This window comes from Diadema antillarum, unplaced genomic scaffold (assembly GCF_040938485.1).
Source record: "Diadema antillarum isolate AM-2024a unplaced genomic scaffold, OU_Dant_1.0 seq00000823_RagTag, whole genome shotgun sequence".
Taxonomy (NCBI): domain Eukaryota; kingdom Metazoa; phylum Echinodermata; class Echinoidea; order Diadematoida; family Diadematidae; genus Diadema; species Diadema antillarum.
Window position 1 is genome coordinate 112,204 of NW_027271700.1, and position 54,819 is coordinate 167,022.

Genomic DNA, 54,819 nt, shown 5'->3' on the forward strand with positions numbered 1-54,819 from the left:
TAGACAATATCTCGAGAAACATTTCATACTGCCATAATTGCTGTTGTCAGTTCGTCATTATGGAGGTTTAGATTTGCGACGTGGACGTTTAAAGGCATAATTTACCATTTGCAGATGAAACAAAAACACAGCATTAGTGCTTGAAATAGTTCTAAAATGTGAGTTAGGGATAGAAACAACCACTGTAAAAATTTGAATCCGTATTATCGATGATAAATATTGTTAGATACACAAAATGTGAACAATAGTTATAATAAAAACGTTTCAGACTAAATCGTCTACAGTTACGGTTTATTGACAAAAATACTGATATCTCCTTATATTTTAGGCTTTATTACGAAAATTTTATATGGTAGGGTGTTTTGTGACACAACAGACCCACACATATGCATCAAATGTGATATCTTGAAAACTTTTTAAATCACTGCTCCAAAAGGTTAATATTGCAGGACCTTCAAGACGACGATTGCACTGGCTCTTCTCCTCTCTCCTTGCGTCTTGTTGCAAAGTAGCTTTAGATTACGCAGGACGCAACCTTGAAGTAAAATGGTGGCCCCAACCAGGGAGGTGATCCTCTCACCTAAGTCCCTGCCCCAACACTGCCACATAAAACCAGTGCATCAAGTACTAGTACCTGAGTTTCTGCGTCGTGAATAGAGCGGACGCAAAAGTAGCCCAGAACGCGTACCTAGTGAAAACTCAGACGACAGGCGACACGAGTTATAAATAGATCGATTTTGATAAGCGGTTTTGCGCATGCGCGGAACAGTTTTTTCCTCTGAACGTCCGCGTAGCGAAAATCTAAAGCTCGCTATCTTCATCTTTATCACAAGTCATTGACTCAATGGGCTCCGAACATATCAACTTTGATCTAATTTAGTTTCCAAATAAATGAGTCTATATACAATTTTCCGAAAGAATCGTTATTACTCATAATTACATGTTTATCACCCCTGAGGATACATAGTTATTCGTACTGCAGAAAAGACAGTACACATAACAAGTCATGTTAACCTATTATAAAGTAGAACGGCACGGTATGAATAAACCCTGCGGAATTACCATAACTATGAGATGACAAGTTCATTTCAGTTGCTACTCTAGTTTGGAAACACTTAAAAGCAAGTTGGTGACTAATCTCAACGATATTTGTATCTATTTTCATGTGAAATATTTCCTGCTTTGGGGTTCAATAGCCGAAGTAAATCATATTACTGCTGGGCAGCAAATTCTTTCTCATGCGACAAATTGTAAAATACTGTAGGCACAAAGCATAATCTCCCTCCTTTTTAATGCTTTTATTCACAGCTTATCTAATGCTTCTGATCTAATAATAATATAATAATACTTGATATTTCTAAATTCCGGTGGATACAAAGCGCTACCTAAGAGATAAAAGAGACCAATTCTCTCTCCTTCTTTGTATTCTATTGCTGATTTGTTTTGTTTTGTGTGCTTTTGGCAACGCAGATGGTGCATGTAGAATTTGCATGTTATATCACATCACGCTTGCTTGTGCAACAGTCAAATAATGTGAAAGGTGCCACTGAAAAGCCAGTGCGCCACTCAGTTATCCCAGGCACCACTCCCCTTCATGGTGCTATACTTCCCTTCATCTTCATGGCGCCACTTTTCTTCTGGAGTTTCTTTCCCTACTAATGGCATCCCCTGATGACGCCACTTTTTTACGGGACGACACGCCCTTATACACTACCTTTTCCATTAAACGACACCACTCCCATAACATTTATTGTCTCACTACCTCCAATGACCCCACTCTCGACATGACTCAACCCTTTTCACGGCTCTTCTTCACTGAATGGTACCACTTCTATGTGCTCCCCTGCTCCGGGTACCCTTGACGGCGCCACTTTATAAGGGGTGATACCCTTTCGCGGCACCTCTTCCATTATGACACCACTCCCGTTTACTGTCACTCTATATATACCCCATATACAGTATAATAGCGCCACTCTCTACAATGGCGCCAACCATTTTTCCGACCCCTCTTACCTTAATGGCACCACTTCTATGTGCTCTCCCGCTCCTCCTAATGGCGCCACTTCCAGACTTCTCTACAGGGCGGCACATCTATTAAACGACACCTCTCCCATTTACCGTCATGCTACCCCTTTCTACTGGTGCCACTCTCTAACCATTTTCACGACGCCTCTTCCCTATAATGGCACCACTCCTATGTGCTCCCCCGCTCCACTGATGGCGCCACTTTTTACTTTTTACGGGGTGACACACCCTTTCATGATAACTCTTCCATTAAACGACACCACTATCATTTACTCTCTTACTACACTGGAGCTCCTCTTTACATGGCGCCATCCCCTTTTTACGACGGCTCTTCACTTTCGGCATCACTCTTATTTATGCCCCACTTTCCCGAATTGCACCACTATCTACTCGGCCTGAGATTCCTCTTGCACAGAGCTCTCCCCTCCCTCTGCACCTCTCTTTCCTTCATTTTCATCGTCCTCCGTTCGCCATGCCGATTTCGAAAGCAGACAACGTGATGAGAAAATTGCTGAAGTCGAAGTTCAGCTAGTGCTTAGGTCGTGCGCATCATTACAATGGGATGCCTGTGGTAATAGATTAGGGACCACTCTATCTCTGATGCCAACTGGAGGCAGGCACCGATAATGTCAATACAAAAAAGCATTATGTAAATATAGCGGCCGTCATCTGTCTTGTGTGAATTCTGTAGGACGCTGCATCACAACCTATTTGTAAAGACTGTTTTTTGGTTAATATTCCACACCAAGACTAAGAGCGATTGAAGGAAAGAAAGCACTTGTGTAATCGATGAGACGTTTTCGCATTGGGTGCACGTCACAACGACACCCACGAATCATACAGCCTACGAGTCATACAGCCCACGAGTCGAAGATTGTAGCTCCTGAGTGATATATACAGCCCACGTGCCATACCGCCAATGAGTCACACAGCCCATGAGTCATAATACAGCCCATTGGCCATACTGTCCATGAGTCATATACAGCCTACTGGCCATACAGCCCAAGAGTCATACAGCCCAAGAGTCATACAGCCCATGAGTCATACAGCCCATGAGTCATACAGTCCATGAGTCATACAGTCCATGAGTCATACAGCCCATGAGTCAGACACTGAGCAAACAAGACCCATGAGACGGACGCATTAAGACCCCTCTTGTATCTCTCAAACTCGTGGGCTTTTTTATACAAGCGTCGAACTCATGGGCTTTTTGTCTATAGTGTCAAACTCATGGGTTGTATGACTTGTGGGCTGCATGAGACACGGACCTTGTTTTAGTATCGAACTCGTGGGCTGCATGACTCGTGGGTGTCGGTCTCGCGGGATGACCCCTTCACATGATAACATGGAGCCATTACTGCATCCGATGATATTACCAGTCACGATTATCTAAGTTCATAGTTATTGTAAATCCAAAACTTCCTGTTAAATGTATTATGAAAGTTGAAAATAGGTAGGTCCTACCAGCGTGCCGTAAGTACCTCGTAATATAGCTAAATGTATTTACAATTTTGAAACAACACGCTAATCTGGATCGGTCAATCGACTCACTGCTGCTAGATTAGGTATACCATACCATCTGCATACTGAACTGCAAACATGAACAGTGCATGCACTGTAATCTATTTATCACTTCATGGTTTAGTGAGGTGAGACAGATCCCAGACCGGAAGGCCAAATGGCCGAGACCACTCCTTTGCGCGTTCATCCCCTTTCTATGTTTGTTCTCCAACCTCGAATGATAACGACCTAATCTTGATTAAGCCATGAGCCAGACAAAACGCTCTGTCCGCCGTATGGCAGCTAAATCATGATATTATGTTTTCCGATGTGCTACGATCTGAAGAAAGAAGGAACATTCTACAAGGTGCAATGTCGAAACCCTGCACCTGCCCTGGTAATGCGTGTCTACAATAATCAAATAAACAGTTCGACCGAAGCTCCAAGACATCTGCAAGTAATTGTCTTTACTTAGGCAATCTTTGCAGGCTAGAAGCGATGGTCAGTGTCGAGTAGGAACGTTTTTCATTAATTGACTTGTACCGCGTTCCAAAGAAGAAAAGGAATCGCAAAGTAGCAATCTATTTTCTAGCCATTCTCTTTTACCAACTCCGAAAAATTGCTTGTTGCGTTTTTCTGATATGTCCGGTGTAACATCCCAGTACTTTCTCCCTTGTCATTAGTGTGTGCGAAAATCGGAGGTTAAAGCCAAGTGTCCTAGATTGCTGTCAATCAGATCCCTCATCCCTCCCCACTTTAGTTATGTTTGCCTTATGATATGAATGACAGATTACTGATAGTTGAAGGATTATATCACTTCACCAAATAAGAACAGGTGGTGAGATCTCCGGCATGCATGTCCCATGCCTCTTCCACGAGCTCAACCAACCCGAGATGGTTGGTCGGATATTAAAGATAAGCTCGACTTGGCATCATTATTATACCATAATCCTAAACACCAGAGACAGAGACTGTGCATGCTGTTGAGGAGCACAATTCGACGAATTTTGTTCCAGACATATTCCCTAAGTGTTCAAGTTCTGTTCCGTCGTACCCACGAGACAGCAAGATGGACAGGAAAATTGCCCTTCTTCTGGTGCTATGCGCAATAGCAATGCAGTCATACTTCACTAGTAAGTTTTATTGTGAAGATGTTTCTAGATTTATTATCGTTACATTCCTCATCTTCATCTCTTTTAAGGTCATTGGCATTTAAACAAACTAATACTACAATCATCACAATTGTTGGGTTAGAGAGTGCATCATTATATATATATATATATACATATATATATATATATACATATATATATACATACACACTGTGTATATATATATATATATATATATATGATTTATTTCTCGAAATCTCCTCTCTCCCTCTCTCTCTCTCTCTCTCTCTCTCTCTCTCTCTGTGTATCGCATATTTTACACTCCTATTCGTTTTAGATGTAAGTTTTGGTTCCGTCGTTTATTCTAAAATATAACCTTGTGCTATCTATTTCCCCATCCTTGTATTTACTCTTGATATTATTTTATCTATTGATATTTACTGGCTTTCATTGTTGTATAAGCGTGAGAAATAATATGTTGATTTCAATTCAATTGATTCTAATTCAACAATCGTTGCATTTAAACCTGCCAGCTTATTGCTCAAAGCACTTAAACCTATAACGTGGTGCACTTCGTTTCACAGTACCAATGCGTAATTCCATACCTGTGTAATTCTATACTTTGCTGAAATTGAATACAATATAAGATTAAACTCAAACAAACAGATATGTGTGTGTGAGTGTGCGCATGTGTGTGAGTGCAGAATAAAAAGTGATAATGGTCGGAAGAATTATTCAAATTAGATGAGGCGATGAGGCTAACTACTTGGCAGAAAAATATTTTTAACTTTGGATTTATTTTATTTTAGTAAGCAATCGAAAATGCTCTGTAAGGAAAATGTGCTTCATTTCCTGTTGTGAAGTTTTTTGTCCGATTTTGTATTTTGTTTTTGTCGCTCTGGATGGGCAAATCACTTAATGTTTAATCTTTACGTGTGAATAATAGTATCCAACACTACACTAAGAAGAGGTAAAACTTATTAAAGAGGAAATCCAGCCAAAATTAAATAAACTCTAAAAGAAAGGCAAGAAAATTCCCGACATAACGTTTCAAAAATGAAAACAAAAAAAAAATCGGAAAAGAAATTGGGAAGATATGACATTTTGAAATTCAACATTGTTTCAGAAAGCATTTCTTGACCAGTCCCTATTTATGAATATTCAAATAAGTGAGTTGATTATGTCATGCCCTAACAATGTTTCATGTATCTTGCATTATATTAGCTTGTACAGCTAAAAGCACATTCCCATATCAAAATATATCGGAAACATTTTGTTCCTTTTTAGTTTAGGTGCTTTTAAGGCAGGTTTGATATTCATACAGCTGATACCTGAGATTTTTTCCCCATTTCTGTATATAAAATGTACAAGAAATAGAGTATGACATCCTCAAGCTGCTGACTCGAATATTCATAACGACTGATCAAGTTAGTTAAAGTGTCCCCCCCCCCAAAAAAAAAAAGAAATTTCATAATGTCATAACTTCCTTAATTCTAATCAGAGTTTGATCATTTCTGCACTGCTCTGCAGGGACTTTCTTTTTCTTTCTCTTTATTTTGAATTGATAAAATTCTGGAGTGGATTCCTTCTTTAATGGTTCATGCCACACCAATTATTCCCATCTGAGGTTACAATCCTATTTAGATATGGATTAATAAAGAGCTGCTGCAGTTGATCTCTTGTTGTAATTTCTATATCAACTGTTTAGCGCCATCAAGATATTGAATAAATCAGAAGTTGTATTTTTTGACATATCTAAACTTCAATTTTAGACGCATCGGGATCGTGTTCCGGTCGATGCTTTGCTAGCCATGACTCCTCAAAGGATTGCCAGTGCAACACAGCCTGTGAGAACTACGGAGACTGTTGTAGCGACTACTACTCACTTTGTCTCGGTGAGTATAATGCTATTTTCCGGGCAACTTTACACAATCATCTTTTTTTTCCCCGCAATTCAGGTATAGTGATTTTGATTTATTCTTATAATCGTCAAATTGTCATTTTCATTTTTTTTTCATTTTCATAGTTACATTATTATCATTGTCATGATACCTATTGACAGTTTGATAGTGTTATTTTCATTTATTGCAATTTTGCTTAAATTTGTATTGTCATGTGATGTAGGCCCTACATTTTGCTGGTATCACTTTTCTTCAGTGTATACAGTGCAGTGCTTTCGCTCTTTCAGTGTCGTTGTCATTAAAAAATAATAATTCTTATCAAATTATCGTTTCTTCCTCTTTGTCATGAACCCGTCCAAATGTAAGAAAACTCCGCTAGAATGACAAGTGAATGTCACGTTACTGCTGGTCTTACCTTCTCCTGCTCAAAAGTCGTACTTCAAACAAGTCTTTCTAAGAATATACATGTAGCATAGTTCTGTACCATACCGCCATAATGCTGTCATGATGTCAGATGATAAAATCAGCCAGTTCGGGGTTCTAAATTGTCTCCTGACTCGAAATGTTCTCGGCATTCAGAGAATGCAGTACAGCGAGACGGCAGCCATACTCGACAGAACCTGATGCATCTCGTTTCGATGATTTAAAATGAAAATATAGTTCTGGTAAGGGTTTGAGAATCCGTCTTACACCATTTCATATTTGCTTGCAGTATATCTAAAGAAACTTACCTGTCTGACGCGATTTGCCGGGATGACGAGTTGTTTCGAAGTTTTTTAAGATACAAAATAACAGTCGGTATACCAAGTTTTATTCCAGAAGGATCATGCTAACTCGGCCTCAGAGACAACTCGACCATATTTCAGACAATACATTACACGCAGTTTGTGATTTCCATATTTAGGCGCACGTTCATTTTGTATGCGCGTTGTATCAACTCGGCCCATAACTGCGACCAGCCAGAACGCGAAGCGGTCCCATAGTACAATACTGTGCAATCCTGAGGGACAACTCGGCCCCGCCGTCAAAGCGAGGCCGAGTTGTCCCAGAGTCCGAGTCAGCCTGACCCCGATTTGGTTAATACACTGTATTTCGCATTTTCGTCGTTACCCAGGGAATATCTTGTTATTACAGCGTTATTCCACACATTTCTTAGGTATACGTGTACATTTTGCAGCGAAATTTGATACTTGTACAGGCGTACCAGAACTATGTTTTACCTTTATCTTGCGCACTCTACAAAATTCAGCCCCTATAATTCGTTTTACGGTGAGCTTATACTGGACCCTCCTATCCCTATGCGACAACTGCCGATATTGCGAGAACTATATGGGACAGCAGTCATACGTCCTTTTGCAACGACTTACAGACTTGTACAATTAGAATTATACAATTATACGGCAATTTTCCTCGCAGTAGATGGAGCATTCGCAAAAACCGATAAGTCCATTTTTTAAGATTTTGAAGTACGGCCTCTATCATAAAGTACAAAATAATAACTTTTAAATGCATGGTCATTACATATAAAGGTAGATTTTCTGAAGTTATGGTCAATAGAAGCAAATGTTTTCTTTTTATTCTCTTTATTTTTCTTGACCTTTAATCGCAAATACATGTATCTCCATTTGTCAAATATGGACTTACTGGTTTTTGCGAACAAACTCTTCATTAATATTGTATGGTATTCATACGTGTTTTACGTATACATACAGTTATACATATCTAAATACTATTCGATTTCACTTTGACAGGATCCTCCTATTCCTGTGCCAATGGCCGATGTGGTGAGAACTACGACAGCAGCAACCCGTGCCACTGCAACGACTTGTGCACGAATTACGGCAACTGTTGCGGAGATTATGATGATTACTGCTCAGGTAACGTTCCCTGAGAATAATGAAACTTACCGGCAGATGAAAAATAATTCTATTGTGCAGGGGCGGATCCAGGAATTCCGTAAAGGGGGGGGGGGGCAAACAATATTTCTGGTGCTACTTCCGGGTTTCATCTTTTTTTTTTTTTTTTTTAACAACAAAATAAAGAGGGGGCGCGCGCCCGGTGCGCCCCCCCCCCCCCCCCCCCCCCCTCTGGATCCTCCACTGTTGTATGATGCGTATAAATGTATTGGCAATGCAATTCCAATTTCGTCAGGTTCCTCCAACTCCTGCAACGGCCGTTGTGGTGAGGGTTACGACAGATTGAACCCAGTCGTGCCACTGCGATGACTTGTGCAAGGACTACGACGACTGTTGCTCGGACTATAATGATCACTGCTCAGGTAACGTTTCCTGAGACTGACTGGCGATAGATGAAAAAATCTGTCTGTTGCATGATATATAATTTCATAAATTGCATGTGCGATTACAATTTTCTTCTTCAGGTTCCCCTGACTCCTGCAGCGGCCGATGTGGCGAGGATTACGACAGCACCAACCAGTGTCACTGCAACGACCAGTGCAAGAACTACGGCAACTGTTGCACGGACTACGATGATCATTGTTCAGGTAAAGTTCCTGAAACTCAGCAGTTACTGGCTGTAGATGTAAGATATGTCTGCTACGTGATATATAGGCTTACTGTTTTTATATTATACAAATAATTAGTGTTTATGAGTGCTATGGTTCTGAATATTACAAGAGCATGCAAGTTTAACCGTTCTATTCAGCTACGCGAAGCGGAGTTGAATAGAACGGTTATGAATTATATAAGCAAAATATGCCTATGGCATGGAATGTTGAAAAAAAGTGTACGTAGCTAGGTATTTGACACATGACAAGTGTCTAATACGATTTGATTTTTCTTCTTCAGGGTTTTTCGATTCCTACTCAAACGGTCGATGCAGAACAAAATACCGTAGAAGGAATTTTACCAATCCTGCAAAGATTGTATCATGACGTTGATAGAACACTGTTCATGTAGAGGACCCATTTGTGGCCTTTCGTAGTAAATAAGGGAAAGGGTTTGGTCAGTCTTTTATCATTTTCTTCTTAGTGATTATTCGTTGTTATCGTTGTTGTTGTTTTTAGACATAATGCAAATGTAGTGTGTCACAAAGCCAAGATACAAGAACTCTATAGGAAAATAAAATGAAAATATAGGGTATATACATTGTACAGTTATAAATTAGAAAGATAGAGCGATATGGTACGTATGTCACTGTGCACATGTGTGTGTGTGGTTTGGTGACTCAAATATCTTTTCTTAGTCAGCCGAACTTCATGCGTCTCTCACAATTATCTTCCTCCAATTTTGGCAACCGCATAATTATAATCAAATATAAAAGAGACAGCATGCGCATGCTCTCTGCCCCTTGTTTGTGTGTTTTATTTCCGTATTATAGAAACCAACATATTCCATAGAGTAAGAAAAATGTTTTACATAAAGGTCAAGGAAAAAAAACATACGGAGAGTAGCCCATTTTCACTAGTGACTATGATTGTCACTTCCGGTCTTCCATGGGCCCCTCTTGTAGTATACGGCTTTCTTTTGTCCCCAGCCCCTGGAGGGGGTGACCTGAATACGCTGTTCCAGGCCCTGTGGGACGCTGACGTGAATCGACTCGAAGACCCAGACCTGATCGTCAGCAGGCAGGAAAAGCTTACCGACTACTCAGACCGAATTGATCATTCTCCGGCAAAGTAATTTCAAGGACAGTTAGAAATACCCTACTGGAAAAAAAAAAAAAAAGTGTCCCACAGTGTGTTCACAGTGTGTTCACAGTGTGTTCATATAGTCAACTATGTGAAAACGCTCGAATTTAACAGTGTGAAGATGATTTCACACTCTGGTGTGGTTTTCACAGTGTGTTCACATAGTAATGCTTTGTTTCACACTGTGAATTGATGACTCACACTGTGTTCACGCTGTTAAAACGCACGAACTTAACAGTGTGATTAACAGTGTGAAGAGATTTCACACTGTGTTCACAATGTCTTCAAACTGTGTTTCTCACACTGTGGGACACTGTGTTCTTTCCAGCAGGGTTATGTGCTGATTTCTGAGGTTGGAATATCTATGATGACTTTCGAAGAAATAAACGTTGTGATTACTGATTTCCATTAATTTAGTTTTCTGGTGTTTAACTATTTATCTATCTCTCTTTTATCTATTTGTTTACTTACTTACTTACTTACTTACTTACTTTAACACTTACTTACTTACAAGGCTTGTACGGTCACAACCTCCCAAATCAGTCTATCGGCGACCGGGCAGCGAGTTATTAGCCATTTTCGGCCGGGCACCGACGGGGCACCAATGATTTTTCAGGACATCGCTCGGTCGCTGCTGAAGATTTACCGCGGAGTTGAAATTTCGGCGGCGACGCCCATGCAGTTTTCACTCGCCCCCGGAAATACGCTCCATGTCTGAGGAGCAACTGCCCAGGCACCGGCCTAATCAAGTGGATGCTGTCGAGTGATTTAGGGAACAACCAGCTAGGGCTATCTGATAGAGGCAGGGGAGAGATAGATGCAAGGAAACCCTACCACCTTGTCCCCCTGAAAGAAGAAACAAGCATCTGCAGCTTCCACCTGGTCATCTCAGAGGTAGCCCGTGCAGAAAACGACACTGCTAGCAACATCGCGGAAAGGAACGACAGGAACAGCAACTTTCGTGCGGATAGAGATGAAAACTTTTACGATGAACACTTTTTTAATGAAAAAGGGTTGTTATGTTGATACAGTCTCTTGAATGAAGACGTGATGAATGACAGATATGTGGATAATAAAAATAGGGAATTAAATAGGAAATACAAAGCATGGTAAATGTAGGGTAGAAAGGAAAGATATTTTGGAACATTCTAATCTAGGAGTGATTACAATTTTTTTTTTCATATTGGTTTCTCCTTCCTATCTATTTGACTTCCTATTTTCTATCTGTTACTAATCTTCGGTTCCACAAACTGTGGTTGAAAGTTCGTAATTTAATGCTTAAATCTTTAACTTCAGTTTTATCCCTTTTTTACGAATCAAACTCTGTTCTGAGGAGAATAAGGTAGAAGGAAAGTTATCTATTCGTATACAGCCTTTCACGTACTCATGTGTTCACAAAAGTGTTGGCATGTGACCCTCGCTTTCGTAGTCGTTGAAGTAGAATCAGTGGCATTGTCGACCTCGTTGCCATCTCAGATGCAGAGCAAAGGCGTTGTTGTTGATGGCCAAGGGGCTGCAGTCACATACATACCCAGGTAGCTAGTGAGAAATTTTCCACTGTCCAGTTGCCGGACCGGTGGGTCATCACTCGGTGACCGGTCGGACTCTGCGCGGAGGGAGAACCCCCTATTTTCGGCAAGTTTTGACGTAAAATCGACCGGTGATCGACGGGAAATCGAAAGGGCATCGCTCGGGCATTCGCTAGGGTTTTACAGCCCTCAGGACTTCTCCAAAAATCGTTGGGCAATGCCTTCATTCCAGCGCTGACCGAGCAGGCTATAAATCGGCCGGATCCCGCCCCAAGTTGCGACCGTAGCCTCACTGGAACTAAGGTCACAACCATAAGAGCGGCAACCAACGGATTTGCAAACCTGCACGGTCGCCGCTGAAATTTTGGCCCCGCCAAGCAATTTTGGGAGATGTCGAGCAAGCTGCAATACGCCAACGATGCCCGAGCGATGTCCTGTTGATCTCCCATCGGTCACCGGTCAATTTTAGGTAAAGACTTTGGAAAAATATGTGGATTTTCTCCGCGCAGAGTCCTAGCAGTCACCGAGTGATACCCGACCGGCAACTGGACGATGTCCCACCGGCCACCGGCCAATTTTTACGAAATCGCTGTTGGGGTTTCCTTGCCTCTATCCCTCCCCCTGCCTCTTCCAGATTGCCCTGGCTCCTCCTCCCATCTGGTCCTTTGTTTTTCTTTTGTGCTCTTGTCATTTTTTGTTTTACTATTCTTGTTCGGTTGTTCGGCGGTTATTGCTTGGACATCGCATAATTTCTGCAGCGAGTTATAACTTCAGCGTCCACCGACCGATGCACTAAAAATCAGTGGCGACCGGTTGGCCACTGGTTGGTCACCGGTAGGTGCCCGACCTAAAGTGGCTAAAAACTCGCCGACCGGTCGCCGAGCAAGCTGATTTTGGAGGTTGTGACCATACAAAGCCTTGAACTTACCTAGTTATCTATTTATTAAACTCGTCCAAAGTCATATATCACTACCTTGTAAAAAACAAACAAACAAACAAACAAACAAAAATGGTTCAATCTCTCCCATTCAGTCTTTTCACTTACGTGAACGAGGCAAAGCTGACTGGCACATGGCCTTCATTCATGGCACTCTTGGACAACTACAACCGGTTCACCGGCACCCAAGACACCACCACATCCAACGAAAACCAAGAAATTGAAAACTTCCTGGACGATATCTACAGCACCGAAGTTATGAGCTTGACAACCCAGTATATGATCGACAACGGTAATGAGGGTTTTCGTAACTTATTTATTCTCCCCGAACATCATCTTTGATACCCCATCATTGCCCATATCATTAAAGGGATCGTATAGTTTTGGCTGAGACCTAATTTCAGGTTTCTAACATTTTTTTGGTGAGGTAATGAGAAACCTCTTATGAAATATGAAAGAGAATGTAATTCTATGAGGAATTCAACGTTTATTTGATGAAAATTGGTTTTGAAATGGCTGAGATATCCAAAATAGAGTAATTCTAATAAAGTGTGGGACCCACACTTTATTACGATCGCTTTGTTTTACTTTATTTTAGGATGTTTCAGTTATTCCAAACCCGATTTTCATCAAATAAACTTTGAATTCCTCTTAAGATGGTATGCTCTGTACTATATCGTAAGTGTTTTCTTGGTATCTCGCAAAAATTTCAAAGCCAAATTTTCATCTCCACCAAAACTGTACTATCCCTTTAAGATACTAGGAACCTCTTTCAGAGACCAAGGATCTCAGGTTTTTTTTACCGTTACTATCATCTAATGTTACAATGTCCGACGTGAAGACGATGATCTTGCTAATTTGATAGGCGCAACTCCGCCATATGGGCAGATGCAGAGCGCTTTGAGGTCAATGTTCTCACAGCAGTCAGAAATCCGAAGAAATACAAGATCTTCAAATCCGTCTCAAGTCAAATCAAATCGAATCAAAACAAACTTCATTATGAACAAAATGACTCGATTGGTCTGGCAGAGTAAAGTAAGGCCTTCTAACTGTGCTAGACTTCTTGCATGCATTCCATAAAGGGGTAGTTATTCAGTAATTGTCATAAGTGCATTACTAAATTTACTCGGCATGGCAACAAGCGAACCGCATCCGATCAGTGAGGACGCGGATTGTTGCTATTGTAACTACCAACAACGGGTGGTAAAAGATGCAGAGCGCTTTGATCAGTGTACTTTCTTTATCCTTAATACTAGTGTGAGAAGTGAGAACAGTGTATAAAGCTAATCTTCAACGCATGTGAAGGGTATCGAAAGTTTAGCTTCATGTTTTGGCCTTTTTAGGATATTTTGCATCGTCGTCGGAGTTCCGGGACTATGTGAAGAGTATCTGGTTTGACCTCTACACAAGGTCTGGTGGAACCATCGACTCGTCTGGCTTCGAGCACACTTTCGTCGGAGAGGTCAAGAACGGAAAGGTCAGCGGCTACCACAACTGGCTGGCCTTCTACTTGGACGAGCTGGAGTCAACGGTCAACTACTATGGCTACACCAGTGACAACGAGGTGAGAGGATGAGGGATTATATGCAGCTCTATAGGCTGTCGTCCTGTCGGCATTGTGGGAGCAATGGGGCATAGTGGATGGGGCTCTGGGACTACCAAACACAAGGTCCTGGATTCGACTCCAACCTAATGGGTTCATCCGTATTCGTTGGACAAGATGTTTTACCAACAATGTTCAATCGCCATGACATATTTAGATTTGGTCTTTGTGGCTATTCATCGTTGCTGTTATTGTTCTTGTGGTATTTATGGTTTCTGTTTTATGAAAACAAAGTATGTAGGCTACATTATGTATTAATTGCGCTGTCTAACTTTCTCTGATGGGCACAACACCGGTTCATTTGAAGTAGGCGTTATAGGCCTACGGTAGAAAATAAATAGAAGTAGGTTTACTAGCTTAATGGTAACATTAAGTGTGAATATATAAGGATCGTCAGAGTTTGGTAACCTGGATGCCTATACATCATATATCATTTCTCTCTATATCTGTTTGTTTGTTTGTTTGTTTGTGTGTCTGTTTGTTTATGTACGTGTGTATGTGTGTGTGCGTCTTATAGCCGAATCAAATACTGATGCAGTTCCGACTGGATGAGGGCAATGCGTCGTACTACAAGGAGCTTGCTTCCATCATCTACGGCGCCAGTCCCGAGTTCGAGCTGGCTGTCTTCACTGCCTGCTTCGTGGAAAACCCAAACACCATCAGCACTTTCACCCTCAATGGCCACACCCAGCGGGTGCAGACTTGGGACTACGAAAGCTTTTACATTGGCTCCGCCTACTTCTCCGTGTAACGGAGGAGCAGCTGCTGCCGGGGCAGAGCTGCCGGCCCAGATAAATACTAGGCGAAACGATCTCGATGACTTAATCTTGGCTTTCTCCTCGTTATGACTCGAGTGGGCTTTTAAATTAATGTCAACAATATGAAAGGAAGCGATGGTTGCCAATGATAGGAACTCTATATACTCATTCTCGTTTCACGAAGACGGTCCTAGCTGTGTCGTCAACAGTGTGATCTCGATCAAACATGGGGCATACAGAGATTACAATAGCAATGATTGAATAATAGTGGTATCGACAATGATCAGAATCGTTTACCTTACCTTATTTACCTAAAATGGGCCGTAAAAGGTTTTATGAATTTGTGATTTAAAAAAAAAAAATCTGTGTTCATCATTTTTGTTAGTTGATTGTTTTCCTTCCAGCAGCTATTAAGATAAGTAAATTATGGTGTTCACAACATGTAAGAAAATTATTCTAGTGATACCTATCCACAAACAGATCTTTGAAAAGTTTCCACCCGAAAACGGCGCAGTATGCCCCCTTACATCACTACTTGATTTAAATCATTATTCATAAGGAAGACGGTAATTATAATATTTCGCACTCTTCATGGGCAAGTTGCAATAAACGTTAACCGCTTGAAAAATACCGGGTTCATTCATACAGACTACCATTTTGTTCATACAACGACCATTTTGTTTAGTCGGTAGAATAAATTCTCGTGTCATCTTGCCTCTTGTTGTTTATCTCGGAGGCACGTGTTAACTGTTTTATTCTAAACATTGGGTTGATGTATGATCAGTTGGCATTCGACGATTCCAACATTGTTAACATAGCAAACCAGATTAACTACCAAGTGGATCAGGGTAAAGTCATCATTGAATTTCATTTGGCTTCCATGTCGGCTTACCTTTGAAGTGAACAATTAAAATGATTCCAACAAACGTGATGTCGTACTTGTGACATTTCTGAGTCCTTTTTCATTCATGCATTCATGCATGCATTCCTTCATTCATTCTTTCATTCATTCATTCATTCATTCATTCATTCATTCATTCATTCAATATTCATTCCTTTTTTCAGAAGAAACACATAAATATTTTACAGAAATTGAATACATAAATCACATCACAATCACAATATATAATAAAAGAAAAGTATAAGTTTGAGAATATCAAAAGTATACGGAACTGCAGGAAATGGGGAGGAATGCTAAAGAGCAATGCTTGTTGAGTGCAGTCCTCCCCTCCCCCCCCCCCTTTCCACATACGCACGTCATACAACAAACATGATGATTGATACACTATCATTATTATGTAAGAAGCGGAATTACAAAACAAATTGAGACAAAACCTAACCATGGACCTACTAGAATGACCTAACTATCGAACCTGAAACAAAAACCCTGGAAAAATCCCTGCACACAAATCACTTTGCAAATTACTTTGCTTGTTCATTACAAGTCTGTGTGTATCTTTTTTCATATTTTTACCGTACACTCGTTCTTACAACCAGAGATTATTACACTGAAAAAAAAATCACATGTGCAAAAGATGAAACTTTATTACTTACAATTCTACATCAAAATCTCCAAGAGGTATAGCGTAACTAGAGATATAGCTTTGTTGAGCTGTACAGCCATAATAATTATGATAATGATGATAATTATAATCATGATAATAATGATAATGACTTTAATCATCACTTTATTATTATCATTATTATTATCATTATTACTATCATCATTATCATCATTAGGAGTAGTAATAGTAGTAATAGTAGTAGTAGCAGAAGTAAGTAGAAGTATAAGAACAAGTTAGTTCCTAAGAAAAAAAAATGATTTTTTTTTCTTTCTTTTTTTTAACCAGTGTATCCATGGATGATTATCTACAGGTGTGAAACTCTCAGTGAAACTTCCAATCAGTTCGCTAGATATTTTCTCTTTCCATTAAAGTCAATTATGAAGATCGATTGGCATTGCCAACTCTGTCACTACCATAGGCAAATAAATTGCGTACAATATCAATGGTTGGCCCTACTTTGCAGGTGCTGGTGTCTGAAGGGTTAATGGAGACATGAACACGCACAGATGATTCATAATGCACGTAGGTGTAGCGCAATCTGCAAGGCTTTTTAATGTTTCTGTGTGTGTGTGTGTGTGTGTGTGTGTGTGTGTGTGTGTGTGTGTGTGTGTGTGTATGTGCGTGTGCGTGTACATGTGGGTCTGCGTGTTTCTGTGTTGCTTGAGATCAATTACAGCTGTCAATGTCGAGATAACGCCGATGTATCTCAAAAACGTTAGATGATTGGACCGACCAGAAGGTAGGTCCAAAGTCTCTAAACTGGTCAGTCAACTCCATCACGATCCAGCTCCTTGACAAAGTTGGCAGTCTAAAACATGAACTAAATCTAGATACGATCGTATAATATTGTTTATAGGTGCTCGCATCACCATATTGGTTGTTCTATGCTTACTGACGTGTAATTACGGCAATTCTGAAACCCGAGTGACTCCTGGTGGTATGTAGGCCCTAGCATTTGATCATGAAGTCAAGATTGCATATCAAAGATTCTGGTGATTCAGTACATTGAAGAACGTACGAGTTTCATCTAACTTGACCAGAAATGAAAGAAAAAGAATACGCATTTCTCAAATTTTGCACAAATTCATGGATCAACGATATCTGATACGATCACAAAATGCAAATTTAAGAAGGTATATAGTGATGTGAAAAATCATAATAACATGACTCATGTGAAAAAAAAAATCCATTCAAAAGAACAACAACTGACAGTGATGCCTTTCAGTACAGATAAGTTAAAAACTTATTAATTTATTGAGACAAAAAATACAATATCTGTCACACAAACCACTCGAAGAAGTGAAAGCAGTATACAGCAAAAAAGCACTTGACCCATTTCTCCATTAAGCATAAAAAATGTTCTTCACTTCTTTTAGTATACAGAACAGTTCAATAGAATGTGTGCTTGTCATACCAGAGGAAGATTTATGAAATTCTTTTCATAACTTTATTTCTTTGTATTGTCCTACGGCTAAGATGGCCTCAAGGGTGACAGACACTTGCAGCAGCTCTTGCAACAATAAGGAGCTTTAGATTTTAGACGCGCGGACGTTCAGAGGGAAAAAAAAAACATGTTCTGAGCGTGCGCAGTAACTTGACGTGCGCTACTGCGCACGCTCAGACCATGTTTTTTTCCCTCTGAACGTCCGCGCGTCTAAAATCTAAAGCTCCCTAATAATTGCTCCAGACCGGTCTTAATTTCTCCACGGAGTTAGGACTATAGGGTAAGAGTTTTGCTTGGGTTTTGGTTTTAGTTTGATGTGAGGATTAGGATTAGGGTGAGGGATATAGCTTTTATTACAGGGTTATAGCACTGGTTAGATATTTCACGGGAGCAGTGCTGCAGAACTGTCATGGAATCGACCTCGATCCGAGTCGGTGTAGAACTTTCAACAAGAGGAGGCGGTTTTCACCTTTGTAAGGATTTTACTCAGACATGCTCAGAGTATTTCACATGATATAATATGATATAATCATATGCTTCTCCATTTACTGAATTAAAACCTTTGGGGTTTTTTTAACCTCCCCATTGACAACAGAAAAAAATAGTATGTATACTTTCATTCTGAGAAGCGCGGAACATCCATGCATCCAAAGGAAAACAAAAAACAAAGTAGCTGTTTTGCAGGAAGTGGGAGTAAAAAGGTTATAGGACGGTCGAATAATGTATATTGAACTGGCTGTAGATACTCAGTTTTGATTCACACCCACCGTATTTAAACTATGCAACGTGACTGTCAAACAACTTCCGCAGTGGTTATTAGCATGATTAGTGCAAATCAGAATCTGTGCACACACATAGTCAGGCAATAAGCGAAGAGCAAAGATTGTGTGACGGACATGCCCGTTTGGAAAACCTTGCAGATCTGTCTCTCTCTCGCTCTAGATTTGTGCAACAATAATAGAGTTGTCAATTCATGTGTTTTCGGGTCCGCACTCTGCACATAATGAGGACATTTGAGGGTTTTCTCTGCGTCTGGATAATATGCCTGGCGTACACGCATATCGCTGAAGGTAAGTGTGTATAATCTTTGCAAACTATGAATCAAATTCAGCTCATTTTTGGTACTTGAGTTTTCAGTGTGTTATATAGACAAAATTAACAATTTTTGTATTGATTTGTATGTTTTCCTTTTTTGCATGCTCTGTGTAAATTTGTATTTACTTGTCGGCTGTAGTTAGAGAAAAAGTGGAGCAACGTATCAAAACCAAACCAAACATCTCAAGCAAGAAATCTAGTTCTAGAACTTCAGCGTCATTGAAAAACAATGATATCATTCTAACATTATTCATACTTATGAGGTCATTCAAAATATAATAATGGTATTTTCTTATCATTTGAGTAATGATCATAGTCCCAATAGGGCCTAAATTATTTGTTTTATTGATTTTAATTAGGTTTTTTTTTTTTCTAACGAAAGAAGGCAATAACATTGTCTACACATTATGATGTAGGCCTATTAAATACTATAGAGTATGTGCCTCGGGCATTGTCGGGAGAACACGTCAAACAGCAACTCTTGAGATGCATTTTGCCGACTCTTTTATTCACTCTCAGTATGTAGGCCTATACTACCATAGAGTCTATGATTTTCAGCAGGGCCGGTTCATCATGGTATTCGCTGCTGTATGATTGCAGTTTGGGAACCAATGTGTCACGGCATTTCCTCATCACGGAAATCACGGATTTTCACGGTCTCCCATTATATTATAGCAGTGGAAGTGAATGGCTGTAAGGCCTATGACCCTTAACAGTCCCACTGAATTTATATAAAAGGAATCGGTCAAGGCTTTAGAAAGGGATCGTACAGTTTTGGTTGAGACCTAATTTCAGGTTTCTAACATTTTTTGGGTGAGATAATGAGAAACCTCTTATGAAATACGAAAGAGCATGTAATTCTATGAGGAATTTAACTTTTATTTGATGAAAATTGGTTTTGAAATGGCTGGCTATCAAGAAAAGAGCTATTCTAATAAAGTGTGGGACCCACATTTTATTACGATCGCTTTATTTTACTTTGTTTTTGGATGTTTCAGTCATTCCAAACCCGATTTTCATCAAATAAAGCTTGAATTCCTCTTAAAATGGTATGCTCTGTACTATATCATACGCATTTTCTTGGTATTTCGCAAAAAGTTAAAAGCCCAATTCTCATCTCCACCAATACTGTACCATCCCTTTAAGATACATTCAGTTTGTATGTAAATCAACCCTCATCACAGGGAATTGATTCCTACCAAGCTGGTATTGCACATTTGTAGGTGATTTTCATCCGATTTATTGGGATCAGAGTTTACATAAATGTGGGCTATATGTGAAACCATTAAAAGGGATGAAGTCCAGCAGTTCACAATCATGAAGTTAATAAATCGACAACTCCATGTATAGATTTGTGGAATTCATTATGGTTCTTGAGCAGGGACACCGACAAGCTTGGACACCGATACCTTGAAAGACCCAAAACAAATTACACTGAACAGTGACGATGACATAGGAGGCTCACATATTTCAGAAATAATAGTCAGTGTTATTCCATGACAATACCGCTGTGCAGAATTTATGCATGCCTTCTTCTTTGTTCAGCTTCTTTGAGGAAGCACTCATGCATTCTTTATGTAAAGCTGCTGCATGTCATCATCCTCGTTCATTGTGATTTGTTATCAATTTTGAAAACATTCTTATTTCTCATCCCGATCATTATAAATTGTGAATCTAAACCCACTATAAGCAATTTATAGTTGTTTAAATGTAAAAGTCTGAAAATCATCTGAAGTTCTCCTTTAAGGTATCTTTCTATGCAGATACAGTGTCGCTGAATGTGCTCACATGATCATGGCTTTCAGTGCAGCTCCAAGAGAGACTAATGGCTGTTGATTCTTTCGTATAATCACCATAATTATGTTCATTTGTAGGAATCACTCTGCAGCCATATTTAAGCCAGAGACTTTGGGCAGTGTGCACAATGCTATGGGGTTTTATGTGTCACGTAACACTCAAGAGGTATTATTCAAATACTGCCCAATTCATTTACTATATTGTTCTTCACGTCCAGCTCAAGACTCCTGTAGCGGAAGATGTGGATCTAGATTGGATCGAAGGCGGTCCTGCCAGTGTAATTCAGCGTGCACTAACTATGGCGATTGTTGCCATGATTACGCAAACGTCTGTGACAACGGTAGTTATGTACAGTATCATGAATCTCTACAACATACAAACTACAATAATAATGTGGTATATCGTGTACATACATTATACATTTATATAACATAATTATGTTTATCAATATGTTATGTTCATGTATAAATGAAAATATTTATACATTTCTGTAATATATGTTTATTGATATGTTTATAATTAGGTTTATGTTCATGTACACGAATGTATATCAAATATACCAAATTTTCAACGCGTCCCCTCTTCTTCAGGTTTTCAGACAAGTCTGAAAATTTGGTTTAACCTTTATTATTTTGTTGGACGTTAATATTGCATTTCATATCTCTTCCTTTCATCGTCACCAGAAAGGTTACAATGCAAACCTTCTTAACTGACAACTGAGATATACAAGTAGTATAGAATGGGCGTGTGCACACATCCAGGTTTAGTGTGTTTGCTTGTTTTTAGATACAACTGTATACTAGTACGTGTGGACTATGATTATGCATGTCCTATATACTTATACGTTTGCATTGACATCTAGATCTACTTTTCTGTGTTTCTGTCTAGCCCCCCCCCCCTCTCTCTCTCTCTCTTGCTTTCCCCTTCTATCTCGCTCCTGAGGGGCATTCTACGTTATGTACAAGCTTAACATCAGATGTTTTAGCCGATCCTCCCACTAAAATCATAACATTTTGTTTTATCGAAATGCTTAGACACTTACATTCTTTCTGTCTTTCTTTTCGTTCCCCTGCATCCATTACAAAGTTTCTGACTTTAAAGCTGGTACTCTTTATCTGTAAATAATCTTTCGTGTTATAACTGTATTGTCTTCTGCTAGTCATTGCAGCTGTGTCCGAAGATTCAAATTTGTTGTAAAGGTTATTGCAAATTGTCCAATCAGTCTGCCGGGATGCGTAAAGCCTTCAAGATTATTATTGTTACTGTAGGTTTTCCCGGCCAATTTCGCACTTTTGTCAGTCCATTTGATAAAAGGTTCATTCAATTTAGCGAAAATCCTCGTCACTGCACATTCTGTCATTCAAAATTGCAAGTTGGTCGTTCAATTTAGCATTTCGATCAATGAAATTTGCACATGTGCCTTTCGAATTCGTAAAACGAGCATTCAAATTGGCACGTGCTCTTCAGTCGTTCAACTTCGCCAACACTGGCAGAAAGGGGTATTTCAGTCATTCAATTTCGCGTATGGGCAGTCAAATTCCTAACCTTATGTTCATTTAAATTAACGTCATGTTATTTCTTTTTTGAATAGGTGATAAAATTTAAACGTGTATTTCTATGTGACTTTTTGTTTCATCCACGCACTGTTAAGCAGTAAAAGTATCATATTTTTTATCATAATATATTACTCGAGTTTGTTGTTCTTTAACGCCCCTTTTCTTTCATACATGTCATTCTAGGCCTACATGTACCAATACTACAGATTAACTTCATCTTCTTACAGTCCTGACAGCACAAGTTAGATACAGACGTATTTCTCAAGAAGACAGAAAAAGAATTATAGAAACATTTGATGATCATAACCTTGACTTCCTAGAACTGGCCAACACACTCGGAATAAAGCACCTAACGGCCAGATAAGTTGTGGCCAGTCATGATGCATTATATCTTCGGACTGGAAGAATCACTAAGCACAATGAAAAAAAAAAAAACTGATGCCAAAATCTCTAAAATAAGTACGAAAATATGAAACGTAATGATGCTTGCAAAGCAATAACTGTTGACAAAAAAAAAATAAAGAAAGAACTAAAGCATTAACATGCGTGCTAAATTGACTGCAAAAGATGTTAAATTGGATGCCCAAAAATGAATTTGAATGCACGAGTGCGGCATGTCCGTGATCACGTGACTATATCATTCTAAATTGAATGAACGACTATCTAAATGGTGCTTGTTTTACGAATTTCAATTGAAAAAGGGTTAATTAGAATGAGGCTAAAGGTAATTTGAATGCTCCAAAACGAATTTGAATGAAAAGATCATAAAATTGAACTACCGAACATGTCATCTACGTTAAATTTTGCTAAATTGAATGCAGCAATTAGGAATTGGACTGGCAAAAGTGCGAAATTGGCCGGGAAAACCTATATTATTATTATTATTATTATTATTATTATTATTATTATTATCATCATTATCATCATTATTATTATTATCATTATCATCATCATTATCATCATTATTATTATCATTACTACTACTACTCATCATCATCATCATCATCATCATCATCATCGTCATCATTATTATTATCAGTATTATTATTATGATTATCATTTTACATCAGGTAGCCCCACAAGACCACGTGATCCGATCTCAACAAGAGAAATCAGTCATCTGGCACGTGAAATCTGGGTTGCTGACGTAAATCGCGTACCCGGCTCCCTATACGCCCTCAGTAGGCAGACCAAGATAAGGCGCATCTATCATTACCGCGATCGGTCGCCAAGGAGGTATCTATTCTAGGCTTTCCACCAGCACTGTCGAATTCACAATGGTTGGTTCAATGATAACCTGATGTGTAAATCAATTAGAACATAATTTTCATAATACATAAGCGCATGAATGAACAGAAGAATGAATAATGCAGTAGCTGTACCCTCCCTCATCACTGATCAGTTAATTCCTCACCAATATGCCCAACTCCTACCCATTAACTAGATAGTCCCCATGGACCTGGTTTTAAAAGAGTCATGTATACATTACTAGTATTTAGTAAGTCTTTTTTTTAATTCAAAAATAATTTTAAGAACAGAGATTAGATGTTATGTTTCATGAGGAGGAATGCAACGTTAAGTTTACAGTAAATTCGAACGTCCGACTAATTCAATTCAATTCAATTCAATTGAAATTATACATGTATTTCCAAAAACACATGGTTATTATCGATACAGATTCAGAGAAAAATAATGGAATAATAATAACAGAAGGCGAAAAGGTGAGACATAAGATCCAAGAAGGTGAGAAGACGAGTTGTGAGATCTTATTGTCGTCTCACACTCTCGGGTCTAGGGAGAGAAGAAGGCGGGATATCAGGTCTCATCATTTCGACCTGTTGGGCTCCGAGGTGGCGAGAAGCCGATGTCATACGACATCTCGTCTTCTTGACTTCTCGCGTTCGAGGAGACGAGACGACGAGACCTAGTCGGATCTTGCCTGCAGTCTCGTCTTCTCGGGCCGAAGAAGGGTCGAGAATCTCGCCTCTAGCCTACTGTAGCACGGAAAAGATTCCAAAGCACGATCTCTGACTCTTCCACACGCAGAGTCGCTCCCATTATCCCCCATCCAGTAAAAGACAAACAAACAAACAAACAAACAAGAACACAAAAGTGTTTTGCCTGTGTACGTTGTAAGAGTAGGTTACCATGACAACAGTCACGGTAATTCCAAGCTAAACTCAAAGAAACGCCCAGAGATATATCGATCTGAAAGGCTGAATGACGTCCCTTGTTTGCAGGTTGTTCACCAGTTTGGAGCCGTCAATACTGGACGGGGAAACCTACGCCACTCTCCGAGCTCTCCTCAATAATTACCACCGGTCTGTAGGAGTCGAAGAAAACACCACTACAAGAGAGAACCAGGAGATCGAGGCCTTCTTGGACGCCATCTTGAACACTGACGTCATGAGATTGACCTATGACCTCTTGTTCCGTAAAGGTTGCTAACTAGTGTATTTTTGTCATTCTTGGAAACGAGTTACGTGTTGTTTGCAATTTGCATTTGTCCACACACACCAGCCATAATTATTGTTCTCTTTAACAGTGTTTAAGGTGTGATTATCAAGATTGATATCAAATCTAATACAGGTCAACATCTCAACACTGCAACGATAAAGTGTTAGAGATATTAATTTCGTAGGCTGGAACTCGCAAATTTTCAACGCATTTTACGAGTTTCCACGTCTAGATAGACAACATAACGGATTTCTTTCTTTTTTTGAGAGAGAGAGAGAGAGAGAGAACTTTGCCTTGATTGAAATTAGTCGCTTTTATATACGTCACAATGCAAGCAACAATCTTTAAAAATCTGAGAGAGACAAAAAACAAAACAAAAACAAAATGCTCATTAAAAAAAAGGATTATAATGATATGACCGTTTGATATTGAGGAATTAGTTTCACACTGGGTGTTGAAGCACATTCAAGTTTTGATAGCCACACCCCCTCTGTTTGTTACATCATGGGTTGTATTGGAAAGGATCCGCGAAAACACTCTTCATCATAATAAATTACAAGGTGTATCTACACTCCCACTGATTGCGTCCAACATGTTAAAGAGATGATAGTTTTGGCTGAGATGGTAAATCAGATTTAAGCTTTTTGTAAGATAATTAAAAACCTCTTACGTGAAATATAAGAAGAGAATCAATTCTAAAAGTAATCAAAACGGTTTTTTGACTATAATCGGTTTTGAAATGGCTGATATATAGTAGCACTATATCAAGTAAAACGATGTGTTCCTATACAATAAAAGCTTGGACCCACCTTTTATTAGGACCTCTTTGCTTTTTGATCAAGTAAACCTTTAATTCCTCTTAGAGTTGTATGGTCTTTAATATTTCTTAATGGTGTTTTCTTATTACTTAAGAAAAAGTTAAAACCTCATCTCAACCAAATGCTTCGAATGTAGATATTCTGGGCGCGTTTAGTTGTCACACCGGACAGGCGGGCGTTATTCATTCTCACTCGTTCTCCCTTGCAATCCATCTTTTTTTTTTTTCGATTGATCTTTCTCCTCCACCTCTTTTTCATCTGCCCCCCCCCCCTCATTTCTCTCATTATTATCTGTAGGTTACTTCAGTACCCCATCTGCTTTCAGGGACTACTTAAAATCCACATGGTTCGATTTTTACGCCCGCTCGAAAGGCCAACGTGTTCTGGATTCGTCCGCTTTCGAGCACACGTTCGTCGGGGAGATTAAAAACGGTCGCGTGACGGGTTTCCACAACTGGCTGCAATTTTACCTCCAGGAACTGGCGGGAAATCTGAATTACTATGGTTACACGAAGACGTCACAGGTACTTAGCATAAATTGGTCACCGTACAACTAAAGTATACGATTCTACGGAATGTGTACAACAAACGCACTGTGCAGTTATAATATCCTGTATCAGGTTTGACGTATACTTCTACTTTTTTTTTTTGCCTTTAAATGCACATTTTAAGCGTTTAAGTAGGAATGATCTGCCTTAAATGTACACTTTGAGCGCCATATAGGCCTATAGGCCAATGCTTGAGGACGTGCAAAATATTGTTGCCGTCTAGGTTTCAAGTCGCATATATAATTTAGGAATTTAAACCCGCAAAACAATCTAGCAGGTGATTACGAATTCGCAATTAAAAATCAAAGCGACGGAATGAGAAATTCGTATCATTCTTACACTGCGTCATGGTATTTCCCGCAATCTTCGCTGAGGTAGCTGTTTAAATTGTCGTCCATTTACAGTCGACTGTATGGAAAGTGAGCATTTGAAAGTGCAGTGCTCGCGAGTGTCTGTTTATTGATGTTGTTGTGTGCCTATTCGGACGAAACGTTTCTGCCGGGACAACGACTCATGAAACATATTTAGGCTACCCGAAGAATAATTAGATTCTCAGAGAGAGAGTTGCAAATCGTGTTATTAAAGGACAAGTTCACCTTCATAAACATAAGGACTGAGTATAGCAATATTAGTAGAACACATCATTGACAGTTTGAGGAAAATCGGACAATCCGTTCAAACGTTATGAATTTTTGAAGTTTTTGTGCAGTAACCGCTGGATGAGAAGACTACTGCAGTGTACGATGTCACATGCGTACAACAATATAAGGAAAATATAAAGAGCTAGAATTTCACAAATATTCATCTTTTGAAAAAAGTATACATTCCCTTGACTAGTTACCGACATATTATGTCATGGGTAATATTATTCCCCCTACCGTTAGAAAGAGGCAAGTCAAATGCTCTTTTATTATGCGAAAAAAAAAATGAAAACAATATGTTGAATTTTCTTTACATTTTCTTTATACTGTTGTACTCATTATGACATCACAAGCTGTAGTAGTCTCCTAGTCCAGCAGTTCCAACACAAAAATTTTTAAAATTCATAACTTTTCATTTCATTTTATTTCATTTCATTTATTTCATTTCCAACAACATTTTCATACACAAAATAACACAACATCAATGCAACGTAGTAACAAAGAAAAATACGTGAAGTTGACAATACTACGCATCACAAAAGCAAAGTAAACAATGAAAATTGAATTGAAACTAAAGTTGCAGGAAATGGAGGAGACATGCTAAAAAGCTAAGCTTGTATTTTGCAGTCTCCTCGTGGACAAAAAGACTAAATAACATCAAAAAGCAATTAGCTAGACATAATATATCGGTGTACAACACAACAGATCTATACATATAAACAAACAAACAAACTGACGGACAAACAAACACAAGCAACCTCTCTTGTAAAGAGAAAGATAGAGAGAAAAAAACAAAACACAGTAAAGGAAAAAGAGGAAAAGAGGAAATTATTTTGAAAGAAGAAACAGAAAGAGACAAGAGGACAGGGAAAGGCGAGAAAGGAGAAGAGATGAAGGGTCTTTACCGGCACACGCGAGGCACATGATGCGATGGATCACCGAGGTATATGTATATAATGTAGGAAAGGAATAGATAAAAGAAAAGAGTGAATATAACGAATATAAAAGAGAGCTCAGAATTAAGGCTAATTAAAATATAACTCATTCAACTATATAAGAATTTATGAACAACTTCTTCAGTTTAAATGTGAATTTGTTTAAACTTAGAACTTGCTTCATACTATTATCGAGAGTGTTCCAAAATTTGGGGCATTTTTGCATCGATTGTCCAATTTTCCTCAAACTTTCACATTATTGTGTTCTACTAATATTGCTGCATTTTCTCAATCCTTATGTTTATGAAGGTGAACTTGTCCTTTAAAATAGGTTGCAGGCTTTAGGGCCAAATGAATAGTAATACTGGCGTTTGTTTTATGCAGATCGTCTTGGGTTTGTTGTTGCCTGCTTATTTGTGTTTTAAGTGCTTATAGAGTGTGGTAAACTAGATTAATAAATACTCTGCACTCGAGTCGGGACTATAATGAAAATTCCAAAACCATTAGGGAAACTTGTTTATACCAAGTGATTAAAAGAGTATACATCGTTAGATCTGCACTAAAATATTATATATCTTTGACTATCGTTCTTTTCGTTTACTCTCATCGCATTTCAGCCCAACCAAATTCTCCTTCAATTCAACTGGCATAGCCGAGTGAAAGTGATGTCATCCGTCATGGTTGGCGTCAGTCCCGAGTTTGAGATGGCCCTCTTCACGGTCTGTTTTATCGCGCGACCCGGTCAGATGTGTTCCTTCAACCTCAACGGAAACCGTGTGTCCGTCCGCACGTATGTGCACGGAGGCACAAAACTAGGCGCTGCCTACTTTCACGTGCACTGATTGAAACATTAAACACAGCGTGTTTAATGTATAGGCTAATATTAAATGAATAAACAAAGCAAAACGCAAACGAACAAAGAAAATAGGATTATATGAAATTATAAATCATGTCGGCAGTTAATCCTTTGCAGATGATCCCTATTTCAATGATGCACTGCAGTTTGAAGTGATATATTATGAATATATATATATATATATATATATGTATATATATATATATATATATATATACATATTCATATATATGATATATATTTATATGATTTGATATATTATATATCCTTATATATATTATATATATATATGTATATATATATATATATATATATATGAAGAGTTTGTTTGCAAAACCCGATAAGTCCATATTTGTCAAATGGAGATATTTGCGATTAAAGGTCAAGAAAAATAAAGAGAATAATAAGAAAATGTTTGCTTCTTTTGACCATAACTTCAAAAATATATCTTTACATGTAGTGACCAATATATCATTTGAAAGGTATTATTTTGTACTTTATGACAGAGACCGTACTTCAAAATCTTCAAAAATGGACTTATCGGTTTTTGCAAACAAACTCTTCATATTGATGCTATCACAGTAGACCTGCTTAATGCCTTGTGCTCACTCATTGCACCCAGTATATCATAAGGTATTTATTATGTATATAGGCCTACCTTAAAAACGCCATTACTGTATGTTGTCACTCATAATCACGTGTATTTTGTTAATTTACGTTTTTGAAATTATTACAAATAATAAACCTGTTCATGCATTGTGTATAATTTTCCCTTTTTATTTAATGGAAATGAAAAATAAAGTTGAATAAACTGAATAAAGTTTACATAGCGTGTATTTCAAAGCGACATAATTCGTGTTCAAATTACCAAAAATGACCTTGTGTTGGCCCACAGGTGACCAAAATGGCCCGTAAATAAGGATAGCACTTAGTTCATGAGATTGCTTTGCAATGAATGTATAACAAGCTAACTTTTGCCATGATTACAGAATATTACCAAATACTAGGCTTTGATAAACTGCACTTTATTGCAGTCAGGTGGATGTGCTGGCAAGCACCATCTACCAGTGTAGGAATTATATATACATATTATATTATCATAATATTATCTTAATTATTATCAAAATCTAGACACTGTACATTGATTTTGCTTATATGCCCTCTTCATTGTGATTGATTTTGATCTTTAGCATGATATTTCCCAATGATATTTTGATGTAAAAAAGAGAAAGAGTTGTCAAAATGTGTCTTGCTGAATACATGTATACTGTATTTGAAACTTTGAAATCATGGTAAATTATGTGGTTGTATGTTTCTAGGTTTTGATTCTAATGCGTACCTACTTGAGCAATAAGATTCGGATGAAATAATGAACAATGATAAAATAGATGAAACAAAAACCTTTTGCATGTCTCATACTAGATTATAATAATATCCTCGCAGAAATACCGTTAGTTTTTCAAGAGAAAGGCAAATGTACTTAAAATGAATAGGCTGCATGCGTGGGGTGAAATTACTCACCATCGACACAGTGGATTATCTTCATCATTTTCTTCTGGCTTTGTTAGGTCCCTTGTACTGAAGGGAACGATGTATGTTGAAGAAAGAAAAGTCAATCAAAGGAGTAGAAATTTCATCAGACTCAGGCATGAACTTAATGAAACAGAAAGTTATAAGAATATCATTACAATATTATCACTTGCATTGTGTCTGCAACTTCGGTGCTAAGTATTGTAATGTATTTGAATCAGTATCTTTTCATTGTCAACCAGCTGCGCATGCGCAATAAATGCAAATATTACACGTATGCAACTTGGTAAACCAGTAGGAAACGTGTCAAGTTGTTTTGTTATTTATTTTGTCTCCGATCTGTGTACTTTATGCGTGCATGAACATAATCAAGTAATTTGTGCAAACACCTGAAAATTAAAAGTCACATAACTTTCTTTTCCACATCAAATCTTGATGAGATTTCTTCAGTTTCAGTCATGCAAATGTACCCTAGCTGTCAGAACCAACTTGGAAATAGAGTGGAACGGAAATACTCAATAATTATTGTGATTATTATGTAAAGAAACTATGAAAAGACGTCTTGATTTTTTTTTTAAGTTCTCGGACTTCAATAAGAGCATTTGACCTCGTATGCCTCTACCACGAACAAAGTGTATAATAATGTTTGCCATAATGCATCTCAGTTAATGTAAACTTGTCATTATAATCTTGACGGTGGAAAACTGGGGAACATTCCTTTTACATTGAATTCGCATCGTTCACACTATATAGTATATGATAGACATAAAAAATGTTGTAGAGTTCCCAACAAGAGAGGGCGCCATATGGAACCAAACGAAACTGTTTCGAATTTACTATTTGGTCAATGTTGACTTTGATCCATATACTATACTAAACGGTAAATATATAAGTATGATAAAATCCTCTGCAGCTAGACAGAGCTGGAGTGACCAGGGGTTTTTGACCAGCAACATTAATCAACTTTATACGGTGTTTTTTTTTTTCTAACATTTGGTTGTTATGATTGTAATTTGGCGATATAGGTTTCGTATCAGATCAGATACCGCGCACAGTTTTAACTTGAAGAGTTTGTTCGCAAAAACCGATAAGTCCATATTTGCCAAATGGAGATATTTGCGATTAAAGGTCAAGAAATATATAGAGAATAATGAGAAAAATTTTGCTTCTTTTGACCATAACTTCAAAAATGTGCCTTTATAATGTAGTGACCAATATATCATTCAAAAGGTATTATTCTTTTTTTTTATCCGAACAATTTTTTTTCAAAAGGAAACTTACAGAAAATGTAGGCCTAAAGGCCTATAATAGGCCCTATTTTATGAAGATCGATCACAAAAACTTTTATTGTAGGCCTATATTGTATCGTGATATAATTTATGTATTAAATTTCTGTAAAATATTCATAATATGTTTCTGTTAGAAATGGAAAAATGAATGAACGAATTAAAGAAAATAGGCTTAGCGTCTCAAATTTTGTGAACGCGAGTCCATCTAGAACAAAGCAAAACCATTAAGAGTGATATCTCAATAAACTAGAAATAACAAGGAATATTACTTTTGAGGCTATGATTTAAAATATCCCATATTTTCTTGTTGTTTTCTGTTTTTTAGCAGCTTTATCTCAACTTAAGTTAGTGATACAATCACGTAACTCGTTTTGCGATTAAACTCTTCGTATACATGTACTAGTACAGTCTGTATTGGCTGATGATATCATTAACACAGCTGCACTTGTTCAAACAAAGAGATTCTAAGAATTATTAAAGTATGTACACATACTTGCTAGCCCAGTGTACTGGTAATACGAACTACCAGCACCATGTTCACGCGCAGTGCAGTGTAGAGACTTACTGGTGTAGAGCGCACCGTAACACCGTAGAGCACTGGTCAGTGTATGTAGAGCACTGTGGTGTAGAGTTCACACGGTGCTAAATTCAGGCTCGTCCACGGTCTTTTCTTTTTCTGTCCGTCGAGCAGGTAAGACCGTAGCGAATTTAGTTACCGTATTTTTATGATTTGTGTGCTGCCTTCCCGTGAAAACTCACTGGAAATGGATAAACAGTGAGTGATGTCAATATTTTCTTAATCCTTTTGCAGATTCATAATCATCAAGATGCAGAACGAAGCCGGAGAATACGTTGATATGTACACTCCGCGAAAGTGGTGAGTTGATAAACGTTGACCATAGGAAGGCATGGCATGGCACGAGTAACTGCATACTGGTACGAGAGTACGACATGTGTGCTTCGAGTGTGTGAGGCTGCTGTGCTATGGCCCATTTACAGTATGCTGCCCAGTCTGAGCTGCGGGATCGCGGGACGGTGTGTGCAACAGCCAGCAGCATGTACAGTGCAGTGTAGCACTGTGTAGGTTAGAATTTAGAAAGACTGGCTCTGAAAAACAAACAGAGAAACAAACAAACATGCTTTCACATGTACCACTAGAACCATGCATGTCCCATGAATTGTAGTTAATTCCAATCCACTGATTTTAATCTTACTTTCCCAAATCTGTGTCACAGTGTGTGACATTTGTTGTTTTGAAACACTGAGTGAGGCTGAGCTGCTCATATTAATAAGACAGACCAGAATCTACACAGACAGTGTTAGTGAAGCAATTTTTTGACAGTAGGGCTGAATGAAATTTAGGCTATAATTTTCTGGAAGATGTTTCATCCACTTTTCGGGATGGGGAATTCTGGAAAGAGTTGTGGTACCTCCTTCCATGGCATCGTTAATGATAATGCACTTGTCACTGTAATGACGCACCCCACGGCCCACTACCCCAGGACATGGGTGCGTCATGGTCATTTTTTGAGTTTTTGACGCACCCCTCGGTCACTTTTTTGACGGACAAAACGCTGAAAGTGACGTACAGCACAGTCACTTTTTTGACAGACTACACGAAAGTGACGCACACCTCGAGCTCGGTCACTTTTTTGACGGACATCCTTGGTAGAATGGTACATTTGACGCACATCCGTAAATACTGAAATGATTTTTGCATACGTTTTATTTGAGCAATTTCATTTTCTTCGTAAACATAATTTGTAAGAGTTGCGGCAAGTTTCCCTTACCCTGTATTAGTACCGCCATTCACTGTAAAAGGTTGTACGCAGTAGCCAGCCCAGTACAGTACACTAGTTTGTTTTATCCTTTTGTGAATGTCACAACATTTTGTAAAGAATGTATGGTTGAAGGATTATACCTCTGACCATCGTGTATGAAATTTTACTGTAACTTAGTAGATCTAACTACACCCCAGAGTTTTTGATTTCTTTGTCATTAATGAAAAACTGACACCATGTCATTCAATAATCAATGCACTTGCTTCCCTTTTGCAACACTTAACACTGGTGCTGGTCCAATACAATAGTCCAAGATAGGTAAAAATCACCGTCAGGCCAGTAACTTTTCAGGAATTGCCAATTTACGCGTCCGATGTGACGGGGGGGGGGGGGGGGGGGGGGATCAGACGGACAGGTTGGACTGCAGTAGCGCTGCCTTTGTACCAAGAATACACTGTATGTGTTGGATTTTTTTTTTTTTAAGGGGGGGGGGGGGAAGGGGGTCAGTATTTAATTCACTGGAAATCTGAAGTCTTGTTTCCGTCATCATATATAAGTTTCCAGTTTTATTCTGAGGAAAAGGCCTCTCCAGTATTACTGTATAGGCTACCAGCTTATGAAAGAAATCTTATTTACAGGGTGGCATGAGGACCCCATGAACCTGAAACAGACAATCGTTGTCCATTCCTGTTTACTTTCCCGACGGCGAGTTTTAAAGGTTGCCCTGGGTAGTAGGTTTGTAGCACCCTTCATTGCTCATCAAGTGTATTCTTTCTGTTTGTTACAGTTCGCAGAGTAACCGCATCATCAGTGCCAAGGACCATGCGTCCATCCAGATCAATGTAGCAGAGGTAAGCTGGCTGATCTTGGTGTCATTAGTGAGCTTTAGATCTATGCCCCTGATGTATGACACTGCTGCTTGTGTACTAGGCAAAAGATGTTCTGCACAAGCACAAGACAGCTGTAAACTGTTCAAACCCGTACACAGAATGAGGCATGTCGTGAACATTAGTAGCGTCACAGATCTACATGTACTTGCTATTGTTGCTTTGAAAAAAAAACAAAAAAAAAACCCTCAACCTAACAACTAAGCACATGCTCATATGTGGTGTTTGTCCAAGTTGGTATTGCCCCAGGGTGTAATGCCCCTCCCCCCCCCCCCCCCCCCCCCCACCACCATGCTGTATATGTTGTATTTTGATGGTACAGTATGTACTCTTCAGGTGTGTTCATGAGAATGTGATTGGGTAGTATTTTATGAATATAAAGTATACATGTGCACAGTGCAAAGTCACTGTTATGCACAGTTCTGATATTCAAAGGGACACACTAAATAGAACCCTGTTGGTGTCCACCTTACCATCTGTGTAAGCTGTTATATTCCATAAACTTCGTAGCTATAGTATTTTATTTTATTGCAAATCAGGACTTGTGAAACAGTTTCATGAGTGGTTACATTGTAAATTCAAAATCATGATCAAGAACCACAGTAGTAGAATGTCAGTGTGATCTATCTTTTTAAGAAACAAAGTTTGCCAATTGAATTCCCTACTCTGAATTGATGCACATTGTATTGTGTTTGGTATGGGAGGCGATACTTTAGCCTGCTGTTCATTTTGCAAACATCAGTAAACTTGCAAAGATTCAAGATTGCAAGAGTTTTTGCCAAGGTACCAGTAATGTACATACACAATTGGCTTTGCAGTTTGCCATATGCAACAAGAGCCGTGACATAAACAATGTTTAGCTACTGTAGCTAGCTAGCTGCACATTTCAGGAGTGGAAGGCATGACAAATGAGGATTTTTAGTGCAGGTGTACACTGTTGTCATTTCAGATTGTGACAACAAGCTTCATGTTTGGTCACAAATACCCACTTGCACAGTTTGCCAAGCAACTGTCATTGAAATGTCGGGATGGCATGACCTTCCAATGTCAGTGTAAGTGATCAGGACTATGAAAAGTAATTTCTGCTACTTTATGTGCCATACAGGTTGTGCTAACCAATGCAAATTTACCCTTTCCTGTAGGTCGACCCACAAACTGGTATCTACACACGCAACTTCAAGACCTACGCCATCTGTGGAGCCATCCGCGGAATGGTATGTTATCTCTTAGCCCTTTAATTTCTGCTCTTTCATAGCCCTCAATTTTCCTTTGCCCTTTCCTCACATGCATACATTGCACCACTTATCATGGCTAACCCCGTCAAACTGTGGTGCCGGATAATTTATGGCTATTGATGAGGTTACCTCTCCTTCCCAAAAGCCAGTGAGAATGGGCACGAGGCTTGATATACCCAAGGAAATAAGCAAGGGAAGAGAGAGAGAGGGAATAAAAAGTGGAATTTCATCCTGATTTAACTTTCAACACACAAGATGTGTTTGCATGTTGAGTCACAGATGCACTGAAGAGAACAGTGACATTGTTTCAGTAAAGACAGGAGTATTCTTCTGCATTGCTGGAATCTTCCATTCTCTGAGAGTGTAATGCTGCAATCACTGTGTTTTTAGTGAAAATAAGTGTATTGATTATCACTTCTGCTATGGATCTGAAAAAAACAAACAAACAAACAGAGTGTTGAACAGAAAACAGAGTTGGCGTGTTGAGTTATTTTATTATTTGTACTGTTAGTCAACCCTTCACTAGTGTAGTGCAATTCAACTGGAACGTTCCATTTGCTCGTTAATTCAAGATTCTTCACACATAGCCAGCACAGTGGACTCTTGTAATAACCAAACTGCTTTGCACCATTTGAGTCACCTCGTAATTTTGTGATATTAGAGTTTAAAGAACAAAAGACTAAAAAAAAAAGTCAACTGTGCGCTCAAAGATTATTTTTGTTAAAGGGAAGGTACAGTATTGGTGGAGATGAGAATTGGGCTTTTAACTTTTTGCGAGATACCAAGAAAACACTTATGATATAGTACAGAGCAGACCACTTTAAGAGGAATTCAAAGTTTATTTGATGAAAATCGGGTTTGGAATGCCTGAAACATCCAAAAACAGAGTATAACAAAGCGATCGTAATAAAGTGTGGGTCCCACACTTTATTAGAATCGCTCTTTTTGGATATCTCAGCCATTTCAAAACCAATTTTCATCAAATAAACGTTGAATTCCACATAGAATAACATGCTCTTTCATATTTCACAAGAGGTTTCTCATTATTCCACAGAAAAATGTTAGAAACCTGAAATTAGGTCTCAACCAAAACTGTACGATCCCTTTAATCACAACAAAATGTGTCTACATCGGTGTTCTTTGTAACAAAAGTCCTGTACAAATGAATTCTCAGGTCAAACATAGAGTACAGGTACTTGTGTTTCCATATCCTCTGCTGTATAATGTTTGCATAACTCTCATTACTATTATTATCATAATTTCAGGGCGAGTCAGATGACAGTCTCATCAGGTTGTCACAAAGGGACGGATACATCGCAAGGTGAGATAGTAGTGCAGTGCAGGCAGCACTGAAGTGCCATCCAGTAGAAAGTTACTGTTTAAAGCTGTTATTATGGCATACATGTATTTTTGCATATGAGGACGTCACAGACATTTTTGCGAGATGTTGGTTCTCTGGTTTGACATCAAGGCCATTGTAAGTGCACTAAGGCCTGTCACTTTGTGATGTTTTCATGTGGGGATAAATTCAAGGACCAACAATTATACCAAAATTTGGAAAAATTAAAACTTCGCGAAAATAAGAGCTTTAACAGTAAACATTGAAAAGATGACCCTCCTTACTCTAATAAATTGATCTAAAATGTGTCGAGCAGGACTGTCGTGGGAAGACAAAAGAAACACAACACAATTAAAAATCAGAATTTAGTCTGTTGACGCCAACTTATGGCGTGTTTTTATGACTGTTCATATGATACACAGCTTTGCAATGATGACTGAGTGTCTAAAGGTTTATGTTTTATGTTTTCACATTTTCAATGCAAGTCCTAAGTAGAGCGGATTCTCATATTCACAAACTCATTTGAGTCATCAATTGCCGTACTACTATTAAAGCAACAGAATGCAGAAGAATTAAAACTTGGGTGAAACAAAATACTTTGTCATAATGAGCTTAGTTATACAAGAGTCGAGAAAACCTTTACACAAATTATGTTTTTGCAGGGTTAGAAATAGCTCTTTGTGAGGTACAATGATGTATCAAGTTTGAACTCTGCTCTTGTAGAAAACTCATAAAAAATGTTGATTTTGCTAATGCTGTGTAGTGTCCAGTCCATGATAATTACTCTAAATGTTATGCCCCAAAAGTTTAGACTGCTATTTTGCTGGTTACAGGGGAATCTACAAATGTAGAATTTATTCTGATCATAGTAGTTGCCCATGTTATGTTTTGTTTTTCTCAAATCGCTTGTTTCATTTGCTTTGGTAGAAATGCAGAGAAAATACTGTATAGGCCATATATTTAGTGAGTCTAAGTTTTTGTGAATCGGACTGCTGGACATTTTCGTGAATGGTCAAATTTGCGATTGTGGAGTAGAATTATAGACGAAGAAATGTATGCGTGCAGGTCGCATTCATGTTGGGATCAGAGTTCATATTTTTGCGCAATTTTAAAATTCCCAAATGGCACCTGACCCGCAATTTAGCGAAAATAGATACCTCAGGAAATACATGGCGTATACATTGTACATTTACAGTAGTTTGATAATTATCTCAAAATGTTATGCTTGGATTGAACTGTCAAGTGATGCATTCCTCCTTTGTCTCCGTAGCAACTTCTGAGGGATGCCGTCAGATCTGGGGAGGGGATCACCTGTTCTTCAACAGACGCCATGGAGGAACCTTTGCAAGGACCCTACGAGAATGAGAGCTAATTGATGAACTTTGCTTGGACACTCTTACACACTCGTACAGCAGCATGATATGAACTGCGTAGGGCATTGGGCATCGCCTGCTGAATCTATCTGTGTGGTTTTCATCTACAATAAGTGTGGCTTTGTTGAATAATAAATGATCCTCCTCTAAAAAAAATGTAAATCTGAAGTTAATTATTTCTCTTCAATCAAGGAGTCATTTTGTTTGGATCACTGAGATAAAGTTTCAAATTTTGACATACATGTATACAGTGCACTCCCATTATAACGAACACAGTTATAACAAAATTCTGGTTACAACGAAGAAGTAAAATTTCAGGCCGCAACATTGTATTTTTATTGTTTATTTGTTCGGTTATAATGAAATTTCAATATAACGAAAGAAAACTGCTGGTCCGTAGGACTTCGCTATAATGGGAGTCCACTGTATGCCAGTTACTGGTAGTTGCACACCAATGTGTGTGTGTGTGTGTGTGTGTGTGTGTGTGTGTTTATGTGTGTATGCGTGTGCTTGTGTGTGTGTGTGTGTGTGTGTGTGTGTGTGTGTGTGTTGTGTGTGTGTGTGTGTGTGTGTGTGTGTGTGTGTGCGCGCGTGTGTGTGTGTGTGCGTGTGTGTGTGTGTGTGTATGTATCTATATATGCTTGTGTGTGTGTGTGTGTGTGTGTGTCACTGTGTGTATGTATATGTATATATGAATGTATGTATTTATGTTTCTATGTGTGCACTTTTATATTTCCATTAATACTGGATACATTGTACTTCCAAATTATCTCCGTAGTGGTATGTTGGATACCTGCCATACCATGAACCAGAGACACTCTGTAGTTTTTGAAGTCCTAAGATATTAAATGCTGTGCTAATTATTTAGGTCAAGCTGCAGGTAAGATGGGCCTTGTTCAGGTGCTCAAAAGCAAACCAAAGTGAACCAATCCAATGTGTACGGTACCATCAGATTTGGAGCGGTCAAGCACTCTGTGGAGTACCTCATGATTTTAGAGGGGGTCACATTTGTAGCAACAGGATCATTCACCTGGTGCGCTTAAGCTCCTTACAGATGTCCTGAACTAAGAGAATTAACTCTGCATTATGACGTGTGCTTGTTATGCACATTCTTCGTATGCCAACTTCTGGAACGGTTTTGGTACGATTTTAGAGCACAATTGGGAAGTGGTCCATATTTGGTTTGGTTTAGTACAGTACATGTATGGTATGCATTGTACTTTTGGAGAACGCCTGAACGCATGCATAGTCTACACTTGCAGTGTCCAGCACAGTCCAAGCTGTTTGACCAATCCCTTGAAAGTGATATTCACACCATTTGAATTTGAGACAGAGAAATAGATTTAGGAAAAGACATGAAATCAGATAAACGGAATGGTAGAAGTTCTAATAGTCTGACTCAAAATTTTGAAAAGTTCTGAAGTTGATACACCAAATATTTCATACTTTCATCAAATACCAGGGTAAGTGATGCTGGTTCCAACCACATACGGAAATCAGCGAAGATGATGTCATCCACTCATAAGTATCCTATTGGCTTGTGCATGAAAGTATGCAATATACACTGTTGTAAACCCCCCCCCCCCCTTTTAGGTTATTGCAACACACACACACATAGACATAGACATTGACATTGACATACAAACTTGAATGTGAAAGATATAACGTTCACGTTATAGTATAAAATTTTAATGGGGATTTACTTATTGTATTACAAATGTACAAGAGCTTCTTTTCATTGTAACAGGAGTGCATTTTACCAGTTTAGAGGCAAGCGGCCAAGATGGTGTTTGATGTTAGATCACTGTCATATTCTGAGAGATGCAGAAAAACAAACAAGAGAAAGATTCAAGGTCATGGTGAAGAAACTTCAAGAAGAAAGCCATGTACCTGCCCTCTCATCGGGGTTTGTGTAAAACCTTCCACTTTAAAAAAAAAAAAAAAAAAAAAAAAAAGGCCTCAAAGTGTTTCTGCAAGCACCTTGTGTTGTCATTTGGATTTATGCATATATGTTTTTGTGTGTTTGTTTGTTGTTGTTGTTTGTGTGCATTAAAATGAATGATTATTGATTGTGAACTGGGGACTGCAAGCACATTTTCAGACGAGTTTTAAAGATGAAATGTGTCATACTGTCTAGTACAGACTAGCGCCATCTAGTGGTGAATGTGCATGAAGATTGGATGTAAGTTGTCGATTGTGTACCATCACTGACTGTTGTGTGTGTACTGTGTGCTCATTTCAGACCAGTATGAAAAGACGACAATGTGTTCTAGGCCTACTGTGTAGTACAGTGTACCAGAGCCAATGTAATAGAAGGCTCTGTGTAGTACGAGGGACTAGCGCCATCTAGTGGTTGTATGCATCTTTCAGCAGCTATTGCGGTATTGTCATATATTTCACAAGCTATTGTTTATATAATATTTTAATAAATTCATGACATGTGTAATGTGCTGTTATCCATCATGAATAAAACGTTCATGTAGCAGAGAAAGGCAGATAGAAATTATCAAGAAAGATGAGAGAAAATGGATAAAGAAAGTATTTGGAATACTGCTTGTCTAAGTAACCTGGTTTTGAGAATTTTCATTGTTTTTTTTTTTCTTTCTTTTTTTGCTTTCTCTTTAATCTGTAGGATAAAAAAAAGAACAGTGTTTTTAAACTCCACCAAATCCTACTTCTTTTTCTCTTTCTCTATAAAGTTCTTAGCCTTCTTTACCCAGCCCTCCCTGCATTTCATGAATGCTGAGAGAAATACATGCACACTGTACAAGAAAATGGAAGGAATTCAAATTTATGAAATTCTTGCGTCAAATTGTTTTGTTTGATTTTACCGTAAATTGCCCTACATCAACGTAAATAAGCATCAATCTAATCAGAGTTTGGCAGTAGCCATGATAAAAAATTCATGGGCAACATACTCAGGCAGGATTCAAACCTATGACCCCCTGATCACTGGACAAACGTCTTATGCCCAAGTACAGTCAGATTGTATGTTACCCGTGATTTTTTTATCATGGCTACTACTGAACACTGATTGATTAGGTGCTTATCTACATTGATATTGAGGAATTCATTAATCAGTTGCAATAAAAATGTCAAGAATGCATGTTATTCAGTACAACTAGCTTGAGGAGTACTACCATATTGATAACTTGAGTTTGTGTTTGACAAGCCTGTTCAGCTTTAACAAGTTACAAGTGTATCTCTTCAATCAGTTTCACATGAAGTGGGGTGTTCATAAATAGAAAGCAATGGCCTCTTCATACAGTACAGTGGAACCATGTTACAAAGGAGACGGCCAATACAAATCCCTCTTTCACCAAGGTGACTTTGCAGGTCCTAACTCTTATATTTCTTTGTTTTTGAACACTGATGTAGTGAGAAACCTGACTTAACAAGGTGATCGTCTTTGTTGTTAGGTCCTTGTTATAAAGAGGTTCCCCTGTAATTTACTACAGCATAGTTAGTGTTATTTCATCTTTATCACTTCAGTTCTCCTGACAACATATTATTATTACAAGCTTCCGCAATTATTTCATACTCTTCTCAGTTTACTTTGATTTGCTTACAAAACCTTATTCTCTGTTACCAAAGAAAGTGAACTGACTGTGTTCTTTTTGAAAAATTAAATCAAATTTGAATTGAATTGAACCGAGTTGTCCCAGGTCTACACAGGTCACACTGACATGATTCTTCCACGACCAGAGATGGCCATTTTGCCCTAGCCATCCCATTTTAAGTGTACTCTGCATAACAAAACGGAACATGTAAAGCACCTAAACACTGCTGCATTTGCTATGTTTGTTTATTTGGTTCACGTTTAAAGGGATCGTACGGTTTTGGTTGAGACCTACTGTAGTAATTTCAGGTTTCTAACATTTTTGGTGAGATAGTGAGAAACCTATTATGAAATATGAAAGAGCATGTAATTCTATGAGGAATTCAACGTTTATTTGATGAAAATTGGTTTTGAAATGGCTGAGATATCCAAAAAAGATTGATTCTAGTAAAGTGTGGGACCCACACTTCATTACGTTAATTTTTTTTACTTTGTTTTTGGATGTTTCAGTCATTCCAAACCTGATTTTCATCAAATAAACTTTGAATTCCTGTTAAAATGGTGTGCTCTGTACTATATCATAAGTGTTTTCTTGGAATTTTGCAAAAAGTTAAAAGCCCCATTCTTATCTCCACCAATACTGTACCATCCCTATTAACAACGTTGCAAAGATATTGCCTAATGTTACTTCATGGTGCATGTTGATACAGTGGAACAATGGTGTCACTGCATCAGGGTCTTAAATCTTTCATGGCTTTAGCTTTGACTGAAACAAAAATGAAAATAATACAGATTTGGGCTCCATTTCATAAAAAGTTTCTATGAGAGCAATTCTTGCTAGAGTGGCAATTGTCATGGTAACAACAAGAATCCAGCTTTCTGATTGGCTGTTGCTATGGGAAGTTGCCATTCCAGCAAAAGTGGCTATCCTAACATCTTTTATGAAATGGGGCCCAGATGTTGATTTTGTACGAGCAGCTTATGTTTTAGAATATTCATCAGGCCACACCACACTCAAAACATGACATAAGACAGAAAAATAAAAAGTATCCTCACAATTTCTTCAACGGATCTGTCGCTCTCAATGGAACGTTGCCAGCATTTTTATTACTTCTGTGTTCGGCCACTGCGGCCGTACATGGGAGCCAGATTATATAACAAAGATTGTACAAAAGTACTGAGAGATTGTGCAAGACCATAGGCTTATATATACATATATAGATAGATAGAAAGCTCTGAAGCAAACAGTTTATCTTCGGAAAGGTACACAATGGTGCAACCAACTTTCCCATCGTCACACATTGACACAATTTCATTCTGTACAGTAAAGATTCATGAAACTCACACGCAACAAATTTTATCATTGTGATTTCCCATCCGTAGGCCCTACTTGTCAGAAAAATTCTCTTTCATCTTCAGGTTAAACGTCAGAACTTTGCATACAGACAGTGCATTGCTTCAGTAGATTATTCCGGATTATTTACAATTTCATTTCAAAATGACGCAGACAAATTCCAAAGCTGGATGTCACTGTGAACATGCACCATAATCTATTTCTATCCATTGACATGTTATCATGTACAACACCCATCACCTTATGAATGCAATTCATTCTACAGTTGTCAGTCTCAAAAGATTATACTATATTTAAAAATGACATTTCCAGATGATATTGAAAAAAAAAATGAAAAAATAAAGTAAATTAAAGTAAAAATACAGTTGTAAGATAGTGATATCTTTTGTTAGATACTGTGAGAGCAAGAAGACATTCAAATTTCATCTGGACTTTCATCATTAGCTCTACCATCCAAATTCATGGGTTGGATGCTCCAGAAGTTTGATAAATCCAACCAACAGAGGGCGGTATGCGGGCGATTACTGACTACTGACTTGGCACCCTACTGGGTTTATGGATTCAGACATTTCCGCTGCAATTACGGGATGGATCGATCCACTGAAAACAGATTAAAGTACCATAACCATCTCCATTTGTTGGATGATGAGCAACAATTTTTACCAATGGATACAACTAACTACACAGCAGCTTCATATCCTGTAAAACATATAATCGCAGCATTAAATTTATGGGAATTGCCACAAAATTAAAATGCAAGCCATCATTCCTTGTTTTACAGTACAATGCTCATGTACATGTGTTTGTGTTCTTAGTTTTAGGTTTTGTGTTTTACTATGTGCACTACATACAATGTATTTTACTTCTGGTGACATCTTTACTTCTAAAGCATGAGCACGAATTTGTAACGTACAATGTATATTGGTTGCATTGTGTGTATTGACAGAAGGGCATTAATCACATCATGCCTTTAGCCTTAAAATCAATTACTGCCCTTCTACCAGTAACGTGACAATGTACGACACATACAGGTATACTACAGCCCCTACCAGTGATGGAAAGATGCAAGTTGAAGTACAAAGGAGATAATGTTTGCATGGAGACATACCCTACCCATACAGAGAGAGCAGCAGACATATATTATAATCTGAATTGACAGCATGACAGATATAAACATAGGACTAGGATTATTAACACTGTTACCATCCATACTTCTGGGTCTACACGCACCAGGACATTTACAACGCAATGCCACTCTTTTTGATCACCTCACACACACCACATTATTAAACTCTACCAAAGTAGCTCAGCTACAAATACACAACTTTCAGCATGGTTAAAACTGTACTCTTTTCAGACCTGTGTTTTAAGATTGACATTGCTGATATCATATACTGTATGTGCAATATGGACATGGAAGCAGAAAAGCAGTAGCTCTATTTACACATGACTTGCAGACACTATAAAACTCTTGTATATGTACTACATTGTACATTCAAAATTACACATTTCCAGCGTAGAAACTCTGTATAATTGCTTTGAAAAAGTACACATTATGCTACAAGTGCTCACACCATCATTCTGCAATAAATATGACAAAATATCAGCCCCATTCCTACGACAAAAATTACTGAATGGATAAATCACCTACCGTACCTCGACAAACCTCTTTTTCACATATCCCCAGAAATCCTGAATTCATCCCTTACAAAGAGTAAATCCCTGTTCAAGATGACCAAATTTTGCAGAGTTCCTATCTCTTACTATTAAGAGACTCCAGCCCCAGTGCACTTTGGTCTCGACATACAAAAAATCTGAGAAAAGTCTGATTATTTTGGTCATAATCTTCGACATCCCAGCATTTTCATAATTATGATCTGATTACATCGACATTAAAGTGTGGTAATCAATAAACAAAGAGACAAACGACACACACTAGCAAATCACTCTTGTAAGAAACACAAGACAAAAATACACATTGTATTAAGGAAAGAAATGCCACCAAAAATGACACCATTTCTTTCTTTTTTTTCCTGACAAATGAAATCTTATTATTTTTTTTCCACCTTCTAGGTGGGGAAGCGGTAGAGGTCAACTTATCATTTCATACCTAGCAAGACAATTGACTGCAATAAAGCAAGCAAGCAGTAGTACTGCTACTGGTTATTTGGATATGATATGTGGAGGTTGCTGTTATGAATATTATCATGAAATCATCCCCTCCCCCTCGTTTTGAATTGCCCATTAGAATTCCAACCCTAAATAGAGGGCATAAACAGAAAGTCTTTAGAAATACTATGAAATGTGGGTAAAAGTGCAACACAGGACAACCCAAGTACAATGTATTGCTGTAAACCTGCCAACCCCTCCTTGTAGATAGTGGATTCATCCACACTCTTCCCTTATGTCTTCAGAGCACCCAAGTTGGGGCCCCTAATAGCACAAACCACCATTGCGCAGTTGTTGCTTGGCACTTGTTGCTGTGTGCACGCAATATCCACAACAACTTCCCGTTTGGGTTCATCGCCACGCGGGTTGGTAAAGTAATTTTAGTGGGAGCCCTATTTACTCAAGATTTATTCAAGCAAGGGGAAATGGCCCATTTTTTTTTAAACTATTGATGAATCATAGAAGAAATTACAAGTGATGCTATTCCTGTATTGGTGATACTCACTACCTAACATGGGTTGCGTCAATCCGACGAAGCAAAGGTGAACAAAGCGACGTGCTTTGTCGTAAGAATGCACAAACACAAACAATACAGTCGTTATAAACGCATCATGTGCATGTTCCTTTGCATGTATGAAAGCAGTTGTCACAGGAACGAATTAACTCTCCCATTGCTAGTGCTTACTTGGCTGCACTGTACTACGTGCAGGTGAAAATGAAAAGGCAAAGGAACCAAGCATTTGAAAGTTTTCAAGACTTTTACCTTGAAGGGTGCACACAAACCTCATTCAGCTACAAAGGTTTCATCACTCAAAGCATACTCTACTCTCTGAGCACAGTACCCCACTTTATTTTATCCTACCAGGACTGGTCGGGGATATACAAATGTAGTGGTCAAATCTGTTTTGAATGTACAGCCATCTGCACAAAGACCATGTGCAAAAGGACCACTGAATTTGTTCTCCCTTTTTGAGCATTCATAATGTTGATGAACTATAATCTACAAAGAGTACCTGCCAATGATTACCATTGTTTGCATGTTTGTTTGTTTGTTTTTGTGTTGTTTCTTTTTTTAGAAGGGGGGGGGGGTCCCTTTCCCAAGGAGGATCATTGTTGAACAATTTTACTATAGGCCTACTAGATAAAATCATTTAAAATATCTGCACAATATGTACTTCATTTTAACAAACCATATGCATAGAATAGATTTGTCAAAATAATCCTTGTGGTGTTTACACTACAAAACAATATTGGCAATCAAATTGTTGATATTGTTTCTATGGAAATTATGGCATCATAACATATTTAGCATATTCCTGCACATGCATTATTAACATACAAGGTCAACATTCAGTTGTAAATTACTTGCTAATGAGCGCCTTGATAAATTTCATGCACACCTTCATAATAACAGTTGCTGTTGACAATAAATGAGCTTGCCCGTGGCGTGACTGGTACTGAAAATATATGTCATGCCTGCAAAATTGATTCACAGTGTTGAGGATGTATTCAGTATAGAATCAATTAATACAAGAACAGTTCAAGATCCACAGGAAAAGGAAAGTCCATACATACAATGAACTTGAATTCACAAGAGTGGACCACCCTATTTCGCAAACCCTCAAGACAATTAAAGGGTGTGTACAGTTCTGGTCGAGGTGAGGATTAAGCTTTTAACATTTTGCGAGATATTCAGAAACCATTCTATGAGATGTCAAAGATCATGCATTTCTAAAAGGTATCAAAAGTTTATTTGATGAAAATCAGTTTTGAAATGGCTGAGATATCCAAAAACAAGGTGAAACAAAGAGATCCTAATAAAGTTGTGGCATGTCGCCTTTAATTATTATCGCTTTTTTTGGATATCTCAGCCATTTCAAAACCAATTTTCATCAAATAAACGTTGAATCCTTCTTAAAATTACATGCTCTTTTATATTTCATAAGAGGTTTCTCATTATCTCACTTAGAATATGTTCAAAGCATGAATCCCTTACCTCAACCAGTACTGTACAGTCCCTTTAACAGTAGATTCTACATTGCTAACTGTGATGTCTTTATACCTTACATAACTCCTCCTACCCTTGAAATCTCCCTCTTCCATCGCACTTCTAATGTGAACTTTTACCTTGAAGGGTGCACACAAACCTCATTCAGCTACAAAGGTTTCATCACTCAAAGCATACTCTACTCTCTGAGCACAGTACCCCACTTTATTTTACCCTACTAGGACTGGTCGGGGATGTACAAATGTAGTGGTCAAATCTGTTTTAATGTACAGCCATCTGCACACAGACCATGTCCAAAAAAGAACTGAACAGTGCAGCAATTACGACATGTTAGGGGTTAATAGGGGGAGGGAGAAGAAGAGTGATAGCAAGAAAACAGGCAGAAAAAACTTGACAGATTTATGTCTTTGGCCTAATATCAAGTTTTACGATAACTTAAAATTCTGAATGCAATTCCTACATCACTGCAAAGTGAATACATGCACAGGGGAATTCGGTCTTTATGGCGAACGCTAACGTGTAAAACATACGACAATAAGTTAACCAATACACAGCTAAAGTGCACTTTTATGCATTACGGTGAAAGCGTCAAACATGATTGCACATTTTGCGGAAACAAGGTTCTGCGGAAAGAATGATGGATACACACACACAGACAGACACACACAGACAGACAGACACACACAAATTAACCAACAAACGGTGAAGGAATGGTGTGAAGTGAAAGAAGGGGAGAGAACAGCGTGAGGTTAAATTGCTAGAGGAATACAGACTGGGTGAAAAGCAACATGCAACACAACTTCATGGGAGGGTACAGGTGCTACCTCCGATCAAGAGCTTGAACGTAACATTTGATGCAATAGCTCAATACAGTCAACCTTGCTTAAAAGTCAACCTCGCATAAGTCGAATAATCGCCTATTCAAGTCGAAGGTCTTTTCAAGTCCCTCCTCTCTATATGCTATTGAATTTAATCCCTCATAAGTCGAATTTTCTCTAATAGTCTGGGTGCCAAAGGCTGAACCTTGTTTTGCCGTCCACCCAATGTTTGTTGATGGTTTTACCCTATTTCGGGGGTGCTGAATCCGAATCTGCATGATGCAACTCTTGCATCCTTGAGGGTTTTGAGATATTCAAGATGGCCGCCAAAATGGCCGCCCAAACCGGAAATTCCCATGTATTTCCTTCTACATGGTGAGAAATTGAAAACAACTCACGGTTTTACCCTATTTCGAGGGTGCTGAATCGAAATCTGGATGATGCAACTCTTGCATCCTTGAGGATTTTGAGATATTCAAGATGGCCGCCAAAATGGCCGCCAAAATCGGAAATTCCTATGTATTTCCTTCTAAATGGTGAGAAATTGAAAACAATTGATGGTTCTAAGCTATTTCGAGAGTGCTGAACCCGAATCTGGCTGATGCGACTCTTGCATCCTTTAGGATATTGAGACATTCAACATGGCCGCCAAAATGGCAGCCAAATTACCCGGAAATTCCTATGTATTTCCTTCTAAATGGTGAAAAGTTCAAAACAATTTATGGTTCTAAGCTATTTCGAGGATGCTAAATCCGAATCTTGCTGATGCGACTCTTGCATCATTGAGGATTTTGAGATATTCAAGATGGCCGCCAAAATGGCCGCCAAAATGGCCGCCCAAACCGGAAATTCCTATGTACTTCCTTCTTTAATAGTGGTGAGTAATTGAAAACAATTGATAGTTCGAAGCTATTTCGACGGTGCTGAATCCGAATCAGGATGATGCGACTCTTGCATCCTTGAGGATATTGAGATATTCAAGATGGCCGCCAAAATGGCAGCCAAATTACCCGGAAATTCTTATGTATTTCCTTCTAAATGGTGAGAAGTTCAAAACAATTTATGGTTCTAAGCTATTTCGAGGATGCTGAATCCGAATCTTGCTGATGCGACTCTTGCATCATTGAGGATTTTGAGATATTCAAGATGGCCGCCAAAATGGCCGCCAAAATGGCCGCCAAAATGGCCGCCCAAACCGAAAATTCCCCTGTATTTCCTTCTAAATGGTGTGAAATTGAAAAACTATTGATGGTTTTACCCTAGTTCGAGGGTGCTGAATCAGAATCTTGATAAAACTCTTGTATCCTTAAGGGTTTTGAGATAATAAAGATGGCCACCAAAATGACCGCCAAAAATGGAAACTCACATGTAGAGTAGAGACCCCCCTTTTTCCTTCTAAATGGTGTAAAATTGAAAACAAACTGATGGTTTTACCCTATTTTGAGTTTGCTGAATTTCAAGCTGCAGGATCCAGCTCTTGCATCCCTAATGGTTTTGAGATGATAAAGATAGCCGCCAAAATGGCTCCAAATGGCCGTCAAAAACGGAAATTTCCATTTAGGCCCCCTAATTCGGTCTAAATGGTGTAAAATTGAAAACAATTGGTGGTTTTACCCTATTTTGAAGGTGTTGAATCCGAACCTGGTTGATGCAACTCTTGTGTTTTGGGGGTTTTGAGAATTCCATGATGACCGCCAAAATAACTGTCAATATTGACATTTTTGAGACCCTATTCAGCACCCTCGACATTTTGTTGTTGCCATTTTTGCGTTCCTTAGGGTTTTGAGATGTCCAAGATGACCGCCAAATCAATTGGCAGAAATTGAAATTCCAATGTTAATATTTTTTTTTCTAAATGGTAAAAATTTGAAAAAAAAAATTATGGTCTCACCCCATTTCGAGGGTGCTGAAGGTTTTGAGATATTTACAAATGTCCTGTATAAACGGAAATTCCTTGATATTTTCTTATAAATTGTGAAATATTGTGCTATAAAGTGAAGCGAGTGATTAAAAGCAAGAATCCGTATTCTTGAATTCAATTCGGTTGAGCAAATTTGTCAAATCAGCCAACAATTAATGGCATCCAAAATGACTGTCACAATGGTATTGTAATATACTGAGATATTCCGCTATGTCCCAAACGGAACTTTAACACGTAATGGAAAGAAAATGATATTGACATCATACTGAAACGTACAAACTCAAAGATAAGACTGAAAATTTCTTTATGCACAATAATTGTTATAGAGTAATGCCTGTGGTAGCCAATAAGGGCTCCGCAGACTGATGTGAAGTTAATCCTTTTTGGTTATAAGAGTAATATAAATTATGGCCTGCTGGTATTTGGTGTTCAAATTTGTCTTGTATTCTTATGAGTCTCGCCGCGTACTCTTATGAAACTTGTGGCATATTCTGATTACGTCACTAGAAATGGTTGCATCCATGACCACTATAGTAGATATCAATATAAAAGTAGTTTCAAGAGCACTCTGCGTGATTATGATATTCGTAAGTACTGGACTATCAACTATTACCTTACATGTTGTTTGTTTGTTTTACTGCGCGTTACCTGTGATTTTTCCATCCCCTCGTGTGTATGATATCGTCGCTTGGGCGACAAGACCCTGTGTATCTGAAATTTTAGTGAAAATGACATTTTTGAATAAACAGATAATCAGTTAATGATATCCTGTCCAAACCTTTGCTGTCTTCACCCAAAAAATGAAGCTACCATGGCACGTCAAAGGAAAGGTTCTCTCATTTGTTATAGTGCTTTGGCTGCCATGTTTGTTTGCTTTTTGTTTTTGTTTTTGTTTTTCTCTCCTGAACATGTGACATTTTGTGGATGCGAGGTTTGTCGCCCCATATATATATATATATATATATATATATATATATATATATATATATATTACATATATATATATATATATATATATATATATATATATATATGATATATGATATTACATCATATCGAAGAAAAAATTGAAGCAGAACTATAAAAATGTCCAACTCTTGTCTTGGACAATGTCATCAAGACCACCAATATAAACCAATTAACCAATGTGAGTGTTCATGGATGAAATGATTAAAAATGTTCATGGATTAAAACAGGTAATATTGGGAATCTCAGTAAACTTCTCTACATCACTATCACAATATGATTGAGATGGGTATGTCTTGTCCGCTGATTGTTAGTGTTCAAAACATATCCATGATATGTAGATGAAACAGTGTAATCTTTCAAATATTCAACGGCATATGTAGTCTTGCAGGATTCATTCCTGGCACAGCTGTATCTTACAAACTCCAAGATATCCGGTATAAGCTGGTTTCACTGTACAGCAAATTCAAACTGGGATGTACAATATGCATTCGTTTATCATCAGAGTATGGTTGGGTTTAGATTTTGCCATTGACGAAAACCTGAAATAGGGTAAAACCATCAAATGTTATCAATTTCTCACCATTCTGGCGAGCATTTTGGCGGCTATCTTGAATATCTCCAAACTCTCAATGGTGCAAGGATGGTTTCGTCCAGATTCGCATTCAGCACAGTGATCAAACCGTTAGGGTGGAATTATCAATAAAATTGTTCTCAATTGCGAAATATTAAAATTGAAATACGTGGAAATTTCCGGTTTTGGCGGCCATTTTGAAATCGGAATAGAATAGAACCATCAATTGTTCTCAATTTTGAACCATTGAGAATGAAATACGTGAGAATTTCCGGTTTTGGCGGCCATTTCGTGCTCTTGTGAGGATCGAACCCGTACGTGTGTAACCTCACGTTTCTGAGACGACGCCTCTAACCACTCGGCCATACGTCTCGACCATACGTCTCGACATTTTGGCGGCCATCTTGAATATCTCAAAATCCTCAAGGATGCAGGAGTTGTATCATCCAGATTCGGATTCAGCACCCTCCAAACAGAGTAAAACCATCAATTGTTTTCAATTTCTCACCATTTAAAAGGAAATACATGAGAATTTCCGGTTTTGGCGGCCATTTTGGCGGCCATCTTGAATATCTCAAAACCCTCAAAAGGATGCAAGAGTTGCATCATCCAGATTCGGATTCAGCACCATCGAAATAGGGTAAAACCATCAATTGTTTTCAATTTCTCACGAATCAAAAGGAAATACATGGGAATTTCCAGATTTGGTGCCCATTTTGGCGGCCATCTTGAATATCTCAAAATCCTCAAGGATGCAAGAGTTGCATCATCCAGATTCGGATTCAGCACCCTCGAAATAGGGTAAAACCATCAAGTGTTTTCAATTTTTCACAATTGAGAATGAAATACGTGAGAATTTCCGGTTTGGGCGGCCATTTTGGCGGCCATCTTGAATATCTCAAAACCCTCAAGGATGCAAGAGTTGCATCATCCAGATTCGGATTCAGCACCCTCGAAATAGGGTAAAACCATCAAAAAACATTGGGTGGACGGTAAAACAAGGTTAGGCCCAAAAAGTGGCTTTGGCACCCAGACTATAAGTCGAAGCTATTTCTTTAGTCCAAACAGATTCGACTTACGCGAGGTTGACTGTATTTCATTACAGTTAGCACACAATTACATACCACACTCTAAACTGGTGCTGCTATTATTTTGCCATTTCATTTCAAAATGAAATGCCACCAAAAAAAAAAAAAAATCACCTTTCTGAAAGAAACAACTAAATCCAGGTGTGATGTCCAAGTAGATGTATCAAGTAGCTTTAAAAAACAAAATCATGTTCCTCAAAATCATTTGCATATTTGGCATCCATGTGGAAACATTACAGAATAAACTATGACCAATTTTTGTTGTACTATTGTTTTATAAACAAGGCTCAATAATTTCAAAGCAATACAACCAGCTTTCACATATCCATAAAGTTTTGGGCTTCAAAAAAAAAAAGAATGATGAATATCTCCACATGAGCATGAACATCTAAAAGCATGAATACAGTGATCACAATGAAAACATAAGACAACAACCCAAAAGTATTTCTTTCGGGAACTATTTCAGAGTAAAAGATGGAACAACACATGTGAATGTGTCAGTGTGCCGAACAGGCAAAACAACACAGCTAAAGACAGTGGGACACTTCCACATTTAACTACACTAAATTTAAGATTTCATAGCTGTTTTGCTCTCTGATTCCAGTTGTTTGCAGTTTTAATCAACATCAAGAACAAAACCCCACATGACTTGAATAGATATCAACTAAACGTCTTCATATTTTCACCACGAGAGCATCGATTATTCGCACGAAGGGAAGAGCTATTGGTTTTCATTTTGTCAAGTAGCTGCTCTCTACCAGTAGCCTAATGATGGCAATCCTCTTGAGTTTCTAAATGCTTTGTATTTAAACATAGAGAGCAAGAGACAGAACATCTCTGGTTGCAGCATCACTAAACTTTCATTGTCTGCACACAATGAGCCTTTGAGAGGCGGTGCATGTATCGATTACACGCTCTCACAAACTCTCGAAAGAACTCCGAAAAGTTTCTGAAGTCAATAAGAGATACAAGAGTGATATTTCTCACGCAACTGGAGACTAAGATTGGTGGGAAGCATTGACAGACACACAAACAGATTTAACAGTGTGAGAGAGAGAAATGATTGATAGATAGATAGATAGATAGATAGATAGATAGATAGATACATACATACATACATACATACACACATACATACATACATACATACAAAGACAGACAGATAGATAGATAGATGATGCATAGATAGATAAACAGATACATAGAAAGACATATAGATAGATAGCTGGATAAACTGACAGACAGACAGATAGATAGACATAGATAGACAGAAAGATAGATAGATACTGTATATGCCAAATATTTCGCAAGGTTTTTATTTTCGCAAATTTCGCAAGTCGGGTGCTATTCGCAAAATTAAAGACATGAAAATAATTACTCTGATCCCGATACGAATGTGACGCACACGTATACATTTCTCCGTTCAGTGCAGTACTCCACGATCGCTAATTTAACCACTCGCGAAATTGTCAGGAAGTCCTGATTTGCGATAATTCATACTTGCTAAATATATGGCATATACGGTAGATAAATAGACAGATAGATAGACAGACAGACAGATAGACAGATAGATAGATAGAGGGGAGAGAGAGAGAGATGAGTGATGGACAATGGTGAGTTCAGTTTGACAGTTTTAAAGTTGAAATGGCACTAACAACCTTATCAGACAATATATCAATACTCGAGTGAATTATCTCCGTCACATCGAAAAACCTTAATGTCAAATATCTGAACATGCCCTGTTATCACTCGCTTAAATCACACATTAAGCCACCATCGAAGTTTCCAACGACTCACTCTTCTTCTATCTGTGACTCTGAAGGGAGTGAAGACACCAACGCCATTCTCATGTCATGAGTGTCAAACACTGACAAGGTTTTAAAGAAAAACAAAATGCAAAAGAAAAAGAGTATGTGAGCATCAGGTTGTTCGTGAATGAGGACAAGCCAAGCCTAGTTTAGCTCAGTATGTTAGTAGTAGATTACATCCTTTGGGCATTTTCCCCCTACTTACATAAACATGTCTACCTTCCTTGATATGTTTGAGGCTCCTCTTGTCATTAATGAGGTCTTTATGTCATGTTTCTTTAAGCCAGGAAAGAATAATAAAAAAAAAAAAAAACCCTGATAAATACTGGGTTATTACAAGGATGAAAGAAGGATGTCTTCATTACAAAGCTGATTTTCCGTCACACGTGACCGG

General features: G+C 38.3%; 3 protein-coding genes across 3 annotated transcripts; all 3 read left to right on the top strand.

Annotated features, from left to right (window-relative positions):
• Positions 1-4,573: 4,573 nt before the first annotated feature.
• On the top strand, positions 4,574-15,007 carry LOC139739985 (uridylate-specific endoribonuclease D-like). The gene is made up of 8 exons (XM_071650583.1): positions 4,574-4,658; positions 6,410-6,532; positions 8,290-8,415; positions 8,919-9,041; positions 10,043-10,175; positions 12,749-12,945; positions 13,997-14,217; positions 14,774-15,007. Exons 1-8 carry the CDS (start codon positions 4,595-4,597, stop codon positions 15,005-15,007), a joined length of 1,221 nt encoding a protein of 406 aa, XP_071506684.1. The 5' UTR covers positions 4,574-4,594.
• Positions 15,008-19,026: 4,019 nt separating this feature from the next.
• Positions 19,027-28,712, top strand: LOC139739982 (uridylate-specific endoribonuclease A-like). Its single transcript, XM_071650579.1, has 5 exons — positions 19,027-19,093; positions 23,542-23,707; positions 24,712-24,911; positions 26,044-26,270; positions 28,488-28,712. The coding sequence occupies exons 1-5, from the start codon at positions 19,027-19,029 to the stop codon at positions 28,710-28,712; spliced, it is 885 nt and encodes a 294-aa protein (XP_071506680.1).
• Positions 28,713-32,296: 3,584 nt separating this feature from the next.
• Positions 32,297-38,221, top strand: LOC139739987 (small ribosomal subunit protein eS21-like). Its single transcript, XM_071650584.1, has 5 exons — positions 32,297-32,422; positions 34,114-34,177; positions 35,356-35,427; positions 36,714-36,769; positions 38,058-38,221. The coding sequence occupies exons 1-5, from the start codon at positions 32,373-32,375 to the stop codon at positions 38,065-38,067; spliced, it is 252 nt and encodes an 83-aa protein (XP_071506685.1). The 5' UTR covers positions 32,297-32,372; the 3' UTR covers positions 38,068-38,221.
• Positions 38,222-54,819: the final 16,598 nt, after the last annotated feature.

Excerpts from the sequence above, each read along its gene's own strand:
- LOC139739985 (XM_071650583.1), top strand. The coding sequence starts at position 4,595 with ATGGACAGGAAAATTGCCCTTCTTCTGGTGCTATGCGCAATAGCAATG. Across the intron at positions 8,416-8,918 it reads TTATGATGATTACTGCTCAG|GTTCCCCTGACTCCTGCAGC; the intron begins GTAACGTTCCCT and ends TTTCTTCTTCAG. Across the intron at positions 14,218-14,773 it reads GCTACACCAGTGACAACGAG|CCGAATCAAATACTGATGCA; the intron begins GTGAGAGGATGA and ends TGCGTCTTATAG.
- LOC139739982 (XM_071650579.1), top strand. The coding sequence starts at position 19,027 with ATGAGGACATTTGAGGGTTTTCTCTGCGTCTGGATAATATGCCTGGCG. Across the intron at positions 24,912-26,043 it reads TGACCTCTTGTTCCGTAAAG|GTTACTTCAGTACCCCATCT; the intron begins GTTGCTAACTAG and ends TATTATCTGTAG. Across the intron at positions 26,271-28,487 it reads GTTACACGAAGACGTCACAG|CCCAACCAAATTCTCCTTCA; the intron begins GTACTTAGCATA and ends ATCGCATTTCAG.
- LOC139739987 (XM_071650584.1), top strand. The coding sequence starts at position 32,373 with ATGCAGAACGAAGCCGGAGAATACGTTGATATGTACACTCCGCGAAAG. Across the intron at positions 32,423-34,113 it reads ATGTACACTCCGCGAAAGTG|TTCGCAGAGTAACCGCATCA; the intron begins GTGAGTTGATAA and ends TGTTTGTTACAG. Across the intron at positions 34,178-35,355 it reads TCCAGATCAATGTAGCAGAG|GTCGACCCACAAACTGGTAT; the intron begins GTAAGCTGGCTG and ends CCTTTCCTGTAG.